The sequence below is a fragment of the Notamacropus eugenii genome, chromosome 3 (genome assembly GCF_028372415.1).
Source record: "Notamacropus eugenii isolate mMacEug1 chromosome 3, mMacEug1.pri_v2, whole genome shotgun sequence".
NCBI lineage: Eukaryota > Metazoa > Chordata > Mammalia > Diprotodontia > Macropodidae > Notamacropus > Notamacropus eugenii.
The window spans coordinates 227,069,574-227,140,098 of NC_092874.1; the positions used below are offsets into that span (position 1 = coordinate 227,069,574).

At 44.5% G+C, this 70,525-nt stretch overlaps 3 protein-coding genes across 7 annotated transcripts; all 3 read left to right on the forward strand.

The window, feature by feature from the left end:
• Positions 1-5,402: 5,402 nt before the first annotated feature.
• HOXC6 (homeobox C6) lies at positions 5,403-20,975 on the forward strand. 5 transcript variants are annotated; one of them, XM_072654891.1, is made up of 4 exons: positions 5,403-6,123; positions 17,669-17,718; positions 18,582-18,926; positions 19,698-20,975. In XM_072654891.1, exons 1-4 carry the CDS (start codon positions 5,978-5,980, stop codon positions 20,027-20,029), a joined length of 873 nt encoding a protein of 290 aa, XP_072510992.1. In that variant the 5' UTR covers positions 5,403-5,977; the 3' UTR covers positions 20,030-20,975. The 5 variants fall into 5 exon arrangements, with proteins under 5 accessions (XP_072510992.1, XP_072510995.1, XP_072510993.1 ...); XM_072654892.1 differs by having other exon boundaries at positions 5,414-6,123; positions 19,722-20,975; XM_072654894.1 differs by having other exon boundaries at positions 5,404-6,123; positions 17,669-18,926.
• A 148-nt stretch (positions 20,976-21,123) lies between these two features.
• HOXC5 (homeobox C5) lies at positions 21,124-27,792 on the forward strand. The gene is made up of 2 exons (XM_072654898.1): positions 21,124-23,993; positions 24,737-27,792. Exons 1-2 carry the CDS (start codon positions 23,540-23,542, stop codon positions 24,949-24,951), a joined length of 669 nt encoding a protein of 222 aa, XP_072510999.1. The 5' UTR covers positions 21,124-23,539; the 3' UTR covers positions 24,952-27,792.
• A 15,255-nt stretch (positions 27,793-43,047) lies between these two features.
• Positions 43,048-49,263, forward strand: HOXC4 (homeobox C4). The gene is made up of 3 exons (XM_072654897.1): positions 43,048-46,468; positions 47,020-47,588; positions 48,089-49,263. Exons 2-3 carry the CDS (start codon positions 47,150-47,152, stop codon positions 48,439-48,441), a joined length of 792 nt encoding a protein of 263 aa, XP_072510998.1. The 5' UTR covers positions 43,048-46,468; positions 47,020-47,149; the 3' UTR covers positions 48,442-49,263.
• Positions 49,264-70,525: the final 21,262 nt, after the last annotated feature.

Consider the following 70,525-nt stretch of genomic DNA (forward strand, 5'->3'; position numbering starts at 1 on the left):
GTGTTATGGTTATGTTATTGGATTTCGCCCTCTAATTCATTGTTCCTTTTGGGGGAGGAGGAAGATCCCTACTTAGAGTGACTCCGTTGGCTTTCCCTGGAATCTTAGAGAGACCTGACTTTCTGCTGCCCCACACCCCTAAGAAGCAGAGATCAGTATGGAACCTCCCTCTATAGAGTTCCTTCCAGCCAGGCCACGGTCAGTCCCCAGCCAGTGTTCTGTGGTTTCTGTTGTCCAAAGAGGCAGCAGCTCTGTGTCCAGCTTCCCCAACCCCTATATGTGTTAGCTCTCTGAAGTAATAATAATTATGATGGTAATAATGATAATAATAAATCTTTAATGTACTACCTAAAGGGAACCTGCAATAATCTTGAAGAAAAAAAAAAGAAAAAATTTCCATCCCAGAAGGGAGGGAGAAAAAAAGGGGAAAAAGAAAAAAGAAAAAAAAACCGTTATAAGCCTCCAGCATATTGTATCACTACCTATAGAAGGAAGCCCTGCTTTGAGAGTATTCGTATTGCGGTTTTGTTGTCGTTTGTCGCTGCTTATTTCATGAAGAAGGTGCCCAACAACTATAACTGCCTAGCTCACCAGTACTGTGTGTTCCTTTATTGTGCTTTGATACCCAGTAGAGTAGGAACTAAATTGCACTGAATGTATAGTTAATTGTCTTGAACTATCTGTTTATGCAACGTGCTCGAAAGAAAAGAAAAAAAGATAAAAAAAATAATATCTATAATAATAATTTCTGGTCATTTGTCTTTATGTCGAGCTATGAATGTAGATTTTGTGTGGCCACAGCCCTGTTTCTGGTCCAAGTACTTTGTATTGTATACGTGAATCATAATAAAAACAAAAACAAAGAAAGAAGAAAAGCCAAGATTTGGAGCCCAGAATGAGTGTCCTTCACTTCTCTGTCCCCTCTCATGTTCTCTCTTCTCTCCATCCTCTGCAATTTCTCTTCTCTCTCCAGACAACTGGGGGTGGGGATTGTCTCTGGAAGTTCTTCATAGGTATGCCTTATGGTGGAAATAAGGGTGTCAAGCAGGTCTTCAGAACTGGGAGACATGGCTCTGAACTGATTTTGAACAAGACAAGTGAAAGTGGGGTGCAGTGTGGGATAAAAGGATCCTACATCTGGGGGCTAGATAAGTCAACTGAGTGCATCTTCCTTGGACATAGGTAATGATGCATCACCCAAATTAGGAGAAGCTCCTTCCTCAGGCCTTGTCCCAGATTGCACATCCCATCCACTTTCTATCTTGCATCTTTCCTATCTTTTTCAAAGCCAGACAAAAAGTCTCTCATGCACTTGCTGATTTTTCCTCACTTTCCTAAGTGGGCCAAGGGTAAATTATCAGAGGGAAAAGGAGCTGAAGAAGGGAAATGAAGTGTTTTTGAGAATCCTTCTAGAGTACCTCTTCCAATAAACTCCCTACCCAGATTCTCTCTGGCATCTGTGGGGATAAAGGATAGTTTCTGTGTGGTTTGATTTTTTTTTTTAGAAAGAGCTTTAGGGCAGAAACAATTCTGATTCTATAAAAGGGATATGTGATTTCACAGTGGGGAGGAGGATTAGGGTGGATGGGGGGTGAGAATTGTCTAAATTGAAGGTTAGTGAAAGTCGAAGGCAAGATGGGATAAGGATTCCTTCCCATCACTCGATGGTGAGCAGGGATGATTCACATAGGGTTGTTTGGGCACAATCCCTTCTACGGCTTTACCTTGGCAATTGGGCAGCCACTTTAATGCCTCCACTTTAATGCCAGTTGCTTGAAGATTTAACCTTGATGGGAAGTCTAACTGTATACCCAACTGTCTGTCATGAGCTTTCAGTCCTAGTCCTGAACTGACTCCATGGAATTTGAGGCAAATCTCCCCTCTTCAATTTCTTGAAGATAAAGGGGGAAACAGAAACAAGTCAAAAAAAAAGAAGCAAAGGGAGGGGGGACATTCAAGGGTCTTGGATTGAGATTTCTGTTTAAACTATAGACTTCTGGTCAAACAATCCCAAATTCCAGAGATACAACTAGTCTGACTCAGCTGGTACTTAGGGTTGAGGGAGACTAGTTCCTCCTGGATTTGGAAACCAGACCCCAAACACTGAAAATATTTCTGTCTCAGAATGGTTTTCTCTTTGTTTTTCCTCCTTTTCTTCCTTCCCTACTGTCCTTCTTTCTCTTCCTCCTTTCCAACTTCTCTCCTTCCTTCCTTCCTTCCTTCCTTCCTTCCTTCCTTCCTTCCTTCCTTCCTTCCTTCCTTCCTTCCTTCCTTCCTTCCTTCCTTCCTTCCTCCTCCTCCTCTCTCTCTCTCTCTCTCTCTCTCTCTCTCTCTCTCTCTCTCTCTCTCTCTCTCTCTCTCTCAGATTGGTCAATCATTTTCCTCGACGTAGACTCGGGGCAAATTTCTCCGCACAATTTCTATCAAGGACCCTCCCTGGTGTCTGGTTTGGTGCGCAAAGCGCTTTGATCGGTTGAGGGTTTTGGGATTTGTATTCAAAGGGTTTTGTTACTGTTGTTTTTGTTTTTGCTTACCTTTTTTAAATGTAATGTTAGTGCTGTTAGCACTAAGATCTGGGCGATTGGAAATGAGGGGGTAGTTCTTGGTTATGAGGAGTGAGAGTGAGTAGAGTGTTATTATCCCAAATTTCACATCTCTCAAAAATCCCATTTATGCCCTCCTTCCTCTCTAGGAGCCCCTATCCGCACCAAGCCAGGTAATCAGTTTCTTTTGCTTTAGGGTAAGTCTCTCAAAGGTTAGGGAAAGGTTTTTCTTTTCTTCAACCTTCGCTGGAATCCTTCCCCAAAGTCGGGTGTTCTTTCCAGAAGGCTAGAAGGCAGAGCATTTGATAAAATTTATTTATTTTTAACGGTAAGGATAATTTAAAATGTTAAGTACCCACAACGAAGTCAAGAAAAAAAGAACCCGCATTAAGTAGGCTCGGCCCTAGCTCACGCGGCCTTTAGGAACGACTTTTTCTTTTCCAACACACTCATGGTTATCGCCTCGGCCCAGGCACAGCCAGGCTCCTAGAGAGTGCGTTGGGCAGGCAGAGGACCCCTAGGGTGCCTGGTTCACGGCATCTTTTCCAGCCGGCCCTTGGGAATGAAGGACCCGTTCTCAAGTTGCAACCAGGAAAACATCTCTTTTCAGTCCCCCTCCCATCCACCTCCCCCCACTTTCTTGTAGGGAGCGAAGAGGAATCGCATCCAGTTTTATGGGGGGAAAGTAATTGGGAGCGCAGTGCGCTCGCTGTCTTTAGAGCGCCGTCTCGCAAACACTCATTGCCGCTGTATTACCGGAATGGGGACCATTCCGCCGCCTGGAGAAAGGACTCTCCCTCATCCTTTACTTTTTTATTAGCCAATCAAATTTGCTTCGGAGAGCTATTTGTGATTTGTGAAAAATAGTATCTTTCAAAATGCTGAGTTGTAACATCTTGTTCATTTCTCTCTGAATTTATTATTCTAATCTCCGCTGCCGAGACAGGATAATGCAGCTATTAAGTTGGGGGGAAATTCGTTTCTCTCGATTTTTTAGAAAACTCTCCCCTGATTTTTTGTCTCTCTCACCCCACTCAGGGAGACAATTGAGTGGCAAGTTAGTGTGTATGTGTATGTTTGGTGGGATGAGTAGGGGATGAAGCTGGGGTGATGATGGAGGTGTGGATGGGGGAAGGGAGAACACTGGGGATACAGAATTGTGGAATTTCGATCTCTGGGGTCGGTCTTCACATTTGCCCCATTGCGACTGGGATTCCCCTGGTCTGTGGCTCTCCTTCAGATAACCGTGTTTTGGATTTTCAAGCGCCTAGTTCTTGCCGATCTGGGACAGGTTCCTCTCCACCCCCATGCCCCAAAAGAGAGAGGCAAAGGGACAGGTTGTGCCCTGGACTGAGGAGCGAAATTTCCGGTGAGCTCCAGGCATTGCTCCCCCATTCTTCGCTCTGTCTATTGTGAGAAACTGGGCTGGCCTCTTCCTCCTCGTAACTTTTAACTACCTGTTATAAAATTTATGGGTGGGTTTGTAAAGGGAACAAGGTACCGCATCCGGCTGAGAGGGCTGGTCGCCTGCTAGGAAAGGACTTTGGGGAGGCAGTCAAACGCCTGAGCTTGGGGAGCAAGAGGAACCCTCTGTCTACTGAAGAGACAAGGGGAGACCAGGGTGAATACTAAAGAGAAAGTCGCCCAAAATACTCAAAGCCAGGCAAAATAGGGAAGAAAAAAATCTCCCGGTTCGCCAAGAAGGGAAGTTGCCGTTTAGGTAGGGTAATGAGAGATTAAAGAATACTTTCTCTCCTTTTCTTTTAATGGGGAAATAGCGTCGTGAATTCGCTTTGCAATAAGTGACGTGAATCGGGACGAGAGATAACATTTTCCAAGAACTGAGTTAGGCCTTACTTATCTTAGGCTTTTTCTTAAATAGCTAAAGTCAGAAAATTTTTAGTGATAGAGGCAATAAATGAATGAGTGGGTGAAACTGAGAAGCAGTGCCAGGTCATTCGAATCTCCAAGACTAGGGTGGGAAGGAAGGAAGAAAATTAATAAGTCGGGCTTGGTGAGAGGGAAGCCTTTAAAAATTTAAAAAAATGTGTAGAGAGAAAAAAGATGAGAATGAGATTTGGGGAAGAGGAAGGTCCACTGCTTCGGGATGAGAGACGCTTTACAACAAGTGAAGATATGGAAGAATTCAGCGTGGGGGTGAGGGGTTAGAGAAAAAAAGGGGGGGAGTGATCGAAGGCCTCTTTGGAAAACTGGAATTATTGGGGTATTCTCTAGCTTCTTCCCCGTTTCCCCCCACCTACCAATTATATGATTCTAGGACATACCGGATACCTTTAGTAGTCTTCTTCGAGGGTCCTGACTGAGAGGAACAGATCTAGATCAAGGAGTCGGAAGGGCTAGGGGTTGGGCATGGTGGGGTAGAGAAGGACCAAACCATTGACCTCTAATTTCTAGACTTTGAGTGAGGCTCGAACTTTTTTGGATGTATGTATGTGGGGGGTGGGGGGGAGAGGGGAGATTTCCCTTGGATCTCGCCAATGGATGATGTGAAGGTACCCTTAGTGGGTATCCCTCTAGCTTTCTTTGGGAAGAAATAAGGGTGATAAGAAGGAGGGAGTCCGTCCCATTTTCTCCTTGTGCTTGTGAATTCACGATCTTTCCAATCAGCTTATTCTGCTCATCTTTTTAAATTAAGCAGCCCCCCATTTGTCCTAAAAATCCCTCCCTTTAAAAAACCGTATAAAAGAGGAAGAATATGACCCTTAGAGCACACGCTCCCTGTGTCCTCCTTCTCTCCTTCCCCCAGTTTCTTCCTATTGCTCATCCAGAACTGTCGACTCTGGGGAGTGGGAGGTGGGTGAGGGTGGGGTGGGGGGCTGGGGGATGCTCCCTCTTGGAGAGAACTGGGTAAACATGGCGACAGTGGCTCCCATTTGCACACGCTACACAAATGCATCGCATTCCCGGTTGTTTGCAGAAAATTTACAGCTGAGTAATAAAAGTTTACGATCGACTCACAAGTTGGATTGGCCACAAGAAGTCATGTGGATTCCATCCATGAACGTGAACTTTTTATTGTGGTTTGTCCGTACGGAGAGCTCCGCAGAAGAGTCCTCCCTTTAAGAGCCTAACCATTGCCAGTGAAACCAGAACTGGGCGCTCCCCCATATCAATAGTATTTCTTTTATTAGCTTGATTATTCATTATTTTCTCCCCTCCCCCCTTTTTTCCTCCCAGGTGGAGTTGCCAGAAACTGGGGGCATCTGGGGAGGGGGGGTAGGGTAGGGTGGTGTGTACAGTGGAGAGGCAAGAGGTGTCGGTACCTCTCTGCCCCCCTCTCTGCACCCCCTTCCCCCCAGGGGCATGGAGATGCCAGGGAGAGAAGGAGTTGCAAACTGAAAAATACCAAAGCCTCTGCCCCCTCCCCTCCCTTCCTGGCAACTCTCTCTGATTTTATTCGGCTCCTTTTTATTATGATGATGATGATTTTTTTTTTAATATTCTCGGGAGCTGAGACAGACTCTCAGCAGCGGCACAGAATGAGAGGGAAGAAGAGAGAGAGGGAGAGAGAGAGGCAGAGAGAGGGAGAGAGAGAAAGGGAGAGTGGCAGCAACGCTGGGTAAGTGTTTCCTTATTGGTTCAAATGTGTAACTAATGATCCGTAGCTGGGTGACTGTTTAAGGATGAGGATATCAGTAGATTCTCTTGACTAAAGAGGAACAAGGGGCTGGTTGGTTTGGTGGATAGCAGTGGGGAGGAAAAGTGTGTGGGAGGGAGAGGGAAAGGTGGGGAGGAGGGAGAGAGGGAGAGAGGAAGAAGGGAGGGAGGGAGAGAAAGAGACAGAGAGAGAGAGAGGGAGAGAAGGAGAGAGGGAGGGAGGGAGAGAAAGAGACAGAGAGAAAGAGAGAGGGAGAGAGGGAGGGAGAGAGAGAGCGAGAGAGAGGAAATGGGGTTAATTTAGAGTTATGGGTAGGGAGGGGAAAGTATGCATTGTGATGTCATCATCTCTGCTGAGGTCTGATGTATTGAAGAGATAAGGAGATGGAGGTCTTACAATTCGCTGGGAAGGCCCGCGTTGTAAGGAGGTGGGAGCTGTCGTGGCCTACCCCCTTGATTTTGAACACTGTCTGCATATATACTTGTGCTTCATGAACTAATGGAATTAGAAAGGAAAGGGTAATAGAGACTCAAACTCCAGAGCGTTGGTGGGGTGGGGGGAATCTTAATTTATTAAGAAATAAACAAGCAAGCAAGCCAAACCCTCCTCCCCAAACCCCAAACAAACTTTTCAGCGCCCCCCTCAGTTTAGTGAGCAGCCTGGAAAGGATGCACATGCGCAGTGAGAGTGCTCGGCTCTCCTTCCAAGCAGGAAGCGAAATGCACAGAGCCGGCTGGTCCATGTTAATTGGCAATTAGGGGGGAGACTGGTGGCTGGGTGCAAGTCAGCTGATGGAGGAGCTTCTTCCAATCCCCTCCCCTCCGCCCCCTGTCCCCCGTGAAGAGAGAGCCAAGGGAGGGGGGAAGGAGAGGTTGGGGAGAAAAGAGATGGGCTCTGTAAGGGGAGGGAACTCTTGTGTGATTCAGGCGGGGGGTAGCATTGGATGGAAACAAAAATCATGAAATTAAATGAAAAGCCATTTACCCCATTGGAAAACTTAAGTAGTCGTCCCCACACCCCACCCCGGCTTTCCCTCCTTCCCCAATAATCAAATGATCCCCCCTGTTTCTCGGGCGAAAACTGATCGTTTTATGGATGCACAGGAGAAAATCCTGCTGCGTAGGCTCCCTGGGAAGGCAGGAGGGCCGGCGAGCGTAACAGAAAGCTTCCCAGCGCCGGGGGGAGCCTCTCTGTTCTAACATGTCTCTCTGTTCTGGGCTGGCCTGGGCCGGCCCGAGCTAGGGTGAGAGGCCTGGTCCTGGCGGGCTCAGGGGCCTAGAAGTAGCGATTTAAGAGGGTAGGATCTGAACTTCTGTGAGTCTGTAGCTGTCGGTCTTTCGGTCAGAAAGTCCAAGGTAGTGCTGTCTCTGTCTTCTAATTCGGATATCTGAGGCCTCCTGAAAAGGGACAGCCAGGCTGGTAACCAGGCTGGAGGGACTCAGGGGATTGGAGAGGGGACTTGCCAAGCCAGCCAGAGGTACTTTGAATACTGGTAATAATTGGTGCTAATGGCATGTTGTATAGTCTTTAACCTAACACATATGGTTTCATAACACAGAGGCTTAATTTCTTCCAAATGTCCATTCCCATGAATGTGTTGAGATATGATATATGACATCCTCCCATGTTCCAAAGCTTGTGGATTGGCAAAAATAGGATATTGCTATATACTGGTGTGCTTATGATTATGTGTGTGCCCATAAAAGCACTCAACTCCAAAGTTTAACTATTGGGGGACATATATTTATTTACTAGGACTTCTGAAGAGTCACCTGGCAGATTGGCACAGTCACAGTTCTCCTTCAATTCGACTCCAAAGACTCCTTTTTCACAACCCCCTCTCCTCTCAACCTTTCACTCCATATATCCTTTCCCCAGGACCTGTTCTAGGGTTTATTTCTTCAAAATGGGGTGGGGGAGGTGTGACCCAGCTCTTGGAATCTTTCTCCTTCCTTTAATCTGGTGGTTAGTCTAATTTGAACCAAGGGGGGAAGGCCCAGAGGAGAAAAAAGCCCCCTCACTTTTTTGGCAAAAATTTAAAATATAAATGCAATTTATTCTAATTCAATTGAATCCATTTCTGTTTGTCCTTATTCTTGAAACTCTTTCCCCCAAACCCAAGCGATCCTTTCCCTGCCTGCCCCCCCCCCAAATATTCCCCATTCTATACTAGACATAAAAGCCTTTATGGTGGTCTCTGGGGGGAAGAAATGGGATTTTATCTCTTCCCCCTTCTCCCCTCCCCATAGAATTTGTGTGTCAGCAGAGGCGTCAGGGCTGAGGGGCTAATTTCGTGTTTCTTGTTTACGAGCTAGAAAAAGACTAAGCTCTTTCCAAATGGGCCCGAGGCCGAAGCTCTGTTCCTTTCTCGGCTTTTTCGCCCAGACTCAGGATAAGAGAAGCGGCCGCGCCCTGGGGACTCAGGCCGCGCCTTCTATTCCCTGTCCCCCCTCCCTTCGCTCCCCAAAGACCTGGAGTCTTGGGGCTGGGGATACGGGCTGGCAGCCGATGGGAACCTGGAATGGCCAGCTGTGGTGGACAGAAAACGGGCCTTTTTAAAGGATTAAAGTGGGAGCCGCATTCCGGTGAGAAGTCTCTATTTTTCGCTTTCGTTTGTAATTATTTGTAGGGGTTTCACATTCAGGGCACTCTGAGCTGATGTCTTGTGAGACACGGGGATCACTATTTTCCTTTATTTGGCTGAGAAGTCTTCTCAAAACAGTGTGACCTTTTTGGACCTGAAGTCCATTGGGTAAAATGGGAATTTACCTGGAAAATCAAAACAGAAAACTCCCACTTGCTCTCTGTGTGTGTGTGTGTGTGTGTGTGTGTGTGTGTGTGTGTGTGTGTATTTCGTTCCTTCCAGCTCTGGTGGACTTTATCTCCTCATCTTGCTATCTGGATGAATATGCTGAAGTTGTAGGTGTTTGCTTGTACAGAGGTGTCTTGGTTGGTGCCCTGACTGAGGGGCATATAGAAGGCAGAAGAGATACGGAAAAGGCCGCGTGCATTTTTTCCCTCTGTTGTCAGAAGGATCCCGAAATTCTTTTTGAATACATTGATTTTCTTCTCTGTCCCTCCCTCCCTCCCTCCTTCCTTCTCTCCTCTCCACCCTTTCGGCGTAGCTCTGTTCTCCCTCCCCCTCTCTATTTCAAAGCCATTCTGCAGACCACCGCCCCCCAGCCCCCATCAAACTGGTTGTGGGGAGGGAGGGAGCTGGGAAATCGAGGCAACTGCGGCGATTGTTCGACCTTACTTTGGCCTCTCTGAACTAGGGGGATATAAACTCCCACCCAGCCGCCAACAAGAGAACACCGCCACCGCTCTAGGCCTTTTTTCTACCAGCCCTTCTTTACTCTCTTCTTCTATTATCCTCCACCCTTTAACACAGGAACAGTTAAATATCAGGGTCCTGTGGTTTAAATGTCCTTTGTCACCATAAAAAAAAAAAAGAGTGTATACAAAGCACCAGCAAAGCGCATATATGTGTTTATCCTATCTCTTTGTATATACATACATAAACATAATATTGATGCAAAAATATTAGAGAATAGATTAATGGCAAATATATAAAATCAAAAGCTGTACAGATGAAATCACACTGTGAGAGAAACACCTTTTGTATAAATGTGTGTAAAGATCTTTACATATTTGCATTTGTTTCGGAGAATACGGGTATACGGTGCATTCTTTTACAGGCACCCATATATTTTGGTTCATTATAAAATGCTTGTACATGATGATAGAAATATATTGCTACAAGCAAGGCCTATCCTGGCATATTCAGGTCTTTCAGGGACTACAGTCATTGTTATACTGGCATGTCATCTTCACTTGAATTTGTAAGACTTCTCTTTGGTGCAGAGTTGAAAAAGAAGAATTTTTTCCTACAAAGAGAATATTATGTTGTTATCCATATTTGTGTCTGGATATTATTTATAGGTTGCTTTGTTCTGATCAGGGAGTATTATTATATATAAGCACAAATATATACATACATACATACACACATATAGTATAGATGCAGGGGTACCTGTCTTCCAGGGATAATTATGAATTTTGGTGTTTATATTCTTATGCTTTTGTTTTGCATTGTTCTCATACTTTATATTTTATATTATGTTATGTATAACTTCTACACAGAATGCTTGGCATATGGAGAGGTGCTCGTGTACATTATAAAGATATGCATTTATATGGCTAAATATATGCATACATAGAATAATATAGAGGTATGCCCAGATGTCCCACACATATAGAAATACCTGGAGATGTTCTGCCTCTCCAAACACTTTCTAGATTATTTCCTGGCTCTCATATTATTTTCTGAGGAGAAAGAGATTTAACTGGAGTGTTTCCTCACTCCTGATGAATCCCATTCTGTTGTGAACTTCTTTTTTTCCTGGGTCGTGGTGCAAGCTGGCTCAGTGGACTATAGCATTGGAGACAGCGAACCAGTTGGGCAAATATTCTAGCTTGATTGGGGGTCCCAACCATTCACACTTGGAGATCCCTGCTCCGTTGGAGGGCTGGCAGTGGAGATGGTGGAAAGTGGTGCTGCTACTTGTGATGGTGTTGATGAGGGCAGTAAAGACTTCTCTGAATGGGACTTTAAGTCTGCGGTATTTGGGCTGTTCGGCTGCGGAGACAGTAGGCAGTGTCTTTGAATGGAAGTTAGAACAGGCAAGAAAGGTCAGTGGATAAGGAGGTAGCCAGTCGGTGAAAGGAAAGGAAGACGACCCCCTCTCCCTCCAGATTTGCTGCGGCAATGGGGAGGATTAGGGAGTTTATGGAGCTGGGCTGAGAGGCAAATATCTTGTTACTGGTGTGGATACCATTTTAATCCTCCTTAGGAGGCTGTGCCAGCGTCAGGGCAAGAGGGGAGAGGCCGGCTGCTAGGGACCTATCTTTCTCAAGAGACTGCCAGGATCCCGGGATAAAAGCGCGTTGAGGGATCTTGGGCGAGAAGACCCTCCTTGGCAGAGTGCTGGGACACTGAAAGGAGTCCCCCCTCCCACTTGTCCCCGCACTCCCCGCCTCCTTCAGGCCTAACAGAGACTAGGGACTCGGGTAAATAGCAGAGGGGGAAAGAAAATTATACATTTCACTTTAAAAAAACAATCCAGGTGCAATTTAGCTGAAGGAGGAGGATTTTTCTCCCTCAGCTTCCTAGGAAAATCCTGTTTCTCCCCTTGGCTATCGTGTTGAGACACGTTTCAGAAGCTCCCTTCAGAGTCAGGGGTTTCCTCTACGGGGAGAGAGAGACCTGACTGGTTTCCAGGCCTTGCTTTGCGGAGGAACTCAGGGGACCTTGGCTAAGAAAGCCTCCCCTCTCCATGGTCCCTACCCCAACCCGGGCCGCCATTGAGAGCTGCCTCGCCTCCCCTGCTGTTGGCAGCCGCCCCGTTTTTATTGTGTCTGTTGTTTATTTGTTTGGTCTGCTGCCACCCTGTGTTAGAAACCCGCCAAACCATCGGCTAGCTCGGGAGAACCTTTGTGCCGCAGTGACCCTCACCCCCGTCAGGGCCCAGGCTGGCCCAGTTCCTTCCTTGGAATGGGTAAAACCACAGGAGCCCTAAAAGCTGTAACTGTTTGTAGGATTGAGGGAATTATTGGGACACAATAAAGCTCCGAGTGTACAGGAGCTGGAGGGGATAGGGAATAAAGCCTCTGCCAGCCGCGCCCCCCATCCCCACTTTCTTTCCTCTTCCCTAGTAACGAACCCTGGAAAAGGATCGAATCATTGAGAAAGTTTTATTTCTCTACCCCTCATTCCCTCATTACTTTTGGCAGGAATTTTCCCTGAGATGCACGTTGTTGAGTTTTAAATCAGGGTAATGTCGGAGGATTCATAAAGCTAGATAAAGCGTATCGTTCTCCCCTCCTTCCTCTCTTTTCCCAGCCCTCCAAAATAGCAGTGAATTTAAGCAAATCCTACAAAATTAAATTGCCCCTTCGCTAAAGATCCTATAAATCTTCAATCTCGCCAGGTGTGGAGTCGGAGAGCCCGCTCCTCGCCTTTAATTTTGCTCCTAGCTATCAAATCTAAAAGAGCATCATCGAAGTAAGTAATATTCTCGTTTCTGGAATTAATTTCCCCCCTTCCTCATCTCTCTCCCCCTTTTGCCAGCGCAGATTAAATGGTTCTTTCAGGTCTGCAAACAATAAAGGATAAAATTATTTATAGGGAAATGAAGACGATGCTTCATTGTTGGCTTATCGTTCCAGAACATAATAACATTTTATTTTCGAGCAGCAAAACTTAGACCAAAGAAAAGAGAAGGGGGGGGGGGGAAGAGTAGGAGGAGGAAGGGAGGGAACACACACACAAAACTCCCGCTGTATATAACTTTTACGACATTTACAATTTCCTCATGACAACTCACTGTGACGTCATAAACGCCGGGTTCTTGAATTTTACAATTCCCATAAACCCTCCTGAAATGGGCACAGGCGACACTTGGATTCGAGGGAAGTCGTGAAAGTCACGGGGACATAAGGAATACTGGGAAGAGGGGGGAGATAGTAGTGAGACAGAGGGGAAATTGGCAAAGAGCAGAATTAGAACTGCCTAACTCCCCAATTTCTCTCCATATGTGAGTGACCTCTGTCAGATTCGGGTATGGAAATACTAAGTGATTTTCCCCTTTTCTGTGGCCAGGATGTTAAGGTCATTCTCCCTGATCCTACAAAGCAATTCCACTGCCTCCGAACTGTCCTCTCTCCCCCAAAACGGGAAGCAGTCTCATGACGAGGTTTCCTATTTGTAGATTCAATCTATTTCCCCCTTTTCTCGATATTTAGATATATTAGGCAAAGAACAAGAGAGGATGAAGCAGAGATATCCGGGAAGTAAGTTGTGGTTTCCAGGAGTTGGAAGTGTATAGCATGGACGTGTGTGAGGAGAAAGGGGTGAAGAGTCTTTGCTGTATTATATTGTTCAACTTAAAGCCAGAGAAATAAAAATGTCCAATAAAATAGGAATCTGGATTTTGGATTGAAGGGGAGGAATTTGGGGGAACTGTAAAGAGAGAGGGGAAACCTGGACAGAGAGGAGCTTGGGGGATGGGAGAACAGACAGAAGGGAAATTTTATATACTATGAGAGGTCCTTCATTAAACCCTACTCTAATTGCAAATAAAGCAAAAACAGCTCCAAGACTGCTCTTTCCCCCTCCCCTTTGCCTGAAATAAGGAGTAAATTAACGAGGGCCACAGAGGTGTTTCCCGATTTCCTGTGTATTCTGACAGGATCCAGAATCCAGCCTCTCCTTTTACCCACTCTCCTCCAAGTTCCAAGAAATCCTTTTCTCACACATGGGTGAGATGGGGAATTGAAGTGGATAATATCACTGGAGAAAAGGCTCCATTTCTAGGTTAGGGATGTCAAAGTTCGACCACTGTTTACCTTCTCATCTCTTAAACTCTGGGGAGGGAAATGAGAATTAAAATTTCCCAAACTGGACATGGACAAGCTGGGGAGTTGGAATGCTCTCTTTTATTTCACTCCTCTCCTCTAAAACTCCTGGAAGTCCAGTATGTTGGGACTTGGATACCAAGGTCCCGATTTTATCTCTTTCCTTTCAGATTCCTGCAGCTGCAGCCCCAAAATGATCTTTTCGATCTTTCTCTGAGCGCTGTGCCCAGATCAAAGGGATTTGTGTACAGAATTCAGGGCACTTCGGTAGGCCTTCTCCCCACCTCTTTTTTCTAAAATCACATCATATTCAAACTGAGTCAACTCCCCAGGATTGCCAAGAATAACAGAGCCTTAAGCAAATAATGAAATGTTGAGGTGGGCCTGAGCAGTTATTGATCCAGGCGTTCTCTAGAAGAGGGATTTCAATTACAACCCTGTGGCACAAAAATAGACCTGACCCATTGCTCCTGAAGCCCTAACAAGAGGGGGTTTTTGAGGTGGGGCTCAGCTGGGGGTTAGGAGAGGGGCATCTCCTGTGTGGCATTAGGGATGAAAAGCAGAGAGGCTGACACCCCCCTCCCTACCCCCATTACTGCAGCAAGTGTCGAGGGAGACACAATACAGTTTTGCAGAGACTCTGAGACTACAGCAGGAGGCCCTTGGAGGAGGGGAGAGTGTGTGTGCCTGTCTGTCTGTCTGCCTGTACTTAGGGAATTTACAGTTGCAAAGATTGTTACACAGTTTGGGTATGGAGCGAGGGAGGCTACAAATACAGACTCCAGAGTTTATCTGGAGAAGACTCGTTCCCCCTACCCCCAAAAAAACCCTTAAATCCGAACACCCCTAGCTTCATAGCTCCTGGGGGGGGGGGTCCTATTCATTAAAAAGCTGAAGGCAAATGGATGGTGAAAACTGGGGAGGAGGGACAGTTTGTAGCAAGTCCAAAGCCTAAGAATTATCCCCTTTGGGGTGGGTAGATCTTCTGATCCCTAAAATCTACTGGTCTTGTCTCCAGCCCCTTCTGTGCGGAAGATCTCAAGTTAAAGAGAAGCTCACCACTATTAGCTACCTTTCTGTTGGACAAATCGGGGCAGAGTAGACTGAATTAGAATTCGCTTGAACGCAGCCACTGAAAAACACCTCTAGTCCCCATCAACATCCAAATTTACCTATCTGAATAAAGTTCAGAATGGGAGACTTGCTCTCCAATCTCCAGGCCCAGGCGTCTGAAGTTAGCTTCTTTCGTATAATTAGTGATCCCAGAAAGCATGTGGTTTGGGGGTTGAGAGGAAGGGTGGGGGGAAGTGAGAGATTTTTCTCTCTCTTTTTCCTTTTCTGGGTTTTTGGAACTCAGCTCATCAATCCGCTAATTACAGCGGGGAGAAGTAGCCAGTTTTGAATGTGTTCTACTCCGCACGTATTTCCCCAGTGAATGCCTATTTGGGAGAAGTAGGATCGAGGGGAGAGCAAGGAAGAGAAAGGGGATCCTTTCTGGTGAAGGTTATTTGCTAATTTCTCCCAGTCTGGTTTGTAGCAACAAAGAGCAAATTCCCACCCCCACCATCGCCAATTCCAACACCACCACCCCTCTCTTTCCGGGACTTCTGCATATTTACAGAGCTGAGCTGCAGTTTTAATAAAACATCTGTTCTTGCTTCTGCTGATGAGTTTCCATAATTGTTTTCAGACAAATTTAACGGGGAAAAATAAATATGGAGAGAGAAAAATCAAAATCCCCGCTCTCCCCCCATCGACAGGTTTTCTTTTGCCAGAAAATTAGAAATGAAATAGGAAAAAAGAAAAATCAGATTGTGGAGAACATCCACTCAGGCCATACCCTCTCAGTCTCTCGGAGTGAATCCCTCCAGCAAAATTCAGCGGTGTAATTAGAGATGTAATTGGAAGGGGGAGAGTGTCCCTCAGGAAGCCAAGGTGAGGAAAGTATGGGCTTTTAAATTAATATTCCTGTGAGTATTTAGTGGTTAGAAATTTATTTGTATTTATTTAAATTTTTCCTTCCTCTATCCCCTTTCCAACATTTATGCCTCTCTCCACTCCCCTCTTCTCTCCCCACCCCCCCCCCCACCCCCCCAGCAGCTGCTTTCTGTTCATTATAAATCCACCAGACCTTTAAGTCTTTGCCCTCTGTTTAGGGATGTAATAAAACACTTAACTTTCCACGACTGAGACTTACATTCTTATCGCTCAGGTCTTCCACCCCTGCCGGCCAGCACCTAGGGCCCAAAGAGTCTTCTTTACTATGGAGAGATTCCCCCACACCCTCTTTAGACTTGGGTGAAGTCTAGAGTTGGGTGGGGTGGGGGCTGGGCATCCGGGCTGGGAGGTTCACCTCGGAACTCCCCCAGAAGCCCTTTCAAGGTTCGAGGATTTCCTCCTCCGCCCCCATCCATAAAAGGAGACGATTTTTTAAAATACATAAAAAAATCAAGACTCATTGAAAACGAAACCTCATTAAAACATCCAATCTTATATCATTCAATTTGTTGTACATTGCAACAATTTAATATCTTGAAGGAAATATCATTGACATGATTTATCTCTGTTACCAATCACTCTCTGGAATGGGGAAGTATTTACTCTGTCTTCCGGCCACTTCTACTTGTTATACCGCTGTTCTTCAAGCAGAAGGGAGGGGGGACTCATCAAGCGTGGCCCTAACATTCTGGGGGTTCGAAGGTCTGTCTCCTGCCTCATAACTAGTTCCCCCTCCCTCCCCTGCTCTTTCCTACCCTACAGGAGCCTGGAGACCCAACCAGCTGTTGCAAACCACTGCTTAGGCATGCCATGAATTCGGGGGCAGCTGGATACTAGAGAGAGGAACACAATACACGCGTGTGTGCTGGTGTGTTATTAAAAATGAGATAACACGTGTCAAAATTTCTTTCTCAATTTATAATCCCTCTCCCACCCCCTCCTTTCTCCTCCACCTCTGTGGAGAGAAAGCATGGAGGCCACGAGGACATTCCCAAACAATTGAAGAGTTTCCCTCTTCCAAATACTAGTCAATCGTCTGTCTCTACTATTTGGAATGGGAATTCATTTTTTTTAATAGGCAACCAAAGTTACTTCACAGGAAAACACGTCAATCGAGTAATGAGGTATATATGTTAACTAACATGTTCTCTCCTTTTGCTACTACACAGTCTCCTTTTTGGTTACAAACTTTATTTTCCCCCCAGTGACACTCCAGGGAAACCTTAATGTTATAGAAGATGAATTAACGAGTTTTTTTTTTTCCCAGTGTAGCCCCATTTATGGCTTTATTGCTACCCATTGATTACTTCGCTTTGTTACACAGAAGGAAAAGATCATAAAATCCTTCGACATCCGGGTTCTTGTTATAGCCAAAAAGAGAGAGAAAAATATAGGCTCTTTCCTCCAACCCACCCCCCTACCTCAGTCCCCCCCCCCCTTTGTCAAATCAAAGGATCTCTGGGTTATGTCGCCGACATTGAATTGAGTTTGACTTCAACAGAAGAGAAACCTCATCACTACACCTTCCGCTATGTATGTTCTCCCACTCCTGTTCCTTCTGAAGCCTTCGACTCCTTTCCTTTCCTTCCTCTGCCCAATGCACTAAGTTGAAAAGAAAATAGAGGGACAGATGAGGGATGGAGGTTGCTGAGAGGGTTCATGGATCCAAGCGCCACGTTTTTCTGGGTTTGAGGGGGGAGTATTTTCTATTGGATTGTGTCCCAAACGCTGGAAGCTAGAGTTTGGGTGCTTATCTACTGACAAGCAGCAGGTCCAGAGAGGGACTTAGAGCTTCAGGTTTGGGGACGGAGTGCCTTTTGCCCCAGTAGATCTTATATTCTCCAAGAACATTCTTCCTAGCTGATTTTCGGTGAGTTACCCCACTAGCCCCAACCCTCTCCATATCATAAATTCTCTTCAACATAAACACAGTTGATGTCTCCAGAAAGCCCCTCAGAAAGAGCTCTCTCTCTCTCTCTCTCTCTCTCTCTCTCTCTCTCTCTCTCTCTCTCTCTGTGTGTGTGTGTGTGTGTGTCTCTCATAAAAAAAAATTACCCCCAAACAACCCTACAAACAAATTTCTGCCTTTTAGGAAAAATGCTCTCAGGAGTCCAAAAAGAAGACTGGGGAAGCAGAAGAGAGGTATACGCCAGTTCCCCTTTTTCCCAATTCAGCTCTATAACTTCTCATTCTCCCTGTGAAGTTGAGGGTTCTCCTAGTCTCTTTTTGGGGCTTTGAATTGCTCCCCCAAATGCACTCCACAGCCAAGATTATCAGCCCCACTCTCCTTCCACTGGCCAATATATTTTAATAAAATTCCTTTCTACCTTTAAGGTGTTTTTGCTTTTTAATCAATAGGAAGACACATCGTATTCTGTCTGAGCCCCCATTCAGAGAGAGCGGAAAAATAGGGTTGGGTCCTTTAGTGTTTCCTGTCACCCAACTTAAGTTGGGCAGGGACAATTTTAGGGAAAGAGGTGCCACCACACATATAACACAATTAGATAGAAATGCATTGATTTCTTCAGGCCAGTTTCTGGGCAAATCTAATCAGGCTTAGCACTGGATGTGGGATTTTCCTGAAGGGACTTTCTCTCCCTCTAGCTGGCTCAAGGGCCTGCCTTGCCCCTCCTCCCCTTCCTCTGTTCCCAAAACCTGGTTTCCTATACCAATATATATTATATATTAATATAATATATATTAAAAGAAACCTAAGTCTTACTTTGAATGCACACACTTAGTCTCAACTAGGGAATCAACAGAAGCAGGAGCGATTTTTTTCCCCCTTCTTGACATCTAGCTTCCGATTGGCTCCGAGGGGGTCAGCTGACTTTGTCATTTTGTCTGTCCTGGATTGGAGCCGTCCCTATAACCATCTAGTTCCGAGTACAAACTGGAGACAGAAATAAATATTAAAGAAATCATAGCCCGACCAGGTAAAGGCGAAGGGATGAATTCCTATTTCACTAACCCGTCCTTATCGTGCCATCTCGCCGGGGGTCAAGACGTTCTCCCCAACGTCGCCCTCAATTCCACCGCCTATGATCCAGTGAGACATTTCTCGACCTATGGAGCGGCGGTGGCACAGAACCGGATCTACTCGTCTCCCTTTTATTCGCCACAAGAGAATGTCGTGTTCAGTTCGAGCCGGGGGCCGTATGACTATGGATCAAATTCCTTTTACCAGGAAAAAGACATGCTCTCAAATTGCAGGCAGAACACCTTAGCACACAACACACAGACCTCAATGGCCCAGGACTTTAGCTCTGAGCAAAGCAGGACTGCTCCCCAAGACCAGAAAACCAGTATCCAGATCTACCCCTGGATGCAGCGAATGAATTCGCACAGTGGTGAGTTTTACAGCTCCAAGATATAAATTAAATAAAGTGAACTGGCGTTATGAGCAGCTACCCTAGAAGAACAGGCGGAGAGAGTTTTTTTTTTTTTTTATAGCGCCATAAAAACAATCACGTTCCTCTCCTCGCCGGCGTCGAGACAGGGCCCCCTCTTCTCCTCCTTTTTCCCCCTCCTCCTCTTTTCCCTAGCTCCCTCTCCCCTGATGGATTGGAGGGGTCGCAGGCGAGCTAAGGGGGAGGTGAGTCTAGGGATGGGAACAGGGACTGGGAAGGATTGGGGGACCCCCTGAAATTGTACTCAGGCAGAGTGGAAGAGTGAAGGGGGAGGGGAGAGAGGAGAAGAGAAGGGGAGAAGTTTCTAAAGGGCAGGAGAGGGAGCGAAGCAAAGGGAATCTGAGAAAGTGAGAAAAATCAAGTCAAATGCACGTCCAAAGGGTTCTCCTCTCTCCCCTCTCCCGTCAGCAATTGGGGTTTCCTCCTCTTCAAACTAAGGTTTCAGACTTTCTCCTTCAACCTAATATCACTTCACCCTCTTCTTAATCCCCTCACCTTCAAGACAATACCTATCCCCTACATTGGGGACCTAGGAGGCAGTTGGGGTCCAAGTCCCCCCCCTCCCCAGGCTTCGAGGAATTAAGATGGGGGTGGGGCAGAGGCTAAGAGAGAGGGGTGCAGTAGGGTGCTGAGGGAGTTGAGCGGGACAGAGACACTTTTTTTTCCTTGTGTGAATTATTAGGATTATTCCCCTTTACTAATTGTTTTTAGTTTGCTTTGTGTCCGGATCTCTAGGGGTCGGCTATGGGGCGGACAGGAGACGCGGCCGGCAGATCTATTCTCGATACCAGACCTTGGAGCTGGAAAAAGAATTTCACTTCAACCGTTACCTAACCCGGCGCCGGCGGATCGAGATCGCCAATGCGCTCTGCCTGACCGAGAGACAGATCAAAATTTGGTTCCAGAACCGCCGGATGAAATGGAAAAAGGAATCTAATCTCACTTCCACGCTGTCGGGGGGCGGCGGAGGGGCCGCGGCCGACAGCCTAGGCGGCAAGGAGGAGAAGCGGGAAGAGACAGAAGAAGAAAAACAGAAAGAGTGAAAACTGTCTCGCCTCCCCCCACCTATCCCCACTACCCAGTTTAGTCCTCTCCTCTACCTCCCCAGACCTTCTGTTCCCTTCCTTTCTCACATACCCTATATTTATCACTGGCACAATTTATATTTTGACTCCCTCAGGAAGAATAGGGAGTCAAATGTGAACCTTCAAGTCAGATCTCGCCCCTGATCCCTCTCCCCAAACACCCCTCCCTCTCTCCCTCCTGTTCCTTTCTTTCTTTGGCCGCTTCTCCCTTTACCTCCCTGATCCCGCCCGCCTTGGGGGCCTAGGTTTCTGAACCTCGATTCGGATACCATAGGGCTCTCTCTGATTGAGGACTGGCTCTTTCTCCCTCCTCCACCCCAAGCCCCACTCTAGGGCCCAGCAGCAAAGAGACGACCCACAAGGCGTCTATTTCCCATTCAGCCTCCCCAGGGGCGAGAGGTACTCTAAAGCCGAGTGAGTCAGCGAGGCCCTACGTAGCGACACTGCTAAGGATCTAAAACAACCCATGGGGCTGTTGGAGTGGGCAGGAAGCTTCCCCCCTCTTTCAACCCCTGATGGTCCCAGTTCCAATCCCGGTGCCCCAGCTCAGTCCCCCCGAAGCTCCGACATATTTTCCAGCATAGCCCAATCGTATTTAAAGAATCCTCGGGGGTCATTATGGCATATAACAAACTGTGACCGTTTCTGTGTGAATATTTTTAGCTGTATTTGTGGTCTCTGTATTTATATTTATGTTTAGCGCCGTCAATGTTCCAATCCCAAATTTAAAAGGGGGGGGGACTGAAAGGAGAAAAAAATATGAAGTTTGTTTAGCCAGTAGGAAAAAAAAGAGAAAAAATACAAAAAAGAAAAAAATGCCCCTCGTGTTACCCTCCTGTATAAATCCGTCTCCCAGACCGGTCCTCGAGTATTTAATAAAACTGATATTATTTTTAAAAGTTTACATCCTGATTTCTGCTTATTCGCTCGCCCCATCTCCTGTACATCGTGGACGAAAGTTGGTGCTGGCGCCGAGTCCTTGCTGCGTCTCTATGCCTCCCCTGGCGGCTGCTTCTCTCCCCCAGCCCCAGTTTCAGCCCCTGCACACTTCCATTCCCTTCTGGTTTCCTCTCAGAAACTTCAGGAGCAGGAGCCCCGAAACATTCTGTCTCCGCTTCCTCTTTGTCCTCCTGCTCTGAGATGAGAAAAGCTCCCTTCGAACCCTTCCCCGGGAAAAGGCAGTCTTCAGTTCCCACCCTCCCCCCCTCCCGAAAAAAAAATCGAGTTTTTCATTAGAAAAAATTCTTTCTAAAAGCCAAAAATTCAGGTTGGAATCGAATCCCACTCTCAGAGTCTCTTTAAAGACTCCAAACCTTGAAGATTTGCCTCCTGATCCCACCATCCCCCCCAAAAATAAAATCCAGGAAAGAAAAGAAGTTCCCTCCAGGCGCAGAGCTCCCAGAAGAGAGAAAAAACTGGCAAGCTGACCCCTGAACTAGGGGCCGGCTGAGGCGAGATGTGTCGCAGGCAGCGAAAGGTGAAGAAAAGATCTGGAGTCATTTCGCAAAGGATTTGGCGATTCAAGGACGCTTAGAAAAATAAGTACGGGAAATTCAGTTCTCTCTTCTGCTGGGCCTCAGACATAAGGGCAAAAATAGATCTTTCTTCACTCGCCCCTCATCAGCACCCCAATTCTTCTCCTCCCCCAGATTCCCTTTCCTGTTCCCAAGTCTGGTTGAAGAGCAAAGTTCACCCTGGTCTTTCCCCTGCTCTGGGCCTTCTCTTTCCCTCTTGCCTTGCTTAGAAACCCAAATTGGGGAGGAAATCTTTTCCCAGTGAATTGGAATGTTGAGATGGGGTCTTCAAGAGGAATGAAAAACTAAGAAGATATACAAAACCCAACATCCCAGGCAGCTGCCAGAGCTTGGTGTTTCTCAATTCAGGGGCGGAGATTTCCCTGGGAAGGAAGGAAGGAAGGAAGGAAGGAAGGAAGGAAGGAAGGAAGGAAGGAAGGAAAGAAGGAATGTGATTTGGAGTTGGGGAAAAAGGGATGGAAATCAACAGACATCTTAATGTGCTCTCCTCCAACTGGGAAATCATGTCCTGCTCTTCCTGACCTGGGACCTCTTCTGACTGGCTGTTCCCCCAGATCTCTCCTCTCTGTTCCCCAAAGTCTTCTTCCTTCTCCGCCCCCATGTTTTCTCCCTTTCTCCAAAGAAACTCACACACTCTATAAAGAGTTTTTCTTATAGGCACCTAACCTAAAAGATCTTAGGCCTTAGAAAGGTCCTGTTTGCAGACACCTGCCCCAGAGGGTGTTCAATAGGCATTTGTGGGAATTTTTACAAATCCCACTTTCCTGTGACTTCATGTAATATCTATTTTCTATGCATATAGATACTTATTGAATACATGTGTTACATACATAGTGATCACTTTCTCCATTCAAATCATATTCGTTTACAGGCCTTTGTGTCTGACTTCTCATAAAACAAACATTACCTATGCTATCACCACTAAGTTACTCTAATTCCTACATTAGGATTGGATTATGAGTGAATGTGGAGTGAGATCTAATCAAAATGATTTTCTCCTTACCTCCAAGCCCTTCTTAGATATCCCCCCAGCCTACTTTGGCCTCCACAGCACCCACCTCAGCTTCCCTAACTCTGGAAGATTCAGATACCCCAAATACCCCAGAGTGGTTGGACTCCCCTTTCCAAGTCGAGTAGTTTGGGAAACCTAATCAACTCAATGTGCTCCTCCACCTTCCCTAAGGCAGGGGACTTAGGTCTTTTTAATTAGGAAACGAGGAAACAGACCCACTTCCAGCCACCACTAAATGAAGGGTTTAACATCTATTCTTCCTTCAATTCCAACCCCCCCCCCCCAACACGCGCACAAATTCCTGTAAACTAGCTCATTCCAGCGATCCTAGAAGGCCCTAGGGGAGGGAGGGGAGATGATCTATTCAGAAAAGCCCCTCTGTGCATCCTAAATGAGGCCCCATCATTCCTTAAAATTAAATACAATTTAAAAGGCCAACTCAGGGGGGTTTATGTGAAACAGCACAGCTTTTCTTCGCTAGGGTAGAAAAATCCACACACGAGAGGCGAGCAGGACGATCCAGGGTGCAATACTGCCAAACCTACGCCAGGTGTCGCTGTGGACTCGTTGTCCCCGCTACCCCCTAATTCCAACAACCATTTTTTTTTTCTCCCCCTTCTTCTCTCCCTTTCTCTCGATCCCTCTCCCCTCGTTTGGGCTGTGCCAACATATCAAGATGCGTTTCGCCGGCTTCCATCACTAACCTCCCGGAGGTCATCAAGCCAAATTTATGAGTGGCCGCCCGAGTCACGTGACTCTATTTAAGGATCCCTTATTTGGAAAGCGCGCATAGGATAAAGAAAGAGATATCTCCACCTATAAATTGTGCACTTTGGAGAACAAAAAACCCCTCAACTTCAAAGAGTCACAAATCACCCTTAATCAAAAAGGGTGCAGAAATTTTTTTCGTCCCTCCCCGCCATGAGCTCCTACGTAGCCAATTCATTCTATAAGCAAAGCCCTAATATTCCGGCCTATAGCATGCAAACTTGTGGGAACTATGGATCTGTCTCAGAGGTGCAGCCATCCAGGTACTGCTACAGTGGATTGGACTTAAGCATCACTTTCCCACCGCCTGCTCCTTCTAACTCTCTCCACGGGTTAGACATGGCTGCCACTCCTAGACCTCACCCAGACCGACCCGCCTGTACCACGGTGGCAGCTCCGGGACACGCTCTGGGCAGAGACGAACCGGCTCCTCTAAACCCCGGAATGTACAATCAGAAGGCGGCTCGCCCGGCGCTGGAGGACAGATCTAAGGGGAGTGGGGAGATCAAGGAAGAACAGGCGCAGACTGGGCAGCCCGCAGGACTGAGCCAGCCACCGGCCCCGCCACAAATATACCCGTGGATGACCAAACTCCACATGAGCCACGGTAAACTTTAGGGCTTCATTTTGTGCGCTCGGGTCCGCCTGGGTTTTATAGGCCATACGGGGCAAATAAAAAGAAAAAACCTGCGGCCATAAATTTTACGGTGCAGGCATCAATTGCTCGTAAAACTGTCCACTAAAAGGCTTAGAGGCTGTATGCGCCCAAATTTACGACGACATAATTGGATCATAGGAACAAAACGTGTATAAAAGGCAATATTCAATTTTTGGGGGGGAGGGAGGGAGTTAAAAAAACATAGGGAACTGAGGGGTAAGGCAAACTGGCCTTACAGAGAGGGGATCCCCTTTTCACCATCACCCCCATTATTAGGGAAATGATTCTCATTTGGGGGGGGATTGAGGAGGCTTTCCAGCCAAGAGGGAGGGAAGGAGGAAGCAGGGGAGGATAAGGGAGGGGGATCCCCTTGTGTCTGGGTCTGGAGGTCTTATTGTCTCGCTGGAGTCCGGGTCTCCCTCCCCATCCCCCTCGGCCCCCTCTGGGTAAGTGAGTGTCGGAGCGGAAAGTTTCCCTAGCACAGAGCCAAGTGTCGCCTCTCCCTAGGGCCAGGGGCTGCTTTCGTTCCCACCCTTACCTCCTTTGCCCGCCTGCCCTGTTCTCTAGTCAGTTGGGGCTAGTTCTGAGACCCATCTTAGGGTGGGGGTGGAGGTGGGGGTAGGGAGACGGTGGGACTTTTAAAAAACTATTCACCCGTTCCTGCACTTGCTGGGGTGGGGTTTATATTCCAGAGACAGACGGCAAGCGATCCAGAACCAGTTACACGCGCTACCAGACTTTGGAATTAGAGAAAGAATTTCACTTTAACCGCTACCTCACCCGCCGAAGGCGAATTGAGATCGCTAACAACTTGTGTCTCAACGAGAGACAGATCAAGATCTGGTTCCAGAACCGAAGGATGAAATGGAAGAAGGATTCCAAATTAAAAAGCAAAGAGGCTCTTTAAGGGGAGAGGGAGATGTGGGATACGGCAGTCCCTTCAAATAGTTCCTCTAGTTGGCTTGAATCTACCTTGGGAAACTTTTCGTTTTCTTTTTTTCCTGGTTTTTTTTGGGGGGTGGTGTATGTGCGTGTATGTGAAATTTTTTTAGAGGGTGGGGGTAGAAGTGTGTGTGTGTGTGTGTGTGTGTGTGTGTGTGTGTGTGTGTGTGTGTGTTGGAGCTGGGGGGATTTGTCACGGACTCTCCCAACCTTGCAGACAAAAGCGGTTTTCGATTAGCATTCAGCTTTCCAACCGCAGCTTGACTCGTTCTCTTGTGTTCATTCACTTCTGTCCGTCTCCCTAAGCCCTCCTGGCGACCCAGTAACCCAGTGAAATCTCCTTAGGGGGTCTCACTAAAATGACCTATACCTCGGGACTGCCTGATGGCCCAGGCGTGGAGGAGAGAGCTCTTTGCCTTCAAAATCCTCCTTCCGAACCTCGCTGCTACCAGTCAAGACAGCAGCCAAGAACCCCCTAGCCCTAGCGTCTTGTCCCCTTCATCTCTGGCTACGTTTCCTGAAGGAGAGGCCGGCAGCAGTCTGTTCGGGGCTGGGGTGGCTTGGACCCCGCCCCTGCAACCCTCTTTGGGCAGAGCTACCACTTTTGGGCTCGAAATGTGTAACACCCCCTTTCAGCCGACCTCCAGCTTTTCTTTGTTCGAGGGGGCTCTGCTACAGAGCTGGCGAGTTGGGACCAGGCCCAGGCTTGGTATCTTTTCCTCAGTGTTGTGGGATTATGTAGACATGGGTGATGGTCTGACTGTTTGAGTGAATGGGTTAATTTTTTTGGGGGGGGTTGTTTGTTAAACTAGATTTTCATTATTTTTTTATGATTTACATATGAAAGGGGAAAAATTTAATGAACTCTGGACACCCTCTTCGGGCCCTCTAGATGTCCCTAAGCATTCCTCCTGCTTTCAGTTTTGGGGAAAAATGTCACCCCAAACCAGCTTCCCGCATGCCGAGGGCCGGCTCCCCGGAGTCTCTGCACTGTTTGTTTGTATTGGGGTCTACCTTCACGCTCTTTGACTCCAGTACCAACTCTTGGTGACCATGTAGTCCCTTTCTGGCAACTTTCTTTGGGGGAAATTCCCCCACCACTGTCACCCAACTATTTATTGATTCCGGGTCCATTATGAAACTATATTTTGTCATATTGAATAAAGACCAATAGACATAAAGTCCAAAGGAAGACATCGAATCCTCTCTTTCTTGGTGGGTAAGGGAGAGGAAGATGGGTAGAAGTCTCTAAACTTTTTTTACAGGGATCTTGAGGGATCTCTTTTACTTTTGGGAGTCATTCTTAAGAGGGACTTATAAGAGTAGATTTGGAGGTGCCTAGGTTGGCTGACAATGAAGGAAAAGGAATCTTAGATTGCGAGGCCTTGAGAGTTAGAGACGAAGGAGAAAGCACCTTCTACTTGGCTTGATTGGGGGCATACAATGGAAGAGAAAAAGATATAAATGTACTGGTATATGTATATGTTCTTTATGCATATATGATATAATCTCTGTGTTTGTATAAGCAATCTGTGTGTGGGGTCACCCTTCCTTGGGCCCTGTTGAATGTCTGAGCTGTGCTAAAAAGCAAATGAAGATTCTTGGCTTCATTGGTCAGGGCTGCCTCTCTCAGCCTAAGAGTCTCTTTGGGAACTGAATGGCAGGTTTCCTTTCTTGAGTCCCTTGGCACAGATGGTTAAGGGTGGGGGAAAGGGAAATAGGAAGAGCTGGACCTAAGAAAGGCTGAATCTGTCCACAAAGGAAATCAGACTACTTCCCAATTACTATCTCCTGAAGGAGCACTCTGTCTTGGCAAGTTTGGGGTAACAAGGGAAAAAGAGGTGGTGACAGCTGACTTTCCCCTCTAAAATCTTGGTTAGAAGTATATGAAATTGCGTATGTATGAACGGGAAAGAAACAGAGATGGGGTGATCTACATTGTGTCTGTGTAGTATCAAATGTGTCTGTTAGGTCTATCTCTCCACTTTGCTAAGCAAAGGGCTATGCTAATTATCCAAGTAATTCAAGCAGTACAGGTAAGCCTTCCTGGCTCCAACCTATTTTGTGTTTATTGATGTATATATTAATGCATTTAGGGGAAAGGAGGAGACGAAATTCCCTCAGTGGTGGTGGCTGTAGAATGGACCAGACAAACACACTGTGGCTTCTCCTCACTGAACAGTAGAGACTTAAGAGTGGTAGAAGGATGAGGAAACAGTGTACAGTAGAAAAAATGTAGCAGCCATCTAAGGCCCCATAAAAGTTTATAACATTTCCTGCCCACCATATACAATGGAGGTAATTTCCTGAGTTTGAGCCTGATGCCATCGAGATGTTCCCCACCCTCCAGAACTGCCTGGGAAGGAGGGGGAGGGGAAATTCCAGGAACTGGGCCTCAATTTGCTGAAGGTCCCAAGGAAAAAGACCCAAGAAAGTGGAGACCAGAGGCAGAGACAGATTGGGGAGGCAGAAGGGTGAAGAAGATATCTGTGATTATTAATGATGAAGCTTTCTGGATGTATTACAGTCCTCTGTATTAACTCCCTTTCCTTTCAACACAGCCTGTCCTATTTCTGTTTTGTTTTGCATTTCTGTGAAGGGAGCTAAGGGGTCCTTTCCCCTCATGTACCCTCCTCTATATCCCCTTCCAGGCCATTTAACTCTATCTGAACACCCATTTCTAAGGTTTGGCTGGTGCTGTGACTCCCTTCTCTGGGGTTCCTGGACCTGCATTCCCTGCCTGTGATCCCTCAAATTATCTGTCTCGCTAGCTTGCTTTTGCTCTGAAATAAAATGTATAATTTTCTTTAGGGAGTTATTTTAATTTTTTCTCCATGCTGAGTAAAACTATTGGGCGATCGCTGAAGCAAGGAAAATCACTGTTGTCTCCTGATGGGTACCAGTTAACTAAGAAAGAGGACGCGGCGCTTGTTCCCCAGCCCTTCTCTGTCCAGCGGGCCCTCTCTAGCTGCCTGGACTCAGGTTCACCCAGGGGAGTGGGAGATGTAGCTCTCAATGGGACCCCAGGGGAGCTGTAAAGACTGAAAGCCGAAGACTTCCTCCTCCCAGGGGGTTATCCCTTCTCTCCTTGAAAGACCCCGAGTCCCTCTTCACTTTCCCATCCCTCTAGGCCTGCATAGATTCAGCTGCTGTCTCCTCAAGACACTTCTAGACTCTCCTTTCGCTCAGTTTTCTGTCCTGGTGGCCTTGGGCCTACCCTTGTCCTAACACACCAATCTCTATTTCTTCATTTCCCAGATCAAAACAGTCAAAGCTTTCTTTTTCTCTACTCCCTCCTCTGACTGCTTGGGGAGGAGATTTGGCAAGCAAGGCTAACGACTTTTTCCCTATTTACACGCCCTCACCAGCCTCAGGGCTAGGGGCTAGAACATCTTGTCAGCTATAGACAACATCTAAATATTTGGCTCTTGCCTTTCTCTGGAGAGTTGTTTGGAGGTAAGGGGAAATGCTTGAGTCCCAAGCAGAGACCACAGATCACTTTTCTCCCCTGCCCCCTCCCTTCTCCCTAGAGCCCAAACCTTCTGGCAGTAAGAAAAAAAGGGGAAGAAGCATGACTTACCTTCCCGAGGGAGTGGGGAGGGGGGACACGGGCCCATTCTGAGGAATAAGAGGAGAGAGGAGGAAAAAAAAAGGAGGAAAAAAATCACGCGACCACGGAAGGCGACAGGTCCTTAATGAAAATAAATCAGTAACTAAGTAAGTAAATAAATAAATAAGGACCCACCCTCCCCTCCCCCCCACCATGCAAGGGGTTGCGGGGTGGGGGAAAGGGAGGAAGCAAAGAGGGCTTTTTAAGTGTAAGTGAGCATTCGAGAAATAACGCATGGCTTCTATGTGAATTTAGGAGTTTGAAACTTTTGGAGGTTATTTATGTGAATGGCCCGAAGGCAGGCCCGTGAGTGGCTCTTGGGGGACCACGTGATGTCATTAAACCAAGTTTTATGGTGTAGGGAGAGCTGACAAACCCACAATATATTTACATCATATATAATCTTAACTGTCCAGCAACGCAGCTGCTGGTGAGGTTTAATGCTAGGACAGAGAGCCAGGCAGTTAGAGGGGATTACGGCGGCTGGGGATGATGTTAAGAGAGGTTACATCTTCGCAAATGAATCCCAGGCGAACGCTGTAAGTTAATTCTCTCTCTCTCTCTCTCTCTCTCTCTCTCTCTCTCTCTCTCTCTCTCTCTCTCTCTCTCTCTCTCTCTCTCTCTCCCTCCCTCCCTCCCTCCCTCCCTCCCTCCCTCCCTGCCTCCCTTCTCTCTCTTCCCCCCCCCCACTTTATCCGTTTTTACTTACAAAACTCCCCCAACTAGTTGTGTACACAGTTCAAGGGAGAGAAAGGGGAAGAAGTCCCCTGTACAGAAAAGAGAGAAAAAGAACCTGGGACTTGGGACTGGGTAGGGAGAGCTGTTGGATTTGCAGGGTGGTAGGATGAGACTGGGGGAGAGCTAAGTTCTTTGACTCATCTCTCCCTCTTGCCCCTCCACCTCATTCTCTCTCAAACACAAGTTATTCTTATAAGGGACTTCTGGAAGAAAGGATTTAGTTCACTAAAGAATTTACCTCCCTTCCCTAACCTTCCCAGTCTGAGAAGACTGAGAAGCTTAGATAGGGACAGAGTTGTGTTGGCTGCTTGTTGGAATATTCATATTCTCAGTGCAAAGCAAACTTCCCTCTTCCCCCTACCCACTTTCCCCACCCTTGCTCTTGTATAATTAGTTGACTTCAAAACTTTGCTGGATTGGACTTTCTAGAAGACAGGAGCACAGGTTGGATTTCGAGGTAGGAAGGAGGAGATTATCTGCTTTTTCCTTCCCCTGATGGGGCTGGGAGTCTCCTGGGAGTGTTCTTTTTTCTGTCTCTTCACCTTCAAGGTCTTCTGAGAAGACTTCTAAACTGCCAGAGTGGGCTAAGGAAAAGGAGACCTCAGTTGGAGGTAGGCTGGTCCCAGAGAAATAACCCTGAACCTTGCTCACCCTTCCCTCTGCACGCTAGGCCAAGCCAGGGGTTGGAGTGGAAGAGGAAGGAGGTGTTTTCTCCTGGCCCTCAGAATTCAATGTCATGGTAGAGTCTGAGGGAAAGACGCACGCATTCAAGCTGCCTACTAGATTCTCCCTTCTTTTCTTAGCTTGTAGAGTGGTCAAGCCCCAGGAGCCAGGGGGAACTAGGATAGTTCAATGGAAGGTTTTGTTTTTTCGTGTGAGCCCTGTGACTCTGGAAGGAATGGGTTTGAGCAGGGAGAAAGAATTCTCTTCCAGGAACACCCTGCTCCGATTGGTAGACTCTGCTATACCCTAAGGTCTAGTTTAGAGGGTCTTTTTCTTTGTACTGGGAAAGGTGAAAGAGAAGAATGTACAAGTGTGGGTGTTGGAGGCACGTGTCCCAACACACCTGAGAGCACATGCTCTCCCCTCCCCCATTATGCGTCACAATATGCTACGTAGCAAAATCGTGGACACGTGGAGTCTAGGTAAGTTTATGCCCTGGAGGATTCTCCATCCCAGAGAGACTAGGGTAGGTCAGAACTGTTTGTGGATAAAAACTGGCTTTCTCAAATGGACCAGCAGAACAAGGAACCAGGAGAGAGAGGGGAAAAGGAAGTAAGAGGAGAAAGAAATGACATCAGCCTATTTGAAGACAACGGCTAGGATACCTCGATTGTCAAAGCATTGTTGAGGACAGAAGAGAATGTGTCAGTATCAACTCAGAGCAAACCAAAAGCCTGAAGTGGGAGAGGGAAATAGATGGACAGACTCAGAGAGACAAAAACAATAACCTAGAGAGGATAAAGGAGACAGAGTAGAGACCAGAGGCAGAGAGATATAGAGCCAAAGGGAGTTATTCCCTAAAGGGAATCATTCTAGCTATCTGTCTATCTTATCTTAGTTTGTCTACACCAAATGGGTTCAGCAGGAATGTATATTTTAAGAATTCCTACTCTGTGCTCCATCCCTACCACACTGCTCCAGCTTAGCACTGAACCTTGGCCAATAAAAGCCTCCAAATGTTCCTTCTTTCCCTTCACTTGGAAGAGTAGGAAGCCCAGCCTGTCCTACCCTCATATTGGAATCTCTAGGTTAATTACTAGGTAATTCTTCCACATTACTCCCTTGACTAACCTCACTTTAATAATCATTTATGCATTTATTAATCATTTCTGATACTCCTTTCCTCTTCCTAATCCTCCCAAGCCCTATGCACACTTATTGCCTCCTTTCTCGCCTCTAAATATACTTCTTCCTTTCTCATTCCCAGACTTTCTACTCTTCTCTTACTCCAATTCCCATCTTTTGGAGGATTTCCCGAAAATTGAAAGTGGTAGATTGTTCGGAGCGCTGGGCTGGAGTGTATGCTTTTGGGTATATTACCTATCACTCTCCCCTCATCCGACTGCTCTAGCTTTCTTGCTTATCCCATGGCTTTGATGAAACTGATAGTTTCTTTCTGAGGAAAGGATAGAGTCAGGAAATCTGGGATTAAGACAGAATGGACATAGAAACAACATCAGTACAAAGATTTGAAGGCTCATGTAAAAATTCAGCCATAAACATGGCACACAAACATGTGGCTTGTTTTACACATCAACACGAGCGAAGATTTTCTTCTATTTCACCTGGGCTCTTTCTCTCTTACCTGGGCACACTTAGCCCCATTTAACTTCCCTGCCCCGCTCCTTCCCTCCTGCACTTTGTATTGGTCAGTTTCACTGTTCTGTCCTTTTCACCAGGGAAACAGGAGCGTGCTTAATAGGGACTGTTTCTTGGTCTTCCTATCGCCCCGAGCCATCTCTGCATGAACTTGGCTCCTTTCTGGAGAGGAGGAGGGGCATTAAATGCCGCCTGTCGTTCTCAGGTGCCAAGGTATCCTCACTGCAGCAGGAGGGAATGCTTGTATTTTTGTTCCTAGGTCTCTAACCCAGGGAGAGGTCAAGCAACCAATCAGGCATGCGCTAAACAGGGTCACATGACCCCCACCAGCCAATCAACAAAAAGTCCTTGGGTCTCTTTCTCTGTTCCCTCCCCCCCATGTCTTTCCTTAGTCCCCCGCACTCGCCACCCCCACCCTCTCACCCCCAACATTAATCTACCCTCACCAACGGGCAACACTGGGAGCCATATTACTCTGTGAATGGTGCTGGCTTTCTCTATTGTGACTCTTTCTCCCATTTGCTCCCATCCTATTTTGGGGAGTCCTGAGCTCTGCTGACCTGGTTTTGAGAACTATGGGTCTCCGATCCAAATCTAATTTTCAAAAGTCCAAAGTCTGAAGATTTATTGAGGCTGAAAGGGTGGGGTGGGAGGGAATTGTCCGAATTATTTCTAGTGTGGACCTGACCCCTTTGTGTTGGATTGTGAGCTTTCCTGGATTCCATTTTATAAGCAGGAGTAAATCTGAAGCCTCCAGTTCCCTTGCTCTAAATACAGACTTTTAAAGACTAATCTCACAAGTGCTAAATTTTTCTCAAGTTTTCACTTTTGTCCAATGTTTTTGTCTGGTGTGGTGATAGTTGAAGTAAAGAGAAAATACTCTAGTAACTACTTGAATAGTGTCCTCAAAGATGAGGCGAGGATTTGTGGTAGAAATGAGTAAGACTCAGAGTGTGAAAATAAAAGAGAGAAGACGAGGAGTGAAGATTTTGTAAAGTTGGAATTTGGTGGGTCCCTTTGGGGGAAGAAACCTAAAATTAATTGGGGATGGGGAAAGCAGAGAGACCAGAAAGTCCAGAAAGAGGCAGTAGCCAAGTTGACATTCCTTCCTATAAATCCTCTGACGTAAACCACAGAACCTCCTTTTCTCTTAAAAAAAAAGATTTGATTAAAATGTGAATCAATATAAAAGAGAAAGTGTATGTTCGTGTATGTGTGTGCAAGTCTAATAATGCATGTGTATACGTATAGAGAAAATCTCTACATATCCATGTGAACGATGGTAAATCAATGTGTCTAAGTATGTGGAGTGTGCGTGCCCTATTTAAGAATGTGTATATATTCAAGAGGATTTCTTGTGGTGTGTATATCTGTGTGAGAGAATCTATGAGGGGGAAGGAAAATGAGTGAGTCAGTTTACAAAATACATGTCTTGTAGTCAAACCAGGGGGATACAAGAAACTTAGGACTTTCTTTGCCTCAAAATTCAAACTTTACTTCTCAGAACTTTTTAACTTTTCAAACTCCCATGGAAGTCAGTAGGAAAGAGAAACTGCCTCTCCCTTCTTTTCTTTTAACCCCTCATTTCCCACCACTCCCCTCTTCAGATACATCATAAAACCTCAAGTGAGTTTATGCAACTGTCTCTTTATACTAGAAGGGAATCTCTTCCCCTTTTGGGCTCTGGAAGAGGCAGAATTCCTAAATGAGTAAGTGGGGAGAAAGTTGGAGTGTCCATTGTTCCATTCCTTGACTTGTTCCCTGTATTTATTTGCTTTTCTAAGTGAGGGGATGGGGCAGACAAAAACCCACATGGACAGGACCTCTGAGGTCAGGTAAAAAGATTAGGTAAAAATAAAATCTGGAGGAAAGGAGGAGGGAGGGTGGTAGGAGAGACTGGATCTTTAATACAACCTATCCTCTAAAATCACCCACCCCGTAGTCACCTCTTTACTATTAAGTGATTTTTTTTTTTTGGTGGGAGGAGATATCTTGGGGACTAGATTCTCAACATACATTATCACCAGATTGGATTTCAGATAGCTGAAGTCACCAAATCTGTGAGGAATGGAAGTGGAGGAAGAATGCAGTAATTGTGTTGATCTTGTCACAGGGAAATGTTTTATCTGGAGAATTTCAGTCCAGTAAAGATAGGCCCTGGGGATTGTTTAAATTAAGTCAACTTTCACTCTCCATCAGGATTACTAGGTTTGAAGGGAAAGAGGTAGGGTTGAGATTTTTATTTTTTTGAAGTTTTTAGTTTATTGGTTTTTATTATGCACGCATAGATACCACCTTGGAGTATCTTTCTTCAAGAAAAAGGCTCTGAATTCAACACCTTGGTTATATTGGATGGGGCAGGGTGGGGTGGGGATCTAGTTTTGAAATGAGAACATCAAGGGATGTCTTGACAAAGTAGTTTTGTTGAGGTGTCGAGGAAGAGAGATAGGATGGAAAGGAGATATCCTTCTTTAGTCTTCTTCTTCTTCCTCTGTTTATGGAGCCTATATAAATCAGGAATGTCTACTCAGTAGCTTTTCCCTTCTGTATCTTATGCCAGTAATAAAGGCCTGGAAGGATCTTCAATGCTTGGGGGGCAGAGGGTCTTTGTTGTGGAGTGGAATGTGACACACGGAGAGACGATATGAATCTTTTTGCCTTATATCTTTAGGGATCCAGCTCTTCCTTTTCCCAAGGTTCTCTGGGGAATTAGGAAGGAAACCCAGCTAGAAGAAAAGTATATGATATAGTGGAAAGATTTGGAATCAAAGGATAAGAATTTAAATCCTAGTTCTGCTACTAAATGTCCTACTATACATTTGCACCCTCTGAGACTCAGTTTCCTCATTCATACATGTAAAATGATCAGATTAGATTATCTCCCAATGCCCTTCAGAATGTGAATCCAATGTGTTGCAAAATATGCTAGATTAACATGTTGCCCAATGTGTGCTAGATGGGTTTGAGTCTGCTCTGCACTGCTGCTGTCCCAAGAACCATTCCCCCCCTCCCTTTTTTTATAGCATCCATATACCCTGGGAAGAACTCAATACTAGGTTCAACATCTGATTTAGAACATACTTTAGGAATTCCAGGATAAGGAATCCCAGGTGTAACTGGAGATATCAAACATAACATCTGGTCTGTAATGTAATATCTTGCATAAAATGTTGGTGTGTTTCTGTGTGTAAGGAGATGTGTTTATTTATACTCAAGCCCACAGATGTGTAGAGATATTCCCAGCAAGTAGCACTATATGCTTACATAAAAATGGGTGTATATATCATATATAACTATAAATCTTTTTGTAGCTCTACAGTTGTGGCTGTGTATATAAACAAGTACATGTTTGTGCCTGTAGATTTGTGTAGGTATTAAAGATTCCAGTTTCTCCAATGGGCAGGAAGTTAGGCATTCTCCCCCAACCATTTAAACCAGCCTTCTTTTCCCACCTTCTCTCGATTCCCCTTCTCACCTATCCCTATCTCTCTGGCAGTTCCTAGTCCTTCTTAATTTTGTGCCACAGAAACCCAAACCCACCTAGAAGACCCTACAGACAACATTTCCTCTCCCTGGGTGACCTTTCATGTTTATTTCTGTCTTGGACATTATTATAGTTGTCTAAATTGGGCTAATGTCAGAAGAGAAGCCTTTATTTTCCTTTGCTCTTCTCTTCCTCCTCTCCCTCCCCAATGTGTAGGGGGGCTGGACCATTGGAATATCTGTTGCTTAAATCCCCTTGGACTTCTTGATTGCACAGATATTGGAGAAAATCTTTTTCAGTAAGTACTTCTAAAAAGAAGAAGAAGAGGTAATTTTCAAATCATTTGGAAAGTAAGGAGGGTGATTACTGTCTATGGGTTTTGAATTGGGCTTCCTTGCTTTTGCATTCCCCTGGTGTAGGAGTGTTGGGTGGGTGTGGGGGGTGTGGGTGGGTGTAAGCTAAAGTTTTATTGAAGGCGTTTTTCCGCCGGGAGGAGAGACAGGGTCATAAACGCAGAGAGGAGGTTGTTTTGATCTGGTCCCTTCCCAGGAAATGGCATCTGAGGCTTTGCTTTGTAAATGCTCCCCAGCCTGTTACCTAAATGGCATTTCACTCCCTAAGTCCTCATCATTGTCCCTCCCCGCCAAACCCACCCCCCAATAAAACCCAATTAAAGAGGAAGCAAGAAGGAAACCCTTGTGCTTCTCAGCCTGTCTAGCGCACCTAGACGCAAGAGGTTTCTTTTTTCTCTGTCCATGTCCCTGTCTCTCTTCAGGGCTCATTTTGCCACTTCGTGGCCTACACTAGAGACAGAAGGGAGAATTAGAATATGTAATCTTCCACTCTTCCTTAGCTCCCGAATTTTCCACTTCTGGGGAGAAAGAAAAAAGACTGTCTCCCTTTTTCCCCTCAAGGAAAGAGCTAGCTGCTCCAACTCTTCGTCTTTTTAATTTTTTGGCTGCGTAGACACGGCTCTGTCTTGCTTCTCCTCACCTCTTTACCTCCAAAAGACCCCAAAACTCCACAGACCTCAAGGCAATCTCCCCAAATAACACCTAATACAAGGGATCGGGAAGCTATTGGGACTAGAAATCGGAATGGGTTGGGATGGACTAGGAGCAGGACACACAGATCAGTCAGCTTTCTTTCTTTAAGGGACTTTTTGCTTCCTTCCTCTATATGTAAAGTTGGCTCCTCCAGATATAGGATTTCTGAGGTGTACATGAGACCTTGTGTGATCAAAAGAGGAAAATCACTGCGGGGGCGAGAGGGGGAGGGGAAAGGCAAGCTCCTAACCTATTCAAGCTAGTGCTCTGGGGCTGTGGTGCAGAGTAATTAAGAGCTGTGTGTGCGTGTGTGAGAGTGAGCGAGAGTAAGTGTATGTAGTAGCCTTCTTTCCTATGCAGTTTTGCGCTGTACACGCCTGATGTCTCCTCTCTGTGGAGCTGCCTCCAAACAAAATCATATTTTATCCAAATGACCCCATTTCGTAATGTTAACGAGCCTTCCCCTCGTGACACCCGGAGACCCCCGCTGTCTCTGAGTCTGCCTAAGGAGTCTCTGAGTCCCACATCGGAAGAGCTTTTCCCTAGGATTGTGAGGGGATGGCAGTGGCGTGGGGGACAGAGGGAGGGAGGGAGAGAGAGAGAGAGAGAGAGAGAGAGAGAGAGAGAGAGAGAGAGAGAGAGAGAGAGAGAGACCGAAGAAATGGGGAAGGAAGAGAAGGAAGGGAGCGGGTAAGGATTAGAGCCAAATGAATCCCCCACCTGCGGCCTCAGTTTCGACTCCACCAGAGGCAATGCTACACTTCTCCCCCACCCCCGCCCCCAGACTTGAGAGTTAATATTCCTCTCAAGAGAAATGCCCCATATGTTATAAATGAGGGTATATATTTCTCTGTTTCTGAGGTCTTTGTATGTCGGTCAAACCCAGTGTCTCTTTCTTGGCTTGGAGATGTGTCTGCATTTGATATCTATGGACGTCATAGACACATTAACTTGGACATCCATGTCCAGATAAAAATGTGCCTTTCTAAAGAGAGTTCTGTATATGTGGTTGTGTATTTAATGATTTTCCTCTGGGTACACAATCAGAAACTATTTTACATACTTCTTCACCACCACTTTAAATGCATGTTGATGGATCTTTCACTAGGGGCTAGATATTTCTCTTTACTATACTTGAATGTACATTATAACTATTTCTGTAGTGGTGGGTATACAACTGGGTGCATATTTGTATATCTCATTAAATCCAAATCCATACTGACTTGCTAGTTTATGGATTGTGTATACAAATGAATTTGCTGGTGTGTATTTCTTAACCTCTCTCTATACACTTAAATGAATATTCAGTACTCTAATGCAGAAATCTGGTATTTGTAGATGTCTATTTTGTTATGTAACTGTTTGGTTTCAAATGCTGTTTCATAGTATGACTGCAGAATTCTGTGTTTAGATTTGTTTAAAAATGGTCCCTAATGAAGCATAGATGCCTGTTGGAGGGGGGGAGGGTGATCTCTTTTCTCCTTTTCCATTTTGGTTTCTGCAATGAAAGGGGTGGGGGAGGGAGTGGAATCGAGGAAGCGTTTTTCTGGAGCATTTACTTATTATGCTAAATGCTTCCTGGCCACTCCTAAGTGTGACCTAACCTAGTCTCTGCATCCCTGCCCTACAAACCCCAGATTGAGTGCTGGAGTCCAAATGAGAAGAGGGGAACGGTTATACCCCTCAGGCTGCCAGGTCCTGTGAACTCTCCCAGACACTTTCCCATTCCTCCTAATTCCCGCGCTCATCCTTGGCCTGATCTCTCATCTCACCCAGTTGCCCTCTGACTCTACTCAATGGAGCCTCTCACCGCAGCTGCCTTTTTCTAAAAAGACAGAATGGTAGGAGGGAAAAATCCTTAGATGTTAGCAAAATGGTAGCACCCTAAACCTTTCTTCCTTCCCCTCTCTTCTCCGGTTGTACCAAAGCTAATTGGACTTCTCCTGGGTATGTAGTTGGGGTACCTTTCTTTTTTTCTTGGTTCAAGGTGTCCAGAAGCCTACATGGTTTTCATTGGGGAATTAAAAAAAAAAAAGTGCAGCGTCTCCCCTTTGGAGTTTTCAAGGCTCCCTGCCTCCTCCCCAATTATGAAAGGTACCCAGAGCCCAATTAAACACCCTCCCCGCCCCAGCTCCCAGCAGCCCGGGTCTTATCGGCCTGAATTGATGCTCCAGCCGGCTCCTGTATATCATTTCCAAGATTTCTTCTGTCCAACTCCTCGGTTCCTTTGGCTTCCGCGGGTTTGACTAATGATCGCTACACATGCCAACGTCTTCAGAATTCTAATAACCAAGAGCAGGCGAACTCTTATTTAGACTGCAACATTTCTACTCTGGAAAGGGGGACTGGGTTTGGGGGATTCAGTCTTGGGGGCGGGAAAGGGGGACAAGTTTGTTACTATGTGAAGTCTCGCTGAAGTTTTTCTCTAGCCAAAAAGCCCGCCGCCCCACCCCCACCCCCCAGGGCTCGGGAAAAGAGACTCATAAAAATACCAATAATAGTAACTAATGGCTGCGGTGTTGGAAGGGATCAGAGAATGAAAAGGACGTGAGGGAATAAGCGAGAAGCGTTTATTAGGTGTAAACAGATGAGAAATTAAACTGGAAAAATACGCCTATGGCCGATCCAATAGTTTGTCTGTAGGACGAAAGATGGAAAGTCAGTTCGGGAAAAGGTTATTTCCATTCCCTATTTGTTACTCTTTCCCACCCTCCAAAATAGTCCCGTTCGGATTGCACCTTGGATTTCTCCCCTCTTTAAATCCCCCTACCTGGGTGGATTCAAAGACTTGAGGTATTTGATTCTGCTAGGGGACCACAGTTAACTGGGGGTGCCAGGGGCGCAGTGAAAGAAAGTTCTCTACTCGGTTTTCCTGAGCAGGTATGAATACACCTTGAAAAGGTGTGCGGAGGCATAGCGAGGAAATGAAACGCAGATTACCGTCTTTCTCTGTTTGTCTGCACCCGCTTTTCAGTGTCCAAGTCATGACTGTATTTCTTTACACCCAAGTCTTCCTATTATCCATAGATGGTGGGGAGGGCACATCTATTGGGAAGGGGTTTTGTCTTCTCTGAAGAATTATGTGTCTACATTTGTGCCTGCAGAGGTCATAACTGGAGACCTTTTTACTCGAGAACCAACTCCAGTGTGTGCTAATGTACACGCTGAACTGTATAGAACACAAAGATAAACAATGTGTAAGAAAATAACATACTTACTGACAACATTACAGAGGAAGAATCCATAGAGAGGTGTCTGTATGAATGTGTCTGTCTCCTCTCTATCCGTATATGTGTCTAAAAATCAAAATGGATTTCTATCCACAGATACATAAAACGTGTGTATCTCTATCTCTAATACAGACGCAAATAGAAGTGTCTATATTTGCATATATTTCTAGATGATAGAATAACATAATATAAAACACAGTTATAGTCAAACCGGGAACGGAGTAGAAGGGTACAGTAATAGGAACACAATTTGGGATAAAATAGGATGTCCCCCCCCAAAATGACAGAAGATGGTTTTGTGTTTTGTTTTGGTTTTTTGGGGCTCTGGAGCAAGATGGACTAATTCAAGTAGAGGACAGCGAATTGTACTGAACAGTGAAAATAGCATAGTGTGGAAATAGGAGCGATACTCAGTAAATTAGATGATTCAGAGCAGAGATGAAAATATTAAAGTGGGGAAATCTAAACAGTTAGGCTCAGACTAGACTAAAAAAGTGTTAACATAAAGAATGAATCCCTTCGCATAGGAGCAAATCTCCAATGTACTTCTGGCAAGGGCTCTTTCTGTTCCCAGGAGAGGAAGTTTTTGGGTTCAGAGAACGAGTGGGAGAGCACAAGAAGCAGATATGAATTCTCCAGCTTGCAGGGTGAGAGGTGCGCACAGCCCAGGCAGAGACAGAAACAGGGAAGGGAGAGGGATTTCTATCAAGTTGATTAACTGATCAGTATTGATTCATTTCCCCGCCTGGCTGGAAAAGACATAGGATGTCTTTTCTCAGAAGTCCGGCTTGCTTCAGGCCTTGGTCTCTACCACTCCTATCCCTTCCCCCCACCCTCGTTTTTGTTTTTGTTTCATTGTAGCGGGACTGAGTCTTGGGAACTGGGGTACTGATCCCCGGAGAATACTGAGGGGAGATTGGTTTGTCATTGAGAGAACGTATCTATGGTCTAAGTGGAGCCGGAGCAACCTCAACTGGAGGTACTGGGGGAGGGATTGGTGTCTTAGGTCCCACCGAGAGAGCGCCTAGATCTGTCCATCTGTCCGTTTTCTGGAGAATGGGAAATATAGGGATTTGTAGTGACTGGGATTAGCTGGAGGTGGATAAGGGGGTTATGAAGGATATGATGACATATTTTAAAAAGGGGGGCTGACCTAGAGGATCTGTTTGTTTTCCTTTGGCAAGAAAGGGAAAAAAAATACTGCTTGAAAAGAAGAAAAATGTTAAGGGAAAAACAGGGTGCTCTGACCTGCCCATAGAAAAATGCTATTATTGATATTATTATCATTAATAATAATGTTGATAGAGATGTAAGTTGATGAGGCTCTGGGTCATCTGTGAGGGCGATAAAGTTGAAAAGAGTTTATAATGCAGAATTTCCGATGCATTATCTTTTCTTCAGTTATATTTCTGCAGAGAGTCAAGGACTTTCCCCACCAATTTTTCTATTTTTTTATTTTAGGAGAAATTAAAGGACCTCCTTTTCCCTAGGGGAAACCTTATGCAAAAACCATATCCTCTACCCCAACCCCCATTCATTTCTCTAGGCCACCTCTGCATCAGTCTTATTGAGCCTACTAAATTTCACCTTTTCCTGGGCTTTAAGGTTTCCCCAGGAGAATGCCATGATGGCTAAGGAGAGACAAAATTCAACAAATGGGTGACCCCCAGCCAATTCCCAGTCGGCAAGTCGCTGGAAGGAGTCATTTTGGCACTGAGGCCTTGAAAAGAAGCCGGTTTCCCTCCCTTCCAATGCCTCCTTTAAAACACTCCCCACCCCCAGAATCCATGGATTTTTCCCCATCAGAAGGGGGACCAAAGCTGAGCCTGGTTTGCAGTTTCTGATGCATTTAATGTCTTAGAAAAGAGTCCTCATCGAGCTGGCTACATTTTTCTGCCCAGCTGCACGAGCTAGCAAAGGTTAGAAGCGCCTGCGCTAAGCTGTTCTAAAGCCAGGCTTTTTCTCAGGCCTTTAAAAGACACAACAGCATACCCACCACCTCCCCTTTAAAAAGTAAAAGTCCCATTCCAACAATGAAAGTTCGGGTTACAGACCTCCAGTAGCTTCAGCTTCCTTCTTCCAAGTGTCGCAGATTGTAAAAGTAAGAATGAAATTTTAAAAAAGTAAAGGGGAGGGGGGTTGTCAAGAGCAGAAGCTAAGGTTAAAAGGGGGGTGGAATTCAGTAGACCTTCACAGGGGAAAGGGGGGAGGAAGGGGACCCAAGCCCAAACTAACAATTTCTCCAGCATAAAAATGAAACATCAAATTCGTTAGCCCAGGGCCTTCATTTTTCCCCTTCCACATTATAACTAGTTATTGAACTCACTGGAAGATCTAAAGGCCATTTGCGAAGAGACAAATTTCAATGGAGTTTCCCCATCAATAACTCTATGGCAGTGACCTATTGGAACAAGTCAAACAACCGAGGTGAAATGCGGGTCACTCTGTCTAACCAATATTAAAATGCGTCCACTTTTTAAAAAGCCACTTTAAACGAGATTTGAAGAAAATTGAATTCCAGGGAAAGGAAGGGGAAGGGGGGGGAGCCAGAAGAGGACCTTGTCCATGATCTCCGAACAAACAAGAGAAATTCATCCTTAATATTTTAAAAGAGGGGAAATGAACGGGTCCTTAATTGGTTTTTTTGAGACTATGGGCGATTGTGGGGGGGGTGGGGGGTGGGAAAGGTTGAGCATTTTCTAGTGACACGTCCGGGTTATTAAAATCATTTTAGACCAATTCATTACTTTTACTGACAAGAGATTTAAGAAAAAATCAATTAAGCATTTGCATATTCCTTTGCATACATTAGTCCTGTCTGCCAGGCGTCATAAAGGAACAAAACCAGAAGGGGACCTCGCTTCAGTTTGGAGCCTTCAAGTTGTTGCGGGGCGGGGGGGGGGGGGGGGGGGGGGGGGGGGGGGTGGTGGTGGGGGGGGGGGGAATTAAAATGGAATTAATTACTTGTCATCTAGAAGTCAACTTATTTGGAAAGGAAAAATAGGGAGGGCTGTGGAAGTCTCTTTTCTTTCAAAAAATCCTGCAGTTTGTGGAGTGGGGGAGGGGACGACCATGATCTTCTCTGCCATTCTTTCCCTCCAACCAAAAAGACAAAAAAAAAATCTTCAAATCCAAATACCCCTCCTCCCTCTGCCCCCCCTCACTTTTTCCCTTGAAAAAGCAGGGAGTGGGACAAGTCAAAGGGCTGAGATTTTTAAAACCATCACAAAGTCTCAAGAGCTACTTATGTTCTCGGCCCTCAGATTGTTAATGGGAGGGGGGAGCGAATATAGGTTATCCAACGGTCAATATGGTAATGCCGGACACAATAACGCCACACACACAATGAACACTTATTTTTCTTCAGTATTGTCAGAAGGGAAGCGCTTTGTATTGAAACATGTTTCCGAAAAGAGAAACCAGATCTAGACTGAGAGAAAGGCGACAGGAGATGGGGGTTGGGGGTGATACAGACTGTAAATGCCAGGGAAAATCCAGCAAACATAAAAATAAAATTAGGAATTAGCAGGATGTGTGCATGTATGGCTGGGGTGAGAGATGGCTGGTTAGGACAAGGCCAGGGGGAGGAGGATGAACCTAGCTGGCCATGGGGGTGGGAAGGCAGAGGGGGGGAATACAAAAGGATTGAAGAGGTTAGTATAGAAGTGTTTTTCACACGCCATGGAAGCCCCAGTGGCTCCTCTATGCAAACAGGAAATCTATGGAAGGAACAAGTTGGGTATGTAGAATATTCTATAGGTAAAAATGTGTATGGCCATTAGAGGTGAAGGGCATATGTGCGTGCTTGCTCACAAATAGCTTTCAAACTATAGAAAAAGTGGATCTATTTAAATATATATACATAGAGTCCTATCGATGTCCAAATGTGTGAATATAAGCACGTAGATTCCTCTTCACATCCAAAAATTCAATGTGATGTACAAATAGGGTATTAAATCCCTGTGTGTGTGCATTTTATGGCACACATACTGGCATTTAGCATTATGGTTGTGTGTATATTGTTAGCTAACTATGTAGTTAATATTAGCTAAATGCAGAGTTAAATTCAATTCTCTGGCCCCGTGTTCAGGATAGTCCCTAGAACACAGTTACCTGAATAAAGATAAGGCTTTAGGGGTATGTGTCTGTGTGATCCTTCATGCAGATGATCGAGTTTATGGGAGGTTATGATAGAGGTTAGTCTTTGGAAATGGGAAGAAAAGTGTGAGAAGTTGTGAGGGCAGAGGCTGAGGCTGGAAAGGGAGAATGACAGTGATTCCTAAAGAAAATCTGGGTAGATGAGTCCCCTAATATATGATAAAAGCCATTCCCTCTGACATATATATATCTGCATTTGTGAAGGAGTTTCTTCATTAGGAAATTCCCTTAATGGATGAAATCACAGGTGAAGAGGAAAGTATGTACACACATATACATGTATATAATTGTATAGATATACACACAGATATATTGATCTGGATTCATATAATCTATATATGCAAAATACATATGTGTGTATGTATGTTTGCATGAATGCATGTATCCATAAGGTGGACAAAGATCAGAGAGGAAGATTCCACCAGAATTAGGCCTAGAAAGTAGATTCTGAATATTTGTAGAGAACTTTACCTTAACTTCTCCCTCAGTCCCACCTGATATCTTTCTGACTTAGTTTCCCAGTGGAGAAAGATGATTTCCAGCCCACGATTAGCCATTGATTCTCCCCCAGAGCCTGAAATTACACTGCTTACCTCCTCTTTTCTACACTGCTACCTGTATCTAGAGCTAGAATCTTGCTTTTCCCAATTAACCTACACTACATCTCTGCTCAGGCACAGGCAGTTCAACCCAGCCTCCTGCTCCCTCCCACCAGAACCCCCAGCTAGTTTTCAACCAAGTTTGGAAACTCAGGCTCTAATTTCCCTGAATGGATTATTCAATGTTCCAGCGGATTCGAACATTCTCCCCCACCAATCCCACTGAGGGTGTGTATGTATATGTACAAGAAGGGTGCTTTCTCTCCCCTTCAGAGAGAAGGAATGTGCCCCTTTCCAGGGATTGTGTGTATACACACACACTCACTCACACCTAAGCATAACCAAAGCTCCCATTCTAAAGTATGAACAGCCTCCGGACTGAAGAAAACAGATCTAGTTGTGGTGGGGCATTTGGTAGAGATAGAGTACAAAACCTAAAGTCATAGACCTGACTAAGAAGAAATAAAAAGTGGAAAGTAGGAGTGGGTAGCACTTTAAAGAAAGAATACTTGGTTGCCAACAAGATCAGAGCAGGGGATGACTGCAATTCAGAGGTTTAATCTGGTTTTTTCCTATTCTCTCCTCTCCCCTCCCTTTCTCTCTTCTCCCCAGTCTTTTCATGAGAGGGAGGGGGCTTAATTTGGGGGGAGAGGAAACCTTTCCCCCTCCACCCAAATTTTAGAAGCGGAAGGGACGAGCCCTGAGTCTCCCTGCTCTAGCCTTTTTCTCTCAGCTCCTCTCTTCCCTTTCTCCTTCCCATTCCCTTAATTGCAGATGTTCTAATTAAACCCTCAAATAGTTGTTATGCTGTTTTAAAAGGTACTAATTCAAGTGTCAACCAGGCCGGGAGGGGAGGGGAGGCAGCGGTAGTAGCAGTGGCAGCGCAGGGTGGCGAATTAAAGGTAGATTGACTAATCACGGCGGCGATCATAATAATAAAATCAGAGGGGGAAAAAAATCACATTATGACTTTTCGTGGAAAGAAGGGAGCAGGCAGCGGCCGCCAGCAGCACGCCTACTCCGACACAAAGAGCCTCGGCGATTCCCCTAGACTGATTTATGACGTTTTACAACCCTATAAAAGCTGCAGCGACGAGGCAAACGCTCCTACCACCGCTGGCAGATTTAGTCTAATAAATAAAACATAAACAGTTAACTTTATGTGTCACTTTTATTGTTATCAAGTAAAATATAGCTGGGCCCGGCAAGCTATGATTTTAAACTATAATTGTTATCAAGTACAACAAGGAGACCCGGCTCCCTCCCTTCTTCTCTCCTCTCCCCTCCCCTCCCCTGTGCCTCCTGTCCCCTCCCCCTCAAACTATGACTTATCCGGGGGCAGTTAATTGGGATCAATGTCCTGAAGTGTCTTCTTCAGCTCTGGTCAGGGTGTGCTCTCTTGGGCCTTACAGTTCCCCCACCTTGGTGAGATTTCCATTTATCTCCCTCTTCCTCCTTCTAAAAGTCATCAGGGTAGTCTAATTTGAGGGAATGGGGATGGATAAGGACCACAGTAGGAGTCTACTCAGGTTTTTCTCCCATCTTTCAGTACCCTTCTCTCTTCTCTCTTCTACTGTATCCCCTCCCCTGCACCCCACAGGCCCAGATGAGTCAGAACCTAGCTTTGGAAGAACAGAATCTTCACCTGTCCCTGTTTTCCAATGTACACTTGCCAAAGGACCCCACTTCTATACTCCCCCCAAAAAACCTCCAACTCTGGCTGCTGGGAGAACTGGGGGAAGTTTTGCATTTGTGACAGCCTTAAGCCAAGCGTGTTCTGGGATGCATGTTTAAGTGTGTTTACACATATGTACCATAGATATTGCCTCATATCTAAAAAGACAGGTATACACATACAATTAATTACACATATCATGGGCACTGACAAGCATTCTATCCCCAAATTTACTTATCTGTACTTATAGAGACATCCTACGTCTGCTTCTGCAATATCTATACACACAGGTCAGCTGTAGAAATATGGTCAATATCGATACAGTTCTATAAATGTTATCAGTTTTTTTCCTTCCAAAATCCCAGATGCAGTCCTTTTAGATGATTTTCAAGAGTTGGAAAGCCAAGGTAGGTAGGACATTGGAAAAGTCTCAACAGTGAAAATGTAAAGGTGAAGCTCCGGATCTAGGGGGGGAGAGGCTGTGAGAATGGGGAATCCAAGAAGAAGAGTTCTGAATTCTGCCTTTTTCCAAAGACATACCATCTCTCTCCAACCAAGTTAAGGGCATCCAGACCTTCAGGCATGACAGTCATTTGTATACAGCCAGCTCTACCTGCCAGGTAAAATTCTTTACCTCACCTTCTCTCCCAACAGTCGGAGGGTAGGTTAGGGGGAGGGGAGGTTTGGGTGAGTGTGTTTAAGTGGGGCAGAGAAGGGCATGGGCTCTGGTCTTCTTACACTTGTGGTGCACCAGTCTCTTGCTCAGTCTGGTGCCCTCTCCCACCCAACCTCTGCTCCAACTTCACCCTCTTCACTGGTTCTCGACCTAGACAGACTGAGACATACAACCATTAATGGATTCATTCGGAAAAAATACATACAATCAAGCAGACACAATACGACTGGGATTTGGGGCTTTCTCACTCAACCTTCCAACGCCCCAAATCAGATTCTACTTCTCTCTGAGTGGGACTTGGGGGGGATACACTTGCCTTCTTGTACTGGGGAAAACAAACTGACTGAGGGGTGGAAGGAAGACACCCTAACTGCACTCAGTCTGGGTCTAGTCTCCCCCTCACAAAGCCCCCCACTCACCCCCACACCACCACCACCAGGAAAAAAATTGGATACATTTTGAATAAAGCGATTCTGTTCCTTATCCGGGGACTAGGTTGCTTGGTGTGATTGGCCGGCGGAGTCACATGGTGAAAGTAACTTTACAGGGTCGCTAGCTAGTAGGAGGGCTTTATGGAGCAGAAAAACGACAAAGCGAGAAAAATTATTTTCCACTCCAGAAATTAATGATCATGAGCTCCTATTTGATGGACTCTAACTACATCGATCCGAAATTTCCTCCATGCGAGGAATATTCGCAAAATAGCTACATCCCTGAGCATAGTCCGGAATATTACGGCCGGACCAGGGAATCAGGATTTCAGCATCACCATCAAGAGCTGTACCCACCACCACCTCCACGGTCTAGCTATCCCGAGCGCCAATATAGCTGTACCAGTCTCCAGGGACCGGGCAATCCAAGAGGCCACGGGCCGGCTCAGGCGGGGCACCATCACCCCGAGAAATCGCAGCCGCTCTGCGAGCCAGCTCCTCTCTCCGGCTCCTCCACTTCCCCCTCCCCAGCCCCGCCAGCCTGCAGCCAGCCAGCCCCAGACCATCCCTCCAGCGCCGCATCCAAGCAGCCCATAGTGTATCCATGGATGAAAAAAATCCACGTTAGCACGGGTAGGCAACTTTGCTTTTTTGCTCTCCTCCTCCCTCCCCTCTTTTCCTACACTTCCCACCCTCCCCAGTTCCCCTCCGGCTCCCGTCCTCCTTTCTCTCCTTCCCCCTCTCTCTCTCTCCAGGAGCGTCTCTGGGTTAGCACAATTGAACTGGATTTACGAGCGAGAATGGGTAATTACATCCCCCATAAATTTTATGGCTTAGCTACTCTGGGCAGTCCGAGCCATGTGCTAGGATCTGTTATGTATGTGAGAAAACTCTGCTCGCTTTCTAAGGGCGCATAAATAATTCAGTGGCGTTACAATGAGGATTCCCCTCTTATTAGACTACAAAGTCTTCAGCGTCCCTCAAGTTCTTTATAACCCATTTAGTTCGATGACTTTATTATTTTCCCCCTCCTGCTCCTCCGAGCTGAGAAGGGGATGGGGGTTGGGGGTCAGGAAAGCCTGCTGCCTCTGAACCCCCTATCTGCTTTTCCCATCCCCCTCCCCTCCCCCTAGTGAACCCCAATTATAATGGAGGGGAACCCAAGCGTTCGAGGACAGCCTACACCCGCCAGCAAGTCCTGGAATTAGAAAAAGAGTTTCATTACAACCGCTACCTGACCCGGAGGAGAAGAATCGAGATCGCCCACTCGCTGTGTCTCTCCGAGAGGCAGATCAAAATTTGGTTCCAAAACCGTCGGATGAAATGGAAGAAGGACCACCGACTCCCCAACACCAAAGTCAGATCGGCCCCACCAGCCGGAGCGGCGCCCAGCGCCCTGCCCGCCACCACCCCCGGCCCTACTGAAGACCATTCCCAAAGCTCAACACCACAGGAGCAGCGAGCAGAGGACATTACCAGGTTATAAAACATAAATCACACCCCCTCGCCCCCATGCCCACTCCCCCACTCCCCACACACAAATTGACTCTTATTTATAGAATCTAATATATATATATATATTTTGGTTCTTTCTTCTCTTTCCCCCACCTCTCGTCCTTTGCTTATTCCAAACAGAAACAACAGATCCATGGAAACAAGCACCCCCCCCTTCTCTCCCTTCCACTGTTAAGGACCCTTTAAAGCATGTGATGTTGTCTTAGCATGGTACCTGCGGGGCTTTTTTAGGCCGTTTGGGGGTTTTATTTATTTTTTAAGAAAAAAAAACAGCAAAAAAAAAAAAAGATGTACATTGCAAGGTGCGATGGTCCAGTTCTGGTTAATTTTCAGGGGGAAAGAGGGAAGAAAAAGGAAAGAGACATTTTTAGGCCAATTCTTCTGTTTCTTCTTTTCCTTTTTTCCCCCTTAGGCCTTTTGCATTGAGAAATGCATCAGGGGAGGTGAGGGAGGGGGAAGTCATTTTAAGGAGAACAAAGCTATGAAGTTCTTTTGTATCATTGTTGGGGGGGGTGGGAGGAGAAGGGGGGGAAAAGGCAGCAGACAAAGCTAAATGCATCTCGGGAGCCTCTCTTAGCTGTTCAGTTTGAGGAGTCAAAAGAATATCAAAAAGAACTTTCAGTTCTGAGACGAAAACTCCAGACCTTAGGTAGATTTTTCACCCCCCTTGTGATCATTGTGGTTTTTGGACTGAATTTTACTTGGTTATTGTAAAACTTGCAATAAAGAATTTTAGTGTTGATGTGAAGTGCCCCGTGATCAATAATAAACCAGTGAATGTGAATTAGTTTTACTTAATGTCTGATGGTTTCTTTTTTATTTCCCCTTTCCTCTCCTGTGAACTTGGGTTGATGTTGGTAAAATCCCACCTTCTCCCTATTTGCTTGCTAAGTTTACTCTGAGCAAACATATGAATCTTAACTCTCAACTCCAGTTTTCCAAGTGTCCTTAGAAGGACCAGGAGGGGAAAGCAAGTGTGTGTATGTGTTTGTGTGTTTGAGTGTGTGTGTGTGTGTGTGTGTGTGTGTGTGTGGTGTGATGGCTCAACTACGAGGTTTATGTGGGACATTAGGGTTGATTTCTCTTTTCACCTCTCCTCAGTCTGAGTTTTCAGAGAAAAAGGCATCTTCTGGGAGAGGGGACAGTAGAGTTGGGAGGCAGAGGGTGTCTTATTTTCAGGTAGCAAGTATCTGCACTTAGTCCCTCTCCCCATCCCCACCCCCTCCTTGCTTTAGAGCAGGGTTTAGTTTGAGATAAGCAGACTTGGACTGGGGTAGTGTCTTCTATCTTTTGCTTTATTTTGTTTTTAAATGGGGCCTATAACTTTGTTAGAACAGAGAGCTCCCAGTGAAGTGTTCCTAACGATGCGGATAGTCTTAGAGAGTTTCCTGGGGACAAGTGACTTACCCAGGTTCACACAGAATGTACCTGGGGTGTGCGTCTAAACTCAGTATGTATCTAAATTCAGATCTTGCTGAATCTAAAGCATTTACTATGCAATTCTGCCTCCCATCTGTCATCTTATAGGGCTTTATCGTGATTGAAGGGGCATAAAGGAGATATGACCCCAACCAATCCCACACCTGAAAAGTCATTTTAAAGGCAGCTAAAGGGATACTTCAGCCACTTTTTCTGTTTGTTTAGACTAAGAATAGAAGGGGGAGGTGAAGGGCAGAAGTTCTGGAGGGCCTCCTTCCATGGGTAGGCCTCAAAGCCTTGTGTTGGGAGATAATGGAGATGTTTTATTTTTTTTCCCCCTAACTCCTATCATAGACCAGCCAGGTGTGGGGCAAAGGCACAGAGAGAAAAAGATTTCATCCTTCTTTTCTCCCCCACCTCAATCTAGGCTATGGCAGGCTTGTGGGAGGCAAATGATTTTATAATTTTGTTGTTTATAATAAAATTGGAAATCCAAGAAGAAATGTACAAAAATAAATAAATACTTTCCCCTCCCCATTATCTGGATAATTCGAGCCAATAATTTTAGTGTCATAGACCAGGCCTGACCTCCATGCGCAAATTTTACTTGCTTATTGAAGGAACAGTATCTGCATTCACTTGATGGTTGTAACAGAATTATATCTTCCTCAAAACTCACAGACCTTTCCTTGCCAGGAAGTCTGTTCAAATTTCAAGACATTAAGGATCTTAGAAGCTGTATTATTTTTAAAAGGGAAAGAGAAGAACTGTTCTGGGTTCGACTTATATCAAAATCTTGCTCTCTTTTACCAGATTCTTAGGCTGAAAGGTGACAGGACCAGATAAAGGCCTCCCTGAATAGAGAAGTCAAGTTGTAGAGGAATATGTGTGTGATTGGTTCTCTCTCTCTCTCTAGTCCACTTTGCTGGTAGAGTAGTTGTTGAGATGTAGGTTGGGTGAATAGAATGGTCCTCCAGGCCTCTTTTCGCAACCCTTGAGCATACTCTAGAGATGGTAAAACTGCCTCTTTCATCCAGCTCCAGGAGTGCAGGCCAATAATTATCCTAAGTTATTTTTATGTAATCAAGTGAATTAGCAACCAAATCACAGCTGAAGCCTCCATCATCTCAAGGCAATTGGCTTGGGGTCAGGGGGGGATAAGATTTGCATGTTCCACAGGGGTAGGCAAGAGAAGTTGCAAAGAGAGTGTATAGGAATGTCTTTTAAAGCTTATAATAAAGCTAACGTGAAAAGTATGAGGACCGGGATGGAGGGGATAGAGAAATAGTGTCCCTAAATCTATCTGTTCTTTGGGGGATTTTTTTCTTTTTCTGAAAGTTGTAGAAAGGAGATTTTTTTTTTAAAAGCCACAATTCTGATTTCTGGTTTTGCTCGAACTTACTAAATGAAGATCATTTCAGCACAGGGACCTCAGTTTCAAATGGGAGGGGAATTAGGGCTAAATAGGGACATTTATTTTATTTCTTTCACTCCTCTGATCTCTGTTTCTTCCTTCTCTTCTTTTTCTCTCTGTGTTTGGATCAGAGGAGAAGCATCCTAGGTTATAACAATAAACATTATTACTAATAATAGAAATATCAATTATTTTAAGCTTAGGCCCAAGGTAGTTTTATTCTCTGGCCCTGTCTTTTACTAGTTTGCCGGTCTTCTCCTTATTGCCAAAATTTCCCCTTTGCCTTGGACGTGACCACCAGGAATCGAGGAGAGGCTGCCCTGAAAGGAATGGTGGGAGAAGGAATCTAGAATGGGGCTCGTAGCCGCAAGCCTGACTTTTCCTCCCTACCAAAGGGACTCTTTCATTCTGGTTGCCTTCCCGGTGAAGAGGAAGGGAGGGGGTTTTTATTGAAGTTGGATGGAGAAGAGGGGAAAGGCAAGGGGGAGAATGCAACTCAGGTTCACGGAGAGGACACATTTTCTCTGCCATCGCTTTTATATTCCACAGCTGCCCTGACCTCTCCCCCCTTCTCTGACCCTCTGGGCTCTGCACCATGTACTATCCCTGGGTCTCGAAGCTTTTGTAAGGTTGTGGATTTTTTTCCCCCATAGTAATGGGGTGGGGTGGGGGGAGAGCCAAGTCGAGCTGAATGCATGTGTCTCTCTCGAATGGCTAAATAAAAAAGAAGATGTGGTTGAAGCGGCGACCAATCCGTCCAAGGTCCTTCTCCAAGAGCCTGTCGATCCCAACAGGTCAAAAATTCGCTTGACATGTAAGTAGTTAGCATTTAGATTTGTTTGAGGGTGGGATGGGGGCAACATTAATACAGATGTAGATATCTACATTTTTTCCTCCAAATTTCATCTCTACTCCAAAGAAAGAGGAGGATAAAGAGAGAAGAAGGGAAGTGTCTGTTCAATGTGGTAGAGTTTGAGCAACATTTCCCCTTCCCAGTTAGAGAGAAGCACATTTCTCTGATGTTAAAAGTCATCAGGAAAATGTTGAGAGAGGAACAGGGATAGAAAGACAGAAAGAGGAACCTTGGCTGCTTCTCACCAGATGCCTCTAGTACCCCCTTTATAAGGAGTTCCCTACCAAGTTTCTGTCTCCTTCAGTTTGGGCCAGCCTCCTTCAAAGAGGTTGGCTATCAGAGAGGGAATACTGAAAGTCTTTCATTACTTGAGAGAAAAGAGGAGGGCAGGGGTGAGCCAGATGTGAGTTAGGGGACACTCATTCCAGCTGTTCATTGCTTTCATTTGCTTCTTTAGGATTAAGCAAGAATTGAATTTTTTGACTTGAGTATGGTTTCATAAGAAGGTGCTGTGGTCCTGGAGTTGAAAGAGGAGGAGGAGTGATGTTAGTTTAGGAGGAATCCGGTTCTCACATCCACCCATCACCCCCCACCCAATTGCCTTTTCTGTCTTATTCAAGGGAAGCCATATATCCTGTCTCCCCAGTCTACCTTTCTCAGGTATTTCCTGATCTGTCTGCCCCCATCCCACACCTTGGAGAGAGGTTAACTTTAATTAAAAACTGGTTCTCCCCCCTCAGACTGATTAACAGAGCTAGAAGACATCCCCCAATCTCCTTGTACATACACCACCCCCAACCACCAGAGCTGGAGCGGATATTTGTTAACACTCTGAATGTCATTACCCACAGATACAATTTTATGAACTTCCTAATCTGTCGTCTTGATTTATCTGGATGGGCAGGGGCCCAAGCTAAACATTTGGGGTCTTTGGGGAAAGAGAGGATTTTCTTGCCAAACAATTCTCCTATTAGAATTAGTCCCACTGGGGTCTATTTCTCCATCCCCTTTCTCTCACTCATGCCCCACTTTTTTTCTTTCTACTTTTCACCCTTAGTGCAGGCCCCGGTCCCTGGTTGCCATGGTCTCCCATTACCTTTGGGGAATTAAAAATAGGGAAAGATGATTGTAGGAAAGGACTAAAAGGGGATTCTCCACCTCTTATCCACACACTACTCTGGTTCTTTTTTCTAAATAAGGCTCCACTCTGTCTCTGACCCATTTTTGCCTTGGGTTGCCGTGGAAAGACAAAGTCAAAATCCCTACTTTATTCCCAGTCTTCTTCCACCACAGGAATCTCCCTCTTGGTTCATTCTCCCCCTTTCCCAATTTCCAGGCTGCTGGTTCTCTTAGTTATCTCAATATCCCTAGTGGGTCAACCAGTAAGTAGTTTGTTTCTAAGTCTTTCAATCCGGGTTTTTCTCCTCTCTTCTCCCAAGCCAGCTCTAAGTCTTCCAGAAAACAGACAGAACACTGGAAAATACCTCTCCTTCTGTGTTTTGTCAGCTCTCATCCCACTTCAATATCTCCTCTGTCAGGCTATCATGATTTCATCTTGCTCCTCTCTGGCCCTCGATGGTGGTCCAAAAAGTTGATGGGTCAGAAAGAAGGGAGATGAGGCAGCAAAATTCCTTTTAAAGGCATGTGGAAAGTGCATTGAAAACGCAAAGATATTATAAAGTCAGATAGAAATGTGGAGAATAATCTTAATTTCCAAACAAGGTTAGAAAATGCCAGTGGTTAGTAGAACCCTCTCTGGTTTGTCCAGACTGAAGTGGAGACCTGAACTAGCAGAAGGGGGAAAAAATAGTATTCAACTCTGTCACTATCTCTGGCCTCCTGTTTGCCCTCTCTTTGTCATAGCATGGGGAGGGGGAGAGAAGGCTTTATTTTTGTTTACATTGATAAAAATCTGAAAACCGTTGCTGAAGGAGGCAGGTTTCCTCCTGTTCTTGGTCTTCTCCAAATGGTCTCTGCCTTCTTGGGAAACCTCGGGAGAAAAACATGACAGGATGTGGTCTCTTCCACTTAAATTAACATAGCATCACCTCCCTTAGGGGTAACCCCCATTTTACAGCATGGCAGTTTTAAGGGGCCCAGGACTAAGGAGGAAGCCTGGGGATCTTCCAAATGCTCCAAGATCAGCCCCCTTCCTAGATTCCCCAGGCTCCTCCTCCCAAGTTTCTGGGGCACCTACCTTCCATTCCAAGGTCTGCTGGGAGGGCTGCCTTTGCATTCTTCTGGGTCACGACCCCAGCTTCGGACAGCAGGACAATAGCTGCTTGAGCAGGGGCAGGCGAGGTGGGTGAGCGGGAACAGGCGCCTACAGCAGGTTCACCGAATGGTGAATTCCATTGCCTGTGAGCCCACTGCATTCGGCCCTGGGGTTGAGTCTTCTGGAACTCCCTTTACTTTTCTCTGATGCTTAAAAAGTGCTACCTCCCCCCCCCATCCTGTCCATTTTCTTCCCCAGGAAAAATGGAGTAGGCCGTTTATCTGTATCCTCCTCCATCCATATATTGGAATTTATTTTCCTACATACATAAAGAGTGACCCTCAGAGCTGCTGGTGTCAAAATGTCAGTTGGTCTTTCCCCCTAGAGCTAGATTCCTTGGCTTTTCTGAAGGGGAAGTTTGGTTGCAGACTGCAGGAATCACTGCATCCCCTTGACAATGGGTTCTGCCTAATATAAAGGGACTGAAGAAAGTGGGAGCCGGTGGAATCCAGGACACCAGATAAAGCATTTTCTTGATCTGAGAGATATTATGAAAGAGCCTGAGACTGAATTATCCAGATAATTACCTCAAACCTCCTGAGTGGCCAAAGCTTTTGTCAGGAAAATGGGACTGAGACTAGAACCCTCTGTTGTTTTGAACAGCAACACAAAAATAAAAACTAACCAAATCAAATAGGAAACGTGATAGATTTGTGTTGGGGGGAGGGGACCAAAATGGAAGGGGGTGGTGCCATTTAGTGGGGGCCTCCCCAAATATCCCTTATTTTGGGGAGGGATTTTATTAAAGGAATCTCCCTTCTGTCCTGGCAACCATCCCCTATGCCAAAGTGATGGCTCCACCTTATTTCAATCCTTTGGCCTCTTTTCTGACTTGTGAATCAGATCAGCCCAGCCTAGATGGAATTTGGTTGTTAACTCTCCAGTCAGCCTAAAGTGCCTGGTGTCTGGGCTGGAGAAAAAAAATTATGTGGTTCTGGAGAGTTATGAATGAGCAGCTGCATTTGGGGGACTGAAAAATTTGAGGGGACGTATAGTGGGAAGTGGGAAGTGTAAAGGATGACTGGGGACCTATTGGATTTGGGGAGGCAAGGATCGGAAATATGGCTATGCCAGAGTTCTGGGGTAGTAATCTTTTTCATTCCCTCTACCTTTTTCAGAGATTGGAGTTTCCAAAGGAAAATAGTTTGAGGGAAAAGGAATAGGGCTTCCCAGGTACAGAACTAGGGACTAAGAGCTCAGGGTGAAATCTACAAGTTAGGGGTCTCTAGGCCCAAGGAGAACACTGTGATTGAGGATTCAGCCTCCACTGCTTTTGTTACAGACTGTTCCTAGCAATTTGGGGAAAAAAATATCAGTTCCCTTGGAGTGTGCCAATCTGTCCGGATCTCCCTCCGGCTCACTGTTTCTCTTCCTGTCTTCTAATACTTTCTTCTCTTTGAGTTCCTGCCCCAATGTTTTTAAAAAATGATTTCTCAGCCTCAGTCTTCTTCTCAACTCAGGTTGGGACAGTGCAGCACCCTCCAATACCACCATGAAAGCAGAGAAAGAGGAGCCAAATGGCCTGGGGTTGTCGCTTGTGGAGAGAGAGCTGGCCTGGTTGGCCGAAGGGTCTGCTGAGGTTCAAAGGTTCTCAGGCAGGAGTGAGGGGCCAGGGCCTCCCACAGAACACTTCACTGGGGAATTGGGGGAGCAGCATGCTTTCCTGGGGCAAACAACACTGTTTTATAGCCCTTTCAGCAGATGTTGAAGGAGCCACTTTCTCCCGGGATGCCCCTTTATCTCTAGGCAGCCCCAAGGCCCCAATCTCCTCTGCAGCTTTGTTCTCTCTCTCTTCCCCTCCTCCCCCTCCTCTTCCTCTGTTTGATCCTTCCTTTCCCCCCCATCAAATTGTTTCTTTAGATCTTAAAGCATCTGCTCCTCCCTCCCCCTCCCCCACATCCCCTCATTCCACACCAAGGGAGTCAGAGGGGCCCCCAAAATGAAAAAATATTGGGGGGGACTTCAGTGACCATAAATACTGCCTTCCTTCCTGCCTCCTCCAAGCTCTGCAATTAGACACCAAAGAAGGGTTCTACCTTGTCTTCATGAGAGCCCATGATTCTGTAATTAAGATTTTTCATAACCCCTTCCCTGAATTCCTGAGGAAATTAAAGCTGTGTAGACCAGGCCTCACCCCTAAATATGTGGGACTCCTCTGGTCACAGATACATCATTATCCACCTAACTCAAGAAAAAGCAATTTTAAAAGATGGCTAATATATTTTTTTCTGAGTGATTTCAATAATTAGTTCAAATCTCTGCTCTTCTTTTGGACCTCTGCCTTATAGGATGTAACTTCTATTTTGATCTGTGTGGAAGAAAGGCAGACTAACATTCTGTCTAACTTGGAGTAGAAAACACTGGCTTGGGAGAAGTACCTAGGGTCTATCCAGAAACTTCCCACCATCCCTTGACATTTTGGGGCAAGTCTGGGACTTCTAGTCCGGGCCTCACTGAACTCATCGGTACAGTGATCATTTCTAAGTGTCCTTCTAACTCTAAATCTGTAATCCTATGATTGATATGTCATCCCATTCCATCCGTCTGCCCCATCTTTTTGCTTTGAGGTCCCTTTGGGGCAAATAAGGAGATAAGGAGAACACACTCCCTATCATCACCCTAACTTCTCTCCCAAAACTGATTATCACCTAAGAAAATCAAGGCATTTTAAATTAAGTAGATGCTTGCCCCCTATTTTATGTTGTTCTATAATGTCTGGAGGTAGAGGGAGCGTGTAAAATGCTTGACTAATGTTGACTGCTGCATAGGGCAGCTAGGTGGCGCACTAGATAGAACACTGGGTTTGGAATCAAGAAGACTCATCTTCCTGAGTTCAAATCCAGCTTCAGACACTTACCAACTGTGTGACCCTGGGCAAGTCACTTAACCTGTTTGCCTCAGTTCTGCATCTATACAATGATCTGGAGAAGGAAATGACAAACCCCTCTAGTACTGTTACCAAGAAAACCCCAAAAAGGAGTCAGACGTGACTGAAAGATGACAATGTTGACAGCAGCTCAATCTGCCACCATCCCAGACCAGCCAGGCCAAGTCTTCACAGGTCATCAGTTGAATCATGCAGTACAAAGCATTCCAAACTGGAGGAATGGGAAAGGGGAGGTTTTTGCTGCACTTCTAGTTCTGGTCTGGCTTTCACAGACTTTACAGATATCTCTAGTTTCAGTGAGCCTGACTGAATTGATTTCAACCATCCCATGGAGATGGAATTTTCCTTCTGGTCCCAGTCTTTACCCTGCTGTCACCCCCTAGTACCACCCTCCCCACCTCCACAAATTGAGAATTTAGCTAAGGCATCTGGATAAATCTAGAAATTACTCTACTGTTCCTTCATTTTTTTCTCCCAGAACTGCTAGGGGGTCCACAGTCTTTGCCTTCCTCTCTCTCAAATCTGGTCCAGTCATCTTTGCAAAGACTCTTTGGAGTCCTTGAAGAGTAGGCTGTTGGCCACAAACCTTCGATTCATACAGATGGCAATGGCATTTCCTTGACTCAGTCTCCATGGCAATGAGAGAGGCAGCAAGTCTTTCCCACTTCAGTGTACATACATATATACTCTTTCGCTCCCTTCCCTACTTGGCCTCAGAGTCTGGCTTGCACTGGCTGCCAGTGTGTTCTAGGGGAGCCCAGCACAAGAAAGGAGTGGAGAAACACTGTACTTTATTATCATATCATTATATATAACACATATTTGTACAAATACATGTGTGCGAACGCATTTCTTCTATTTGTATACTTGTATGTATTGTTGACATTCTTTTTGGAGGTGATAGAACTTATAATGTAAAAGGAATCATGTGGTTAATTATGGGGAGGGGGAGAGAAGGGGAACTAAAGAGGCAGATGCCTGACGGAGTTCTTCATTCATTGACACCTATGGAACATTCTTTGACTTAACAGCTGCTGTCCTTAGCATACTGGTCTTGCCATTTTTCTTCTAGGAGGAGTTCCAAACCTAGGGATCATGTTCTTGATTTAGCAAATATTATATGAACTACATTTCAATATAATTGGTTTCCTCTGTAATACTATGTATTTTATTTAATGCATTTAAGAGGCTTCATCAGAAGACCAAAGGGGTCCAGGACATAAAAAAGATTGATTAAGAACCCCTACAATTTTTTCTTGATGCTGACCCACAAAAGAACTCCACATACCTCATGGAGCCATAGCCTGAGCACATTTGGCTACTTCTGATTCTGTTTCCAAGAGGAATCCACAAGCTATTTTCTCCCAGTGACCTCATTTCTTACTTGTTCCATCACAAATTGAATTAACAAATATTTACAAGGCATTTAGTATTGCATTGGGTATTGCTACACCTGTACTCCTTCTTAGGGGAATGGGATCAATGCTTAGGACCTGACAGCACTGTTGAGTTGTTTCAGTTGTGTGCATCTGTTTGTGACCTCATTTGGAGTTTTCTTGGCAAAGATACCACAGTGGTTTGCCATTTCCTTCTCCAGATCATTTTACAGATGAGGAAACGGAGGCAAACAGGGTCAGCCCAGGTCACACAGCTAGTAAGTGTTTGAAGCTGGATTTGAACTCAGGAAGATGAGTTTTTCTGACTCCAGGCCTAGTGCTCTATCTACCATGTCACCTACCTGTCTTCCTAACACCATTAACATATGGATTTAAGTAACTTCTGCCATGTTGGTGATGATTTTATCCCATTCATCCTAACTCTTTTATGAGGTTGAGAGGTGGTGGTTTAGCCAGTTCCTATTGTGCTGTTACCCAGAGTATTTCCCTGGATGGGATTAGGAGCCTATTCATGAAGGGATTGGATTAGATGCCTGCTAAGGTTTGTTCAAGTTCTCAATCCTGTCATCCTCATTAGTATTAAATTCTCTGGGTTGACAGTACTCCTTCTAGGAGGGGTTCCAAACCTGCACATACTAATACACAATATACTAATAGAATTCACAACATAGTAATAGAATAATGGCTTACGTTTATATAGTGCCTTATGGTTTGCAAAACAGCCTTGCATATATGTAATTTGATCCTTATAGAATACTCAGGGCATTTTTGATTTTTCTGGTTTTATGGATGAGGAGAGGGCACGTGACTTGCTTGAGGTCACAGAGCTGGGCAGTGACTTAACTGGGACTCCACCTCAGGTCTTCTGACTTGTAGACCAGTGCTCTTTATACTTCACCCATACATTGACTTCAGATCTACAAATGTTTGCCTCTGTATAGGTGCCTAGACAAAAAACAGGTAAATTTGAACATGCATACATAGAAAGACCAGCATAGAATATATGGTGGCACATCTGCCTTAGCAACTTTGCAGAAAGGTACAAGATGACCAACCCTCCAATGTTTTCATTAACTCACAAAACTATTCCCTTCCTACCTACTGATGCTCCCAGACACAATATGTCTGATAAAAGAGATCCAATAGCCTTCTTTCTTATGATTGCCATGATTGTAAAGATCAACATAAAATATGCATATAACTTGGCTATCCGAGGAGCATGTCAGTGATAGTCTGTAAATCCATATTTTTTGAGTCTTTAAATGAATAAATAAGAAACATAAGGATGAAGATTTTTTAAAATGATGTAATGATGAGGCCCCTGGACTCTTACATATCTGTTGCTTTGACATATGCAGAACTTTTGTGTAATGGGAACTTCCATCTACTAATCTAGTAGTATTTGTAAGCAGGGGCCAGATACATTGTATATCTTCATGTATAAAGATACATGAAGTCTATGTTTTCATAATTATTCATGATCTAGTACAAAAAAACTCCAGAGTGGGAGTCAGGATGTTGGGGAGTGGGTGGGAATGATGGTAGAAGGTGAAGTGGACCAGGAATAGTTCAGAACCTAACAATGGTTGGTGTGTGATCTTGAGCAAGTCATATAGTCTCTATAGGGGACTCTAGTTCCTTATCCATAGACTGGGGAGACAGACAGACAGACAGATAGATAAGTAGACAAAGCATTAATTGAGTTCTTACTATGGGTCCACAAAAACTGTGTTCCTATAGGGCTACTTAATCAATCAGGCCATTTAGGTAAGCAACCAGTTTGACAGATCCTCCCCATGATGGTCCCCCTCAGTAAATTGACCATATACATATATATGTATATATACACATATGTATATATACATATATGTGTGTATGTTTATATGTATGGGAGAGAGAGAATAGAAGGAGAGAAGAGCATGCCTTTCTTAGGACTTACCATGTGCCAGACACTCTCTTAAGTGCTGGAGATAAAAATCCAAAAGCAAGAAAATGCTTGTCCTCAAGGAATTTACATTTTAATTAAGGGATACAATGTACCAACATATAGAGGAGAGTTATAGAACAGAGGAGGGGTAATAATGTTGGTTTGGTGTGTCGTGGAGGCCTGATTTCAAGGACGTTAAGGCAAACATTCACTCATCAGAACAAGGCATGCCAGGGGTGTAGTCCAAGATCCTGGTGGTAGTAGGTGAGGATGGTGGCTGGAGTGGGTGCAGCCTGATTCAGAGAAGGCTGCATTTGGATTGGCTTCAGGGCTTATTGGTGTATTGGTGCTCCATAGATATAATCAGCATCGCTAGCACTTCAGGGATCTGTTCAGTAGTCCTGTCTGGAACCTTCTCCACTCCAGGTCTCATCCTCTTATGCCCTCTTGTCTTAAAAGGTGTGATTCTCTAAGCTAGGCAGTCAGTGTAATAAGTTTTAAATACGGCAGACGATGGCTGTGACTTGGAGATTATACGCATGCTAGTGTTTATGTGCTTGTGTGTATGTATGTGATAATATATGCCTATCCTCATTCAATTAATCAACAAACATTTATTTATTAAACTCCTACAGTATTCCAGTCACTGCGTTAGGCACTATAGATACAAATACAATTAATAAAACCACTCCTAAAAAGTTTATTTTACACTCTGATACATATCAGTCTTGTGGTGTTGATAATGGTGGAGGTTTGAGGGCATTATGCTGTTTCTACAACCTGCCAACCTTAAGGGTTGAAAGGTGAAAATGTCAACCAAGGCACTACTTTTCCTTCATTACCCCAAACAGTTGGACTGACTTTTTCTCCCCCCTAAATTGATTGAATCGAGCTGGTGTCTTGGTATCTAACAGACACAGGCTTATGGCTCCTTTTAAAATTTCTTTTAGTGTCTTCACTAGTCTATGTCAACAATTAGGGCCTACCAGACTTACTGCTTGATCCCAAGGTACTGGGTAATTCAGTCAAAGAACTGATTTGACCAGAATTTTCCCCAAAGTGATCCAGATATTTTGGCTTCAAATAGGAGGCCAAGAGAACTGGATGATGCTGATAATTTAGAGATTAAGTTAGTTAAATGGACTGGGATTGGAGAAAATCAGGCAAATGATTTGGCCTTGTCAATGTCAGACTGGACTTTTTTCCTTTCCGACAAACTTTGGTATGCTAGAGATGCAACTCTTATGTCAGTGGTTTATGTGTGACAGTGTGCTACTGGGTATTTAGCTTTAGATCTAGGAGATCGAAAAAGTGTTCTTGAGTCTGTCTCTAAATCCTATCCATTTATAAAGTTTCTATAAGTCTAAACTTTGTGTGCACGATGAGTGCCCTCTCACTCATATTATCTGAAACTATCTACCCAGAAAGCAAACACAATGAGTTGAAAAGTGACGTGTGTTTGAACCATTAGGGTTTTTTCCTTTATATGAACGTAGAATCTCAGAGCTGGAAGGGACCTTATTGACCATCTATTGCAATCCTTTCACTTTTAGAGATGATAAAGCTGATTCTAGGAGAGGTAAAGGACTTGCTTGACATCATACAGTGAATTGTGGCAAGGTCGGAACTAGACAGTTTAGGCTTCTAATTCGATTGGTTTGCATAACATTGCCCGTAAATTAATCAGAATTTCAGTTGTTGCTTTCTTGTTTCATTTTTTATTTTGGAAATGCAACCTCATTCAAACTACCTGAAATGTAGACCTTTGCATGGATGTAAAGCAAAAAGCATGTGGTACGATGGTGGCATTGAGTCAAGGAGGCCCTGCAAGCTAAAGAATCTGAGGAAAGGGAATCTATGTTAAAGACTATGGGAAAAGATATGATCCTATAAGATTATTTTATCTATTCCCATGCTTTCAGTTAAAGCTTCCAAGAGATCAGCACACTTTTACTTTGTGGGGATTTGGGGGACCACAGAAAAGAGTTGCTATAAATATTTTTGTCTATATGTCCTTTGTTGATCTCTTTGGGAATATGAGACCCATTAGTAGTATCCCTGGGTCAAAGGAAAGCACAGTATAGTGACTTTGAGGACACAGTTATAATGATTTCCAGAATGACTGGACCAATTCAGAGGGCCCCTAGCAGTGCCTTCAGAGACAATCTTATCCTTTAGGAACCCTTTTTGGATTTCCTCTTCACCCCAAGATTTGTTGTTGTTTAGTCATTTTTTAGTCATGTGCCCACTCTTCATGGCCCCTGTTGGGGTTTTCTTGGCAAAGATATTGGAGTGATTTGCCATTTTTCTCTCCAGCTCATTTTACAGATGAAGAAACTGAAGCAAGCAGGGTTAAGCAACTTGCCCAGGATCACCCAGTTAATAGGTGTCTGAGGACAGATCCGAACTCAGGACGATGAGTCTACCTGACTCCAGGTCCAATGTCTATCCACTTCACCACCTAGGTGCCCTTTCCTCAAGATGACCTTGCATCTATTTTGTATCCACCTTTATATTATGTACATGTTTTCTTTCCAGCCTAGATTATGGTGATGAGCTCCCTGTTTTATAATTGTCTTTGCATCCCTCTTATCTAGTACAGATCCTGGAATACAGCAGACACTCAATAGGTGTTTTTTGACTGTGTCTCATCTAGTTCCCTTCCAGTGCTGTGATTGTAAGCACAAGATTGGAGAGTGAAAGTATCCTTTATCTTTTTGGTAAATTCAAACATGGATTATGTATCTTTCTCTGACTTGAAATAGGAATAGAAAATCCCTTCTCTTCATTCTGTTCCAGGGGACTATTTTCAACCATAGTGGATTTGTATTTGACCATGCTACCTTTTGGATAAACCTTCATGGACATGCTAAAAGATGATGTTTTTTCTGGAAGGACCAGTCCCTAGAGAGAAGCTGAGAGACAGTAGGACTTGGAGATAGAGACTGTATATCATCTAAATGATGCCCACTATCCAGATGAAAATGAAAAAAATTCAGCCCATTCTCAGCCTCTCTCTAAATATAGTGTTCTCCTATTTATAAATAATAGGTAGAATTTTATAGCTTTTATTCTACATGTTTGGCATCCATTAGAGTCAGTCTGAAGTTAATGAATTACAGTGAGTCACCTATTCGGAGAGATCTGAGGAGCCCTGGCAATGCTCCAATTCTGCTGAAATTCTCCCCCATTCAAGTATTAAGGGGCCTGAAGCTCTACCTTTAGACACATTACTTTTGGTTAGATTTTTGCCTTTCAGTAGCATCCTCTTATAAAATAATAATAACTTACATCTCTATCATATACTTTGTATGTTTTTTATCCTCACAACAATCCTGTAAGATAAATTATCTTTATTTTACAGATGAGGAAACTGAGGCTTAAAAAAGTTAGATGACTTCCCCAGGGTTTCATGGTGGGATTTGAATATAAGTCTAGATGACTGAAACCAGTGCTCCATTCACTATACCATACTTCCTCTAAAATTACAAATAGTCCCCCAGTAGAGTAATTTGGATGAAAAATAGGCCAGTATGAAGCGGCACTTATGTATGTGAATTGTTGCTAAAACAACGCAAAGAATGAAAGGTAAAGAAGAGACAAATCCCTACTTCCTTAGTTCCTCAAGTGTTGGTCCTTGTGAATAGGCCAGATTCTGACCAGGAAGGGGGGAGATCAAGGGCCTCCAAAAGAACTAAGTGCCTGAATCTATCACCTGAGGATATCAAGTTGCTCCAATGTAGCTTCCAGAAGCGGTGACTGGGATGCCTACATTGTAAGAACTCTCCCAACTGAAAGAAGTTGTTGTTCTCTAAGAGAAATAACATGATAAAGAACTTAGGTACCTTCTAGTCTTCTTTTACAGAGGAGGAAACTGAGACCTAGAGAGATACAAAATATCTTTCTCAAAATTATGAATGCTCTTATTAAAACCTTGGTGTACTGACTTTTTCTTTCATATAGTAGAAAGTGTACTCAGTGTAATTCCAGGCAATCTGGGTTCAGTTTCACTTCCAATATTTGCCAGCTACATGACCAGGGGTGAGTCACTTAACTTTTCTTGGGCTGTTTCCTCAACTGTAAAATGGGAGAAGTGCCTGTAGTATCATTTATAGTGAGGAACAACTGAGATGATGTAAGAACTTTGCACATCTTAAAATGCTACATAGGTGTTGTTGCTCCATAGTGGTAGATTTAGAGGTAAAAGGGACCTTTAGAGATAGTCTAGTATAATGATAATAATAATAAGAAGAAATCTAGATCATCTAGACTAGATTATCTCTAGCCTCTCCACTTTCCAAAGGAGACTAAGACCCAAAGTAGGGAAATGACTTGCCCAAGCTCACACAAGGCAGAGATGCTATTGAAACCCAATACTTCTGACCATAATTCCAACATTCTGTACCACATGCAAATTTCATGAAACATTTCATGCACATTTCAGAAAGCTGCAGACTGAATAGAGAATTACTCCTAGGATTGGATAATTTCAGGGGAACTCTACTCTTGGTTGAATGAGCCTGCCCCCTTTCCTAGTCTCCTTTGCCTCTCAAAGTCCAGCAAGGAAGAAGGTTCAGAATAGCCTTGTGCCCTCGTAGACAATGTGACTGTCTTAGGTTAAATTGCATGATTGATCCTACCCATAGGTAAAATAGATAGCTGCCTTCATGTTGAGATCTGAAGAATTTCCCTAAATCTTACTTGCCCCCAAATATTTCTCCCACTAGTTTGTTCTGGTATCTGAAATTTCACCATTATAGCTACTTTTGTTGATTGTTTTGTTTATATTCCTAAAAAAACTATCACATTTTACTCATACTACCCAAGAGAGATAGTAAATTATTAGTGCATGAATTCATTATAAAGGATATCTAGGTGAACTGTTACCTGTCAAGAAACACGGCTAGGAGTGATAGGACACAGTAGGTTCTTACGAGGGTTGGAGGAAAGAGAAATCCAGAGCATGAAATACTTCCAGGAAACAATGGATTCTATCCATGGGGCAAATGAACCAAAAAGACAGACAAGGAGTTACAAAGATGAAGTTTATCCAATTTTACCTTTTTTTTTGTATAGTCAGATTTGTAACAGACTTTTCTGTCTTATCTCTGGTGTTATCTACAACACTATAGATAATGTTGGGGAGGGGGAGAGTTGGAGACATTAGAATATTATCTGAAAAATCCAGAACCTACTTTGAATTGAATGATAGAGACATGAAAGGCACCACAAGGTTCTGGCCTGAATTATTTCCGTTTACAAAATGTGGCCTGTAGTTTGATAAAGGTCTTCCAGGTGGTCTGAGGTCTGGTTCTGAAATGTGTTCATGTGTGTGTCATGTCCATATACATGTACTGAAAGTTTATTTTCCTGACAGACTTTAATCTACATTTATTTCAGTCCTTCAATATGCCTGTGATCTTATGGAAGTGGGCTTTCTCTCCATCGGTGCATAGCTGCAATCGAGTTGTGACTTTTCATTCTCTATGATTTTTATGTATAAATTCTCTACAGAGGAATCACCCAGTTGGCTAAAGGCCTGCTCTAGGTGTTTTTGCACATCATGGGAACCATTGCATTCATTAGTTTAAATTTATCTTCATAACTGTGTGTGTGTTCGTCCTTCTTGCCAAAGAAGACCATGCCATCAGAACTATGAGTATTTTAAAGATGTTCTTAATTTTAAAAATAGAATCATGGTAGTTAAAAGTTATATATTTACACATATTCAAATAAAATGTAATAGCAATAAAATTTACACAGCATTTTAAGTCTTAGGAAACATTTTGCAAATAACATCTCATGTTATCCCCACAACAAAGCTGAGGTGGCAAGTGTCCATTTTACAGATAAGGATTTTTTTGTTATTGTGTTTGCTAAGTCATTTCATTGTGTCTAACTCTTCAGTGACCTCATTTGGCGTTTTCCTGGCAAAGACACTGGAATAGTTTGTCATTTTCTCCTCTAGCTCATTTTACAGGTGAGGAAACTGAGGCCAATAGGGTTAAATGACTTGCCCAGGGTCATAAAGCCAGCAAGTGTATCATCACCATTTTACAGATAAGACTTCCTATTCCCCCTTAATTTTAGTGTCTTCCTTTAATTGATTATTGACGATTTATCCTGTACAGAGCTTGTTTGTACATAGTTGCTTGTGTGTTGTTTCTTCCTTTAGGTCCTGAATTCCTCAATAGCAGCACTTGTTTTTTGCCTTTCTTTGTATCCTCCATGCTTAGCAAAGTGCCTGATGTATAATAAGTACTTAATAAATGTTGTTTTTCATCCTTCATTCTCAAAGAGGATCAATGACCATCATAAGGGTGATATTTATTGCCTGACTGAGGCAGACAGAGGCTAAATGACCTCTTCATAGTCACACAGCTAGTGAATGTCTATGGTTGGATTTGAACTCAGATCTTAAAACCCAGTAAGTCCTCCTCTGATACCTTACGGGGGCCTAGCGATGATCCAGGATTCTAGATATCTATGTCAGACTGGCAATAGATCGTATGGTTCTTTGCTGAGTACCAGTATAGTTAAATTCAAAAACACTTCTCACTAGAATTTTGGGCAGCAAGGTATGGAATTTTCAGGTACAGAGACAGTCCTAGTAAAGCATAGAGGGGTGAAGTCTTGGTGGAGGTAGAATTCACCTCTAGGAAAGTAGAGAGTTAAAGTATTGAGGTAGTTTAGGGTTAGGGTTAGAATCTACAGTATCCATTATGGCATGGTATCTGTACAGGGTGTCAAAATCTCAGTGCAGTCACCAGAGTGACTTTTTTATGTTTCCCTTTTTTAAAAATTATTTTATTTTTTCAATTATGCGTAAAAATTTTTAAACATTCATTTTTTAAAAAAACTTGAGCTTCAAATTCTATCCCTCCTTCACTGAGAAGGCAAGAATTTTTATATAAGTTCACCAGGGTGACTTTTGGGACACCCTGTGAATATACACATTTCTATTTGTGGTGGCAAACTGGTATGGCTGGAATGAGTGCTCTTGTGGTCAAAGTCTATTGTTGTACACAAAATAGTTGGATGATAGATCACACTTTTCACTTTCCATCCTGATGCTCTGGGATCATAAAGGTGTTCTTATTCTAATGTCAACTCCTGCAATCCCTTGACAATTTCCTTCATTCTCTTCTCCAGAGAATGAAAAGAAGCTTCTTCCATATTCTGGATACCTCTGTGATGTAAAGGTTTTTCCTTTCTGATTTAGGGGAGACAGGGAGGGAGGAAGGAGGGTGCCATCATAGGAAGAAATGTTAAGTGGAAATAAGAAGCCGGACTCTTTAGATATCTTTGTAGGTGTGGGGTTTGGGGAAGAGCACACCATCAGGAAGGGTGGTAATTACTCTATTACTGTTTCCCCTGGGTGTTGTGAGAATTTTTTCTGAACTGCTTGTAAAACAGGAGAGAAAGAGAGAAGACAGTAAATACACATCTAATGATGTGCTAAATAAATTATTATTGCTATTATTATGGCTATTATTATAGTAACTGCAACTTGTCCTCCTCTAAGTTACCAAGGAAGAAAGGAATGGTTTCCCTCCTAGTCAGGTCTAATCTGCCACAGTTACGGTCCATCAGGGAATCCACAAGCATTTTGGGGTGTCTACTTGGGGCCAGAACAGTGCTAAATACTAGAAATCAAAAGATGGTGTGAAACAATCCCTAACCTCAACTAGTAGGGAGATAACATGTGTCCTGTGTACACATGTACATGTGTATATGTATGTATATATACACATCATGTGTGTGCATGTACATGCACACACACATACACACAGCTATGTCTCAAAAGTCTTTGTGCTGTTTTAAGCTTTAGTAACTTAAAACTGCACTGGGACTTTTATGACATCATATATATATGTATATATAGTGTCATATATTAAAAATACACGCCAAAGTTCACAAAATAATAACATGATTACAAAGAATTTGGGAGCGATCAGGAAAGTGAATAGCATTTCCCAGTCCCTTTTGGTCTCCATCCCTCTTGGCTTTTTATCCCCTATTCAGTATGAAATGAAATAAATTTTAGTATTCACCATGAACATACACATGATAATAAAATAATTTCATTTTTTAAAATAAAGAACACTTTGTTTGAAATATAAGCATATTTAAAAAATAAAGCTAAATGTTTATCAGGACATAATCACACAAATTAGTGAGACCCTTGGCTCTGTTTCTTATCAGCCAACAGTTGCATTCCTGATATAGTTTTTGAAAGAGCTCTCCACATCTCATGTTCTAGCCTCCAAAATTTTTCTGACTCTGAATTTGATTGACAACAGGACCAAGAATCTCTAAGCACAATGTTCAGTTTGTTACAATAGGATTAAAGCCTAGTGAAATATTTAGTGAGAATGGGATCCAAACCTCCAAGGGCAGACCAAAAATTTTGCAATGTCATTGATTAGAAATCAATTCAGAGTTTTTTGCATTATTTTGGAGATCAATTAATCTGTCTTCCACCAGGTCACTGCTGTTGATTTTTTTCTAGTTCTATATGAAAAGGCATTTGTAGCTAAACCTCATTCATTTGGTTTTGACAGTAGGAATTATTCCTTCAACTGTCACTTTCATATTTTTCTCCCTTCCTTTTCCATCTCAGCCCTCCCTCATCAGTCTCAGCTCTACAATTTATATTTTATTTTTATTTTTTTCATTAATACTACTTTGGGAATATTTCTATAGGATATTATAGCTATTTATTCCCAGAACCCTGCTTGATGAGATTTTTGTATCCGTTGTATGCTGCAAGATCTTCCGTATCCCAGATTGAAAGCCCCCGGTCTGGACCTCAGTCTTGAGGAAAACCAGAGATTCTAAGAGTGAATTCCATGCATGGAATTTGTAAAGCCAATACAAAGGCACGGGGATGGGATATTGATCATTTTTGTGAAAAGCAGTAAACGAGGTAGTATGGCTGAATTGTAGAGTTTGTGGAGTAGAGCAATTTGCAAAAGAATTGGATAGGTAAGAGGGGACCAGCTAGTGAAGTATTTTCAATGACAGGAATTTATATTTGATCCTAGAGATAATAGGGAATGACTGATAATAGAGATAATAATGGGGGGTGTGCTTAAGGAAAACCACATTTCTAGAGGACTCTAGGAACTGGGCCATGCAAACCAGGCATCAGAAGCTGGTCAGTACTCTGATTCCTGGGGCAAGAATTCTGGGTGCATTGGCTACTTCTCCCTCTTGCGCCCTGCCCGTTCCCCTGATACAACCTGATTGGTACAACTTCTGATATGGACCTTGTCTTTCTTTTTAACTGAGGTGAACCTTTTTGACTAAGCCTTGAGATCATCTGAAAGGAGGTGATAAAATTCCACTTGGAGGTGTTTAGGTCAAAAGTAGGACTACTCTGGGTCCAAGAAAGGAGACAAGGAACGAGTCTAATCATCTAGTTTGGTTCATGTTTTCTTGTATGCATCATCCTTCAAAAAAGGCAGTTTTTGAATAATATTTTTTTAAAAATAACTTTTCCCTCCCAGGCTTGCTAAGAGATGCCAGAATGGTGGTAGGGTCCTCTGACACCTGTTAGCTCCTTTCTAGTTTGGAGCTATACAAATGAGTGAACACCCCCATTCTGTGTTTCCCTAGGGAAAACAGTCCAGGCCTTCAGAAGGTCCAGCACATTTGCCTAACAACTCAGTCTGGGGTAGGCTTCTCCCCACCCTCAGTTTTGCATTAGCATTGTTCTAGCCCTTTCTAAGACAAATTGAGGTGGGAAGGGGCAAACTTGAGACCTGGTAAGGGTCTCTCGCAGAAAAGGCCAAGGTATGCCTTCACCGACCACCTCGGCCAGGTTCTACTTCATTCCCAAATCAATGGAGAGTGATTGTAAAATCTCTTAACCTGCCTC

Bases quoted from the DNA above. Each gene is read 5' to 3' on its own strand.
- HOXC6 (XM_072654891.1), top strand. From the start codon at position 5,978: ATGATGATGATGATTTTTTTTTTAATATTCTCGGGAGCTGAGACAGAC. The intron at 6,124-17,668 runs GTAAGTGTTTCC...TCTGCCTTTTAG, and splicing joins GAGAGTGGCAGCAACGCTGG to GAAAAATGCTCTCAGGAGTC. The intron at 18,927-19,697 runs GTGAGTTTTACA...AATTGTTTTTAG, and splicing joins GCGAATGAATTCGCACAGTG to TTTGCTTTGTGTCCGGATCT.
- HOXC5 (XM_072654898.1), top strand. From the start codon at position 23,540: ATGAGCTCCTACGTAGCCAATTCATTCTATAAGCAAAGCCCTAATATT. The intron at 23,994-24,736 runs GTAAACTTTAGG...TTTATATTCCAG, and splicing joins CAAACTCCACATGAGCCACG to AGACAGACGGCAAGCGATCC.
- HOXC4 (XM_072654897.1), top strand. From the start codon at position 47,150: ATGATCATGAGCTCCTATTTGATGGACTCTAACTACATCGATCCGAAA. The intron at 47,589-48,088 runs GTAGGCAACTTT...CCCTCCCCCTAG, and splicing joins AAAAATCCACGTTAGCACGG to TGAACCCCAATTATAATGGA.